The following is a 53,889-nucleotide window of genomic DNA, read 5'->3' on the forward strand; positions in this document are numbered from 1 at the left end:
GAGACTTAAAAGACAGATCGTGGGGCGCCTGGGTGGCGCAGTCGGTTGGGCGTCCGACTTCAGCCAGGTCACGATCTTGCGGTCCGTGAGTTCGAGCCCCGCGTCAGGCTCTGGGCTGATGGCTCGGAGCCTGGAGCCTGTTTCCGATTCTGTGTCTCCCTCTCTCTCTGCCCCTCCCCTGTTCATGCTCTGTCTCTCTCTATCCCAAAAATAAATAAACATTGAAAAAAAATTAAAAAAAAAAAAAAAGACAGATCGTTTCCTTTTTGAATGGGCAAGACTAAACTTCGATGTCTGCAGACTCCTCCTTGGGTGACAGAGGATTCAGAAACACAAAGCAGTGATTATTGCAAAAGTCACAACAGTGGTTACTTTGTGGAGCTGAGGCGTCCCTGCGCCTGGGCCCTGGTGCAGGGAGGGGCTTCTGGGGGTGCTGGCGACGTGCTACGTGTTGACCTGGGTGGGGGTTATCATGATGGTCACCTTCGAGCTGGGTTTCTAAACTCAGCACTTTGACATTCAGGCCGGATGATTCTTGGCTGTGTGTGTGTGTGGGGGGGGTGCCTTTAACAACATCCTTGGCCTCCGCCCACTAGATGGCAAAAACAGCTCTTCCCCACGCGGTCAAGACAATTAAAAAATGTCTCCCACATATTGTTGGGTGTCCCCGAAGAGAAAAACCAGCCCTGGTTGGGAATCTCCTCTTCAGTAACTCCGTAAACTATGTACTTGGTTTATGTGGTTTCTTGGATCTGGCTCTGTGTGTGTATTTTTTTTTTTTTTTTTTTTTTAGCAAAAGTATTTTTACTTAAGTTTATTGATTCATTTGAGAGACACAGAGATAGCACAAGAGGGTGAGGGGCAGGGAGAGAGAAGAGAGAGAGAGGGCCAAGCAGGCTCCACACTGCCAGCTGTAGAGCCCGACTCGGGGCTTGAACTCCCAAACCATGAGACCAGGACCTGAGCCGAAACCAAGAGTCGGCCGCTTCACCGACGGAGCCCCCCGGGTGCCCCCGTTTGTATTTTATTTTACAATAAAAGTACTTGTAAATTTCCAGTTTGGGTTTCACGAGGAAACTCCACAGTCATCTACAAAACGCACACACAAACCAACAAAAGGCTACTTTCTTTCTCTTTCTTCCTTCCTTCCTTCCTTCCTTCCTTCCTTCCTTTCAAAGAGCCCATGAGCAGGAAGAGGGGCAGAGGGAGAGAGAGAGAGAGAGAGAGAGAGAGAGAGAGAGAGAGAGAGAATCTCAAGTAGGCTCCACGCTCAGCACAGAACCCAACTCCAGGCTCGATCCCATGACCCAGGGATCATGACCTGAGCTGGAATCAAGAGTTGGATGCTTAACCGACTGAGCCACCCAGGCACCCCAGATTTTGAACCATATTCTAAAGCTACAATAGTTAAAGCAGAGTGGCACTGGGACAAAAAAAGACAAATGCATCTAGAAATAGAAGAAGCTGCCTTTGGAGGGGTATCGTTGTATCAGATAAAGTCTGAGCTGCTCCAGGCGCACGCTTCAGATGTACCTTTCTGCCTGTGCCTCCAGCTCTCCTTCCACCAATAAGCTGACCTCAACAAAGTTCCCCGTGTCTGGAGCTTTCTACTCCTTTGCATGTACAGTTTCTCCCATTGGAGCACAATTCGCTAAGTGTCATGGCTGCCGGCTGCCTCCCTGGACCCTGAAGTTCAGGGATTTGTGTCTCCCTTTTCCTTCTGTCCCATCCTGTCACCCCTTTGCCATATACCTTGCCTTGAAAGTCTATCTCTGCCTGTCAGCTTTGTAGCCCAGGATGGCAGGAATCGTGACCCCCTCAGGGACCTGCACAGTGCCTGGTATATATTAGGTGCTCAATAAATGCTAAATTAATCGGGAAATGGGTTAAAGAATTAAATGTAATTTAAAATCATTCAACAGGGGCATCCAGTTGGCTCAGTTGGTAGAGCATGCAACTCTTGATTTCAGGGTGAGTTTGAGCCCCACATTGGGCGTGGAGCCTCCTTTAAAATATTTTATTTTATTTTTTTTATTTATTGAGAGAGAGAGAGAGAGGGTACAAGTGAGCAAGGGACAGAGAGAATCCCATGAGGGGCAGAGAGGGAGAGAAAGGGAGAGACACAGAGAGAGAAAGCAGGGCTCCCCAAAGCAGAGCTCAAACTCAGGAAGCATGAGATCATGACCTGAGCCAAAGTCCGATGTTTAACCAACTGAGCCACCCAGGTGCCCCTACTTTAAAAAAAATTTTAAAAAAACACACAAAAAACCAAAACTTTAGAGGCACCTCGGTAGCCCAGTCAGTGAAGTGTCAGATTTCGGCTCAGGTCAGGATTCTGCGGTTTGCAGGGTCGAGCCCCTGTCAGCTGTGCTGACAGCTCAGAGCCTGAGGCCTGCTTCAATCCTGTCTCCCTCTCTCTCTGCCCCTTCCCTGCTCGCGCGCTCTCTCTTTCTTAAAAATAAATAAACGTTAAAAAAATTTAAAAAAAATCTTTCAATAAACATTTATTAAGCATCTACTGTATGCCAGGAACACTGGATGAAGCAGTGACCAAAATCAATCAGTCCCCTGTTTTATGATGCTGCCACTTTAGTGGGGGAGACAGATGACAAATAAGTAAACAAATAAATTCTTCTTGTTTCAGATAGTGAAAGTAGCTACCAAGTTTAATAAAAGAGAGCAATGGGAAAGACAGAGACTGGAGAGGGACCCCATTAGGGCTTTAGGGCGTGGGAACACACGGGTCGAGCCTCCAACATAGGAGAAGGTGCCTATGTGAACGTGTTTAGGGAAGAACAGTGCAGGGAGATGGAACAGCTTGTGCAAAGACCCTGTGGTAGGAAAGATCCAGGGTCTTGGTACCTCTCCAAGACACTGGGACATGAGCATCAGTCCTTCTAGCTTCTGCCCAAAGGATCTTCCAAACACACAAATCCCATTGGGTTAGTCTCCCGTTGTCTTCCCATGGCTCCCTAGTGCCCTGTGGATCAAATCCAAACTCCTTAGCCCTGCCCTGGGCGGGACTTGGTTGTCCCCTCCGCCCCGCCCCCTACCTACTCCTCCCCGCCTCCCGGGCCCAGGGACAGTCACTTAGGCCCCGCCCCCAGCCCCGCCCCCCACTCGGCCGGACCAGCACCGCCCACCCCGTCTCACCATTGGACAGCTCGGAGAGCCTCGGGCGCTGGTTGGCTAGAGCGGCCATCAGTTAGGGACCAGGCCTTGATAATCCGTCCCCGAGCTCCGAGGGGGCGGGTTCGGGTGCGGGCGCGGCGGGGGCTGCTGCTTCAGGTAAAGCACCACATTTTCGGGGCCACCGGCGGGGGTTCTGGGGGGCACTAGGGGACGTACCGGGAAGGGGTACTGAGCTTCCCGCCCCTCTGCGGGCTCAGCGCCCCGCGATGGGGCGGGCTGCGTGTCCTCTGGCTGGGACCCCACCCGACACCCGGAGCCCCAGGTGGGCAGCGAGCAGAGCTGGGGGCTCTGGCTCGTGAGATCGCCCTCCTCCCGCCCTTCAGGAGCCCAGTGGGGGGCTTGTTCGCCACCTAGCGCCCCAACAGACTCCGGGACTTTCCCAGCGTCGCTCCTGGAGAGCTTGGGGACACGGGTTCAGCCCCTCACGGTGGACCTGGGTGTGTGTGGGGGCGGGGGGTGATACGGAAACGGTGTTGGGGGGAGGAACGGACGGCCCCCCGGGCCGGCAGACAATGGGTAGCGGATGGAACCGCCCGGCGGGGTTTCCTGTAGGAAACAGCTCTGTCTCTACGAGGCCGTCGTGGGGTGTGTATATGTGTGTGTGTTGGGGGGGGGGGGGGCGCGATGTACCCGAGTACCTCCCCCTCCCACCATCATCAGCCTCCAACCCCTCCTCGGGGCTCTGAGCGTCCCGCCCCAACATTAGGGGGTGCCACCATTCGCGGCCTCAAGCCGGGGAGACGTCCTCTCCCCAGGACCGGGATCCACACTGCCCGCCGAGTCCCCATCGCTCAGGTTCCCTGATCACAACCCGGAGTCCCGAAATAGTCCTTGGGGCGGGAGTGGGGGCGTGTGGCGTCGGCTCTGACGGCCTAATGAGGGGGTCTCAGGCAGAGGATCCGATCTAGCTGACAACTCAGGGCCAGGAGCGGAGAAGAGGGCAGGGCCGCCGCGCCCTCACTCCGCTCAGGCTGCGGCTCCTGGGGGCGCCCAAGTGTGGGCCTGCTTCCCCAGTAGGGAAACGCGCAGGTATAGGCAGGGATGCAGGGTGGGAGGGATGACCCGCCTCGGGCTCTCTGCGCCTGCCCTGGAGGGCAGGGCTGTCTCTAGAAGGCCATCAAGTGGGCGGCCAATGCAGAAACACTGGCAAAATTGCCTGGGTTAAAATCCTGCCTCTCGTGTGCCCTTGGATGGGTCACTTCATATCCCTGTGTCTCAGCGTCTCCACCAGGACAATAGGGGAAAGGGTAGTGATAAGAAAACCTACCTCGGAGGGTTTAGCTAGGACTTTTTTTTTTTTTTTTTAAGTTAATACCCATGAATTGCATATAATAGAGCTGGCCCAGCATGAATGGCAAAAGTATTATTATTATTATTATTATTATTATTATTATTATTATTATTCACCGTTCCTGGAGCACTGCTTTCTCAGCCCAGCTTCTGGGCCTGGCGACTCCAGCTGATTTGCGTCTTAGGGATGGCCCACAGCTGTTTTTTGAGTTCTCAGGGCCTCCTAGTTGGGTGTGAGCAGGTCACTGGAGGAGGAGGCTGACCCCACTGAGTCACCCTGCCAGCGGTGCGAGGCAGGCCCGGACCCCTGAGCTCTGGCCTAGGTTTTTTTCCACCACACAACTCTTCCCTGACAGTTTCCTGAAAACAAGTTGTGAGAGGCACTGGCTGTCCTCTGTGATCACCGGCTGCCCCTGCTGGCCCGCCCCTCTCAACCAGTGTGAGGGGACAGGAAGCAGCTGCTTTGGGACCAGAAGGGCCCCCCCTCCACCTGCCTTAGGGTGGGGCGAGGGAGGTTTCAGGGACCCAGGCTGGACAGAGGTAGGGAGTGGCAGGGTCCCCTCGGCAGTGGAGCAGGGGATACTCCATGGCTGATGGGCGTCAGGAATGCAAGAGGCTGGAAGGGGTGATAGGAAAGGTTCCCAGGGGGTTGGCACATTGGGCACTGTGTCAGGGAGAGGACAGATGCCAGGCAGGCATCTGGTGGTGGAGGCTGGACCGGCAAGGGGTCCCCAGGAGATGGGCGGAGCACAGTCTAGGGGCATTTCCCATAGGCGGTTGATCTAGTTGCCCTGTGCCTTAGTTTCCCCATCTGCAAAATGTGAATGATGACACCTACCTTGCAGGACTGCATGAGGGTTACATTTAATCAGGCAAGGTATATGGCAGTCCAAGCTGCTTTCCCTCCCTCGAAGTTTTTTCATGTGGGCTCTTCATAAGCCCCTCGTTTCCAACCTTGTGCTTTCTGGTTGTCCTTGTTAATTATCACATTAGGTGTGCCCCAATCTCCCTCAGGTTCTTTAAAAAAATTTTTATGTTTATTTTATTTTTTTTTAATTTTTTTTAACGTGTATTTATTTTTGGGACAGAGAGAGAGAGAGCATGAACGGGGGAGGGGCAGAGAGAGAGGGAGACACAGAATCGGAAGCAGGCCCCAGGCTCTGAGCCGTCAGCCCAGAGCCTGACGCGGGGCTCGAACCCACGGACCGTGAGATCGTGACCTGAGCTGAAGTCGGACGCTTAACCGACTGAGCCACCCAGGCTCCCCTATGTTTATTTATTTTTGAGAGAGAGAGAGAGAGAAAGACAGTCTGAGTGCAAGCAGGTAAGGGGCAGAGAGAGAGGGGAGACACAGAATCCAAAGCAGGCTCCAGGCTCTGAGCCATCAGCACAGAGCCCAATGCGGGGCTCGAATTCACGAACACGAGAGGTCATGACCTGAGCCAAAGTCGGATGCTTAACCGGCTGAGCCACCCAGGCGCCCCTCCCTCATTTTTTAAAGCCTCCATCATGTTATCTGAAGAGTCCCCCCAGCCCCATGTCTAGCCACAGCTCTGACAACCTCGGTGCTTGTGGTTCCATTACAAGCTCCCCCAAGCCAAGGGCAGAATCCTGTGACACTCCTAGAGACATCCTAGGGAGATAGATATCCATTGATTTGCGTCCTTGGTGCAGCTAGACCTCAGCTCTCCATCATTCCTACAAGAGTCTCACAAGCAACTTGGTAAACACTCAGATGCGCAATTATATCTTGTTTGCATTCCTCTAAGGAAAAAAGAATTCAAACAGCCCTGTTGTGTGTTTTTTTTTTTCCATATGCAGAATCTGACCAGATGAATTTTTAATGAGCCCATGAAGGGCTTCCAACTCTCGCCTTCCCCTTCTGAAGGTTCACAGCACATCCTTTTGAGCATCATTTCCAATTTTGCCTGGGGGACTGACGAAACTCAGCAGGTCGGAATGACTGACCCTCCCCTGCCCCCATTCCCAGCTCCTCTTGTTTTCTCATCACTCTCCTCTCTTCTTTTGATGCCCTGCTTGCCTCTTCCTGTCCAGCCAGCTGAGGACTGCACCTGGGGATCCCTGCATTCATTCATCCCAAAGTTTCAAGGCTTCTTGAGGGAGCAGAGAGGACAGGACATATGTGTTGGGGAGGGGGGCAGGGGTGGGGGGGGAGGGAGGAGCTCTTGGGTCTATTTACTCTAACTTAGCATGGAGGCTGACTCCAGAAGTACAGCCGGAGGGATGGGGCTGGCCCCATCCTCACCCCTTCTGGGGACATTTTTCAGGGTGTGTCTGACAGCTACTCCAGAAAACATGGCCAAGTTTGCCCTGAATCAGAACCTGCCTGGTGAGTGTGCACGGTGGGATACATGTGTGTGGACAGACTGATAGTTGACGCCCCTATGTAGACACAGCCCTGTGGTTCTCTCCGTATGTAGCCAGAGAGCCCTTGCTAACCGTCCACTGGATAATGTCACGGCCCTGCTTCAAACCTGCCTGTGGCGTGCCCTATCGCATGTCTCATATAATCCCAATTCCTCATGGTGGCCCAGGAAGCCCCCCACGATTGGGCCCCAACCCACCTCTCCTACTCCTTTCCTTCTCCCTTTTTTAACTCTGTGCCTGACACCCTCACCTCAGCCTTGCTGTTACCCCACCCTGCTCGCTATATCCCAGGGCCTTTGCTTAGGCTGTTTTCTTTTAGGAACCTTCTGTCCCCAGCTGCTTCCTCATATTTCAGGGCTCAACTTTTAAGTCCCTTCCGCAGGAAACCTTTCCTGATAACTGGAGCCAAAGTCACACCTCCCACTATTCTCCATTTCACCTTGTTGTTGTTATTATCATTATTGCCCTAAGCAAGCACCATTGGAATGATGTTTATTTACTACAAGAAAGCAGGGATGTTTGTGCGTCTTGTTCACTGATGTGTCCTCAGCGCCTAGAATAATGCTTGTCACATAGTAGGTGCTCACTAAGGGTGGGATCGCATGACTATTTGGTGCAGATAGGCATTTGATCCTCGGGCACGCGCGTGCGCAGTGGCAGGTGTGCAGGGTCTGGTGCAGGCGGAGCCGTGGACTGTCGCGGGCGGGGGGGGGATGCATCTGTCCAGTCTGTCCCGGGTCGTCCGCCTCCCCCCAGCCTGACGCCCCCCACACCCCGTCGTGCCCGCAGACCTGGGCGGCCCTCGCCTGGGCCCCGGCCCCACCGCGGGCGCCCGCAGCCCGAGCTCGCCCTACTCAGTGGAGACACCCTATGGCTTCCACCTCGACCTGGACTTCCTCAAGTACGTGGAGGAGCTGGAGCGCGGCTCCGCCACCCGCCGCGCCCCGGGCCCGCTGCCTGCGCGCCGCCCCAGAGCACCCCGGGCTGGCCTCGCAGGCGCGCGCAGCCCAGGCGCCTGGACGTCCAGCGAGTCCCTGGCTAGTGACGATGGGGGAGCATCGGGCGCGCTCTCCCCGGGCGCACCCTCGGGGCTCCTGCTGCAGCCGCTGTCGCCGCGCGTGCCCGTGCGGAACCCGCGCGTCGAGCACACGCTTCTGGAGACGAGCCGGCGGCTGGAGCTCGCGCAGGCGCACGAGGGCGCGCCCAGCCCCGCCCGCGCCGTCCCGCGCAGCCCGCGTGGGTCGGGCCGCAGCAGCCCCGCCTCCAACCCCGCCCTCGCTTCTCCCGGTCCCGCGCAACTGCAGCTGGTGCGCGAGCAGATGGCCGCGGCTCTGCGGCGCCTGCGCGAGCTCGAGGAACAGGCGCGCGCGCTGCCGGAGCTGCAGGAGCAGGTGCGCGCGCTGCGCGCCGAGAAGGCTCGGCTGCTGGCTGGGCGCGGGCAGCCGGAGCCCGACGGGGAGGCCGAGGCGCGCCCCGACAAGCTAGCTCAGCTGCGGCGGCTCACCGAACGCTTGGCCACCTCCGAGCGCGGTGTTCGCGCCAAGGCTAGCCCCTGGGCCGATGGCCCCGACGGGCCGGCTTCCAGGCGCAGTGAGGGCACGCTCGAGGTCCCCGATGCGGTGGCCGGGACGCCCGACGGGGCGCCGCAGACGCAGGAGGCTGGCGCCCAGGCCGTGCCGGAGACCCAGGACGCTAGGGCCCAGGCAGTGCCGGAGACCCGGGAGGCCGGCGTGGAGGCGGCCCCCGAGACCCTCGAGGCAGACGCGTGGGTGACCGAGGCGCTGCTGGGGTTGCCCGCCGCCGCCGAGCGCGAGCTGGAGCTGCTGCGCGCCAGCCTGGAGCACCAGCGCGGGGTGAGCGAGCTCCTGCGCTCCCGGCTGCGCGAGCTGGAGGAGGCCCGCGAGGCTGCCGAGGAGGAAGAGGCGGCAGCGGCAGCCCGGCCCCAGCCGCGCGATGCAGCCACCCAGACCCCGTGGGATTGTGCCGCGAAGGCCACACAGACCGAGATCCCCGCGGAGGCTCCTCCCCTGACCCAGGAGAACCCGTCTGGACCTGCGGATGGGGACAGAGTCGCGGCCCCCGCGGGTGAGTCCCAGCCCCTAGCTAAGCCCTGGCTTGACGGCTTCTGGGCTGGGACTCAGTGCCCTCATCTGACCCCGCCAGGCACCCTCAAATCCATCATGAAGAGGAGAGATGCTACACCTGGCGCCCAACCCAGCCCCGGACCCAAGAGCCTGCAGTTTGTTGGGGTCCTCAACGGAGAGTGAGCACTTTTCCCCTCCCCATGGCGACATCTGCAGGGACGTAGGCCGGGGTTCGAATCCTGGCTCTGCCCCCTCACTCGCAGTGTGGTCCTGGAAGGCCTCCGTTTCCTCACACGTAAAATGGGGACAGCCACTCCCACCTCGCAGGACCCCAGAATGAGCCCACCGGGGAGGCTCAGCGGATGCCTCCCGCCCCGCCCCCCAGGTATGAGAGCTCTTCCAGCGAGGACGACGACAGCGACAGCGAGGACGGTGCTGCCGATCCTCCAAAGAGCAGTTCCTCCGGCTCCGGGGACGACAGCGGCAGGGAAGTCCCGGACCCCGAGCCCGAGCCGGAGGCAGAACCTCAGCCGGGTGCGCAGGGGAGGTGAGCGGCGTTAGGCACGTGGAGTGGGGGCAGCGGGGACGGCTGCTTCCTTTCCTGTGCCCCGCGCCTCCCCACCCCCCGACCCAGACCCCTCCAGCGCTTCTCTCTACTTGACAGGTGCGAGCTGAGCCCGCGTTTGAGGGAGGCGTGCGCAGCGCTGCACCGGCAGCTGAGCCGGCCGCGCGGAATCGCCCGCGACGGCGTGAGTGCCCACGAGAGCCCTTCATGGGTGGGAGTCGTGGGCCCCATCGGGGCCTCCCCTGACGCCCTCTTAGGGAGCGCGTGGGGTTTCCTGGAGTTGGGGGGCCTCAGGTTCCACCCCTTCGCGCCGAGACCCCCCCTGCTCCCCATCCCAGGCTCCTCAAAGGCATGTCCGTCCCGGGACAGCGCTGAAGTGTTCCGTTTCCCCTAAGGGCCCGCCCCAAGCCCTGGCCCCACTCCCATACCCGCCAAAGGCAGGCGCTCACCGCCTTCCTCCACTCTAGGTTCTCCCACAGGCTCTCTTCCCAGAGGGGAGGATCCCTGCCCCCTTGAGCCTGGGACCCACACTGGCTAGCAGTCCCTCTTCCAAAGGGGTGTGGCGCCACCGACACCCTCAGACAAGCAGCGACCCTTCCTGCCCGGCCGGATTCCCGGCCCCCCTCCACAAGACCTGGACCGTCTCTGACGCCTTTCCTCCTGTCCCGGCAGGGCGCGGCGCGCCTAGTGGCCCAGGAGTGGTTTCGGGTGTCGAGCCAGCGGCGCTCTCAGGCGGAGCCCGTGGCTGGGGTGCTGGGCGCCGTGGCGCGCCTGGGACCCGAGCTGCTGGCCCACGTGGTGAACCTGGCGGATGGCAACGGGAACACAGCCCTGCACTACAGCGTGTCCCATGGGAACCTGGCCATCTCGAACTTGCTGCTGGACACCGGTCAGCGCCTTCCTCCTGGGGCACAGGATCCCCATGTCCTGGGCGGATTGCCAAGGGCCTTTAGACCTCTGCATCCTCTGAGCTGTGCACGGGTGGCCTTTCACTCTGGGGGGTGCCAGGATACAGGCTCTGGAATTAGACCTAAATCTAGAGGAATCACTTAGTCTCACCAGCCTCGGCCTCCCCATCTGGGAAACCGGGAGGCCACAGGGCCCTCCCCGGGTAGTTGTGATGACACGGGTACCTTAGTGCCAGGCGCACAGGCAGCCAGTCAGTGGTCCCCATGCCTTCTGTTCCTGAATCTCCAGCCCTGGCCCTCTCCTGTGTCCAGCCACCTGCCTCCCCAGACTTGAGGGGAGGCCTTCAGGTCAGGGCTCTGAGCACCCACCCAGGCCCGGCCACTATGCCCTCCTCCACCCCCACATCTCGCATTGGCTCTGGTTCACACATTTTTATCACCTGCTCGTGCTTGCTCCTTACCTGCCCCAACTTTCCCCCTCTGGAGCTGAGATGTACACTTCTGGGTTGTTGCTGAGCCCACAAGACCTGTATTGAGAGCCTACTAGGTACCAGTACAGTGCTGGGGTGGGGGGCGGGCCACCCACATACAGCTGCTCTCCCCATGGGACTCAGAGCGGAGGGGACAGTGGGCAGCACACAAACTGCCCACCAAGAGCCCTCCTGGGGACCATCCTTCAGGCCCAGTGTCTGTTGGGTCCTGCCTTTGGAGGCTTCTCACTCTCAATGCAGGCTAAGGCAGGTCCCACTGTCCCCTCTCCCACCCCACCCAAACAAAGATCTGTCCCATCCCTGAAGATCTTGGTGACCTGGGGAAGGGCACAGTTGCTCTGAGCTACACAGGGAGCTGGAGCTCAGGAGGGGGGATGATACATGATTTGAGAGTATCAAGATACTCTCGATATTCCCTGGCATCTCCTGCCTAAAAGGGGGCTGGGGACGGGGGCTTCGGCAGCTGGCAAGGAAGGCACAGCTCAGTCACAAGAAGCCCAAGGCTTCATGGACCCTCTTTATTCCTTGCATCACACTCCCCCCCCCCCCCCCGCCCCCAGCTCCCAATGCCCCAGACCTTGCCCTATACCTTCTACTTTTCACACCAGACATTCTCTCTGCCCCTGTCTGCTTGCTCCCATGTCAACCTGGGTCTTCCCTCCCCTAGGACCCTGTCCTCAGTGTCCTCCCCGTGTAGGGGCTGTCTCACCTCCCTGGAATGCAGGGCCTGGACAGGGCTGTGTATCTTTGCTACTTCTCTCCACTTAGAACTTTCCCTGTTTCTCCCTCAACCCTACCTTGCAGCCTCTTATTGGTCAGTCTGCTACTCTCTCCACCCCTTCTGGCTTCTCCCTCCTAGGAGGTCACATTACTCGCATTTTCGTCCCAGGCCAGCTCTCCTTTGCAGGCTAATCCACACCAGTTTCAGCATCCTTATGGAATATTCCTCTCGCCTCCAGGCTTCTTGGTTCCTTGACCCCGCTTCTCCCTTCATCTTGACCTCTGCCCTACGTCAGCCTTATACTTGTAAGGTCACCCGGAGATCTTGATGTCACTGAAGACGACGCCCCCTCCACAATCTCACTCCCAGCACCCCTCTTCTCAGCTCTCACCCGCCAACATTTTGGTTGCCCCAGTGGCTGGCCCTAACAACCTTGGCCCTCACAGGACCATTGGCCATTGCTCCCTCATTTCACTGTCCTCGCCCAGTCTCCTTGTCCACCTTCTGTCATTTACTCCTTTATGTCCCCTTTCAAACTCTTGTGGCTCTCCTTCACCTCACCCTACCTCTCCATCATGGCACGCCGTAGACCCTTGGGTGTTGGTTGAATCAATGAGCAAGCTCCTGTGAATGTATGGGTGTGAGTGCGTGTGCTGTGGAGAGAGGGTGAGTGGAGATAGACTCAAGATGATCAAGTAAATACATGACATAATTAGATAAAAACCACAGTAAGACATAACTAGGGGAGGAAGGAACTAGGATCCTTTAGCTTAGGAAGGCCTCAGGTGGGAGGGGAATAGAGAGGGTAGAGGAAGTTGGGAGGGTGCCCTGGTGCCTCCAGAGGCCCCACTCTGGTTATTTCTATGAGCCCCTTCCCACCCACACACTCCACTGGGGTCACAGAAGCTTGTGGAAGCAGTGAACGCCTACACAGTACGCCCCATACCTAGGGAACCCTCTCTTACCCCTCACTGTGCACCTCTTCCCGAGCTGTCCTGGCCTCATAGAACCTTCTGAAAGGTGGGAGACAACCACATCAAACAGCCACTCTAGTAACCACGCCCCAGAGAGGTGCTGGGAAGGAGAGGCCGGGATGGGAATGGGGTGATCCCAGAGGAAATAGAGCCAGCGTTTGTGTTCAGCTCTGAAGGGTAGGCAGCAGTGTTCTTTCCCTGGGCTGCTGCAACAGAGCAGCTCAATGTGGCTGGCTTAAAAACACGGAAATTTCATTTTTTTGTAGTTCAGGAGGCCGAAAGTCCAAAATCAAGATTGGCAGGCCTGGTTCCATCTTAGGAGCTCAAAGCAAATCTGTCCCAGGCCTTTTTTCCCAGCTGCTGGTGCTTGCCTGCAATCTTTAGCAGACTGTGGCTGATGATCTCTTCTCTTCATCATCACATGGTCTTCTGCTTGTCTCTCTCTTCTAAGGACACCAGTCATACTGGATTAGGGTCTACCTTAAGGACTCATCTTAACTTGATCACATTCTCAAAGACCCTATTTCTAACTAAGGTCACATTCACAGGTACAGGGTAGGTAGGAGTTCCTATCTTTTGGTGGGGGGTGGGGGGACAGAAGCCAGTCTAACACAGGCTTGGAGAAAAGGATTCCACAAGGAACAGAAGTTAGGGAATAGCCTCAGAAGCCATAGTGGATGATGGCCTGTATTCCAGAAGCAATGGGGAGATATGGGAGGCTCTTAAATGGGTGACTGTGCCAAATTTCTCTTGATCTGCTGCATGCAAACAAGTGGATTCAGACACCAGGGTGGGCCAGTCGACATAGTTCTCTAAGGGGGCAATGATGGTGAGTTGGTGGGCGGTAGCCGTGAAAATAGGAACATCAAGTTTATTGAGCACCCACTAAGTGCCAGGTGTTCTAGGTACTGGGGGGATATAACAGAAAACCAAACCAAGTCCCAGAACCAGTCTGAAACCAGAGATTTGAGCAGAACCCTGAAGGGGAGGGAGGGAGCCTCAGGGGCCAAGGGAACAGTAAATTCAGGACCCAGTCATGATGGCAGGCCTGAGGGGAGGAGAGTAAACCAGGCTGGGCTGAGGGTGTCAGCTTGTTGGTTGATGGACTCCCTCCTCTCCCAGGGGTCTGCGAGGTTGACCGCCAGAATCGGGCAGGCTACTCAGCCCTCATGCTGGCCGCACTCACCTCTGTGGGGCGAGAAGAGGACACGGCTGTGGTTCAGAGGCTCTTTCACATGGGCAATGTTAACGCCAAGGCCAGCCAGGTATGTGGACCTGTCTTTCCTGGCTCCCGGTCTGGGGGTCACTTCCACTTGGGGTTTGTCTCTGACCTCCTTTTCTCCAGAACCCTCCCCAGCCCTGTCCCCTTCTTCCCCACCCCCCAGACAGGACAGACAGCCCTTATGCTGGCTATCAGCCATGGCCGCCAGGACATGGTAGCGGCCCTGCTGGCCTGTGGGGCAGACGTGAACGCACAGGATGCAGACGGGGCCACAGCACTGATGTGCGCCAGTGAGTACGGGCGCCTGGACACCGTCCGCTTGCTGTTGGCCCAGCCGGGCTGCGACCCGGCCCTTCTGGACAACGTGAGCCACCACGGGGCTGGTGGGGGGCTGGCAGACTACCCGTGCATTGGATCAGGGACCTGACTGCTCGGCTTGTTCCTCAGGAGGGCACCAGTGCCCTGGCCATTGCCCTGGAGGCCGAGCAGGAGGAGGTAGCTGCCCTGCTGCATGCCCACCTGAGCTCCGGGCAGCTGGACTCCCCGGTAAGTGCGGCCCCTGGCCCTGAGAAACAAAGCCTCGCAGCTACATGCTGGGTCCCAAGATGGTACCGAGTGTGCCTCAGAGAAGAGGCCTCCATTCCTGCTCCCTTGGGGAAGCAGCCAGGATTGGGGAATCCGGGTTTGGATTCATGCACGTGGCTGGGGTCTGATGTTCAACCTGCCAAATACCTGAGAGCCACACCTCCACTTTACAGGTCATCGGGTGATGGCCTGAGGCCTCCAGAGGGGAAGTGACCTAGGGCCAGGCTAGAGTGCTCAGAACTAGCTCAGACCTTCCTTTGTCAGCGGACTCCTGTCGCTGTCCCCAAGGAATAAGGGATCCTCTAGCATTAGGCAGGGAGAGGAAGGGGGTGCGGGCTCCCTGCAAGCCAGAGTTTGCCAGCAGCCCAGCGGCAGGGAGGGAGGGCCGAGCTGGAAGTAGAACGCTCAGTTTGCCTCCAAGTGGAAAAGCTTATTCTTTTTCAAAGGCAAGTGGCAAGCTCTTCTTAGTCCTTAATTAAACTCATGCAATCAGCTGCCCGCCCCTCTATTGGAGCTGTGGGGAAGGAGGTACGGAGATCAAGCCCCTCTTCCTGGTCAGATAGGGCAGAGGCAAATTCAAAACCAGACAACCTGGCTCCACTGTGAAGGGTGGGGTTCCTCCTTATGCATGATCACAGTGTGGAGGGGTAAGACCTCCATCAGGTTAAGCATCCCTGTGTATGAGGAAGCGTCCTGCCCACAGGAGACTGACCGGACCCCTTCCCCCATCTCTCACCAGTCACCCCTTGACGCCCCCGCGGCTGTGCCTGGTGAAGGAGAATGCAGTGACCACAGAGAAGACCCTCAGCCACAGTGAACGGCCTGGCACCCTGGACCTGGACTGGGTGCAGGGGGGATCTTTCCTTTCTTCACCCCAGCCCGTGGGGGCACAGCAGGGGCCAGGGTTTGCTATCCAGATGCTAGCCCTGGGCCAAAAGAAAGGCTTGGATGGTCAGTGTTCCGGAGGGGCTCACCTTGGACCAGCAGGATGAGACGGGCTGAATGAAAAGTGACAAGGCCCCCGAGTCCACCCACTCACAGAATAAAACATTACTAACTCAGCTTGTGTCTTGTTTTGGGGACACAAGCACATAGCTCCCACACCCCAAGTCTTCAGAGAACAAAGGCAGGGAGAGGCCCCCACTGGAGAGTTTTAGAAGTCCAGTGACAGCCCAAACGAGAACCCAAATTTACGTACAACATAAACGCTTTATTAACAATCGCAGATCCATCCCCGTGAGACAAGTGGTCGACCCAGACAGCCTGGACCCTGTAAACAGACCCAAACATTAGATACTGATGGGGTACCCAGCAACTGATAAAATCCCTGCCCCCCACCCCAGCCTTGCAAATCTCAGTAGATCATTGTACACCCCCCACCCTGAGACCCTCACCCGTGGATTTGGTGAAGCCTTCCTGCTACCAACAAGGGTCTAACAGGTTTGCTGCTTCCCATCCCAGTGCTGCACTCACCAGCCACAAGTTCAGCGCAACCTCCGAGCTTCTCGCTCTGACTCCAAGAGGGTGAGCACGTCGCCCTCACGCACAGGGCCTTTCACGTTGCGGATGATGGAGCGGCTCGTGTCGTCCATGAACTCCACGCGCACCTACGGGGCCCACCAGAGGGACGCGAAGTTAGGACAAGTCAGGGATGGGCACCGCGTGGTAGGCAGCAGACTTCAATACAGAGGGCGTGTTGGGGCCAACCCGGAGACACTGAGAGGACTAGGGAACTGCGTCTGGCAGGCAGAGCTGAGCCAGGACAGAAGCCGAAGACAGTCAAGACGTGGAGAACAAAGTTCTCGAGAGACTAAAACAGTAGGGACAGCTGTAGCTCAGGTCCTGCTCGGGGCGGGGAGCACACTCAGAAGGGCATGGAGCCACAAAGAGCTCGCTGAGACGGCCCAAGAAAGAGGAACGTCGGAACCCGGCGAATGAGGTTGACGGAGCTCAGACGTGGTGGGCAAGGCCCTAGTGAGGGCTCGGACGCTCCGGGAGCCCTTGGGATATAAGGGACTTCTGATCTCAGAGTCCAGCCGGCATGGCAATCATCAGGGCTCAGCCCGGGGCGCCCCCACCCGCGCTCGCTCACCTGCGTGCACTGTCCCTGCGAGCCGGTCCTGCCCAGCACCTTGGTGACCTGGCGGAAAGAAACTGGGATCAGACCTGCCTAGCCCTTCCCCCTATCCCATCTTTCTTCCCCCGGGCCCCCAAATCAGGACCCCCACCTCACCCTGGCCAGTTTGATGGGCTGCACACGGCTCGTGTCCATGATGGCGGCGCGGCGGCGGTCGGGCGGAGAGGGGTCACGTGCTCCGAGAAGAGCCTTTATACTACATAGTAGCCCCGCCCACTCCAGCCCTCGCGAGACCTGGAGGGTTTTCCCAGCAGCCCCCACGGTAGAGACGTCACCGGCGCCCTTCAGCGCAGACGGAAGATGGCGTCCGCTACCCGCTTCATCCAGCGGCTGCGGAACTGGGCGTCCGGGGTGCGCGGGGCGAGAAGGGCCGAGTGGGGCGGGGCGGGGGGCTGTGGGTTCAGTGCTCCTCGGACCCGCTCCCGCTAGTCCCCTTCCTCCTGCACCCTTGGGCCTGACGCTCTTAGTGCTGAGATTCACCTAGGCTAGAACCAGTGTCTCAGCGCAGAGCCCCCAACTCCTTCGGCCGACACACCCACCTCCACCCCAGCCCTCGACCCATTCAGGCCTGAGGTCTGCCTAATCCCAGACCTTAGCCCTGTATCTTGTGGCCCAGGCCTTAGCTCTCCTTATCTCCTCCAGGACTCATACCCCTGTACCAAACTGTTCATCTCCGACCTTCCCTTCTTCATCCCTGGGATGCCCCTGCTCCCTCGCCCTCTCCTCTCCTGAGGTGCCCTGCAGGCTGACCTCCTTCCTCTCCTCCCACAGCAAGACTTGCAGGCGAAGTTGCAGCTGCGCTACCAGGAGATCTCCAAGCGGTGAGCAAGCCCCGCTCGCTGCCCATACACCGGCTCTGTCCTGTTATTCTCACGTCAAGAACAAAATCCGTATTCCTTTAGACCCCTGGAGTGCTGGGCCGGAATCCTGCCTCCGGTCCCTGGCAGTCCGTGGAGGCAGAGGTTTGATTTTAACTTACCTGTACTCCGAGTGGGCTGCTCGTGGAACAGTCGGGTTGGGCGTGAATTCAGAGTGGATCGTGTAGCTGTGCAGTCTTTAGTGTGGCCCTGCCAGTTAGTGTTATCACCCCCAAACTACAAATGAAAAGATTTAAGGCTCAGAGAGGATAAGTCATTTGCTTAAAGTCACTTAGAAATTTGAAAATGACAGCTGAGATTTGAACCCAGAAGTGTCTTGATTCCAAACTCCTTTATGTCCAAAAATTACTTGATATATACAAGCCCCTGATGCGCTCTCAGAGATAACAGCACCAACAAGAAAAGTTACTATTCTTATTCCTTTTGTGGAGCTCAAGTTCTAGGAAGAGAAAAAGGTGGTAGGGAAACAAATGCAACAGGTAAAGAGCATTCTGGAATGCTCTGAATGAATGAATGAATGAATGACAAAATGAATTAGAATAAGCTGGAGGGTGGCAATCTCATGTCAGGTGGTCAGGAAAGGTCTTTTTTCTGGGATTGACGTGTGAGCTACCTGAAGGAGAAAGAGCCAAAGGGTAATTATTGAAAGAACATTCTGACAGAGGGAACAGTATGCTCCAAGCCTGTTGAGGCTGGACAAAGCCAGAAGGAGGAAGGAGGCCAGGGTGGCTGGAACACAGTGAGGAAAGCAAGAGAGAGCGGTATATAGGAAGTCAGGGGAGCTGGCAAAGGTAAGGCAGCCAGTGAGGATTAGCACAAAAGGAAAAAAAAAATAGCATTAGAATAACCAAGTTTATGTGAATGCCTGCATGTTGTAACTGATTCCAAATATCAGAAGTTTTGAGTTGCTGCTCTATCTAGGGTCGTTGGTGCCAGTTGAGGAAAAGGTTTTAAAAAATTTCCAACTTCTTGAGGATAATGGCGCCTCCTAGTGATGCATGTGGGTCTTTCCATTGGGCCCTGGCTCTTACCTTTTTGCTAAGTGGTGGAAAGTGATGGCCACATCCACCAGGGGCCGTCTGGACTCCATGGGTGAAGCAAATTCTAACTGCCACACAGGATATTGCTTTTTTTAATTTTTTTATTTTTAAGTAATCTCTACACCCGAAATGGGGCTGAAACTCACAACCCCGAGATCAAGAGTCACATGCCCTGTGCTCTACCAGCAGACAGACAGCCGCCCCAGGATATAGCTTTTAGTATTAAATTTGTAAACTTCCTTTTTATTCTTATTTCTCATTTAAAAAAATTTCAATTTTTACTCTTTTGAGACAGAGAGAGAGAGTATGTGCGCATGAGCAGTGGAGGGGCAGAGAGAGGGAGAAAAACCTAGGCAGGCGCCCTCTCATTTTTTTTACACAATGGTTGTCACTTGTTTTAAGAAAATCTTAAGTCCTGGGGCACCTGGGTGGCTCAGTTGGTTGAGTGTCTGACTTCAGCTCAGGTCATGATCTCGTGGTTTGTGGGTTCGAGCCCCGCGTTGGGCTCTGTGCTGACAGCTCAGAGCCTGGATCCTGCTTCGGATTCTGCGTCTCCGCCCCTCCCCCACTTGTGCTCTGTCTTTCTCTCTGTCTCTCACAAATAAGTAAATGTAAAAAAAAGAAAAAAAAGAAAAAAGAAAATTTTAAGTCCTGGGGCACCCATGTGGCTCAGTCCATTAAGTGACTCTTGATTTTGGCTCAGGTCATGATGTCACTCTTCATGAGATCAGGCCCCGAGTCAGGCTCTGCACTGACAGCATGGAGCCTGCTTGGGATTCTCTCTCTCCTTCCCTCTGCCCCTCCCCTGCTTGTTCGCTTTCTCCTTCCCTCTCTGTCTCTCTCTCTCTCTCAAGATAAATAAGTAAACCAAAAAAAAAAAAAAGGTTTTAAAAAAAGAAAAACTTAAGTCCTGGCAAAACACCAAACAAGGTATTTTAAAACTCCATGATTTTATGATTTCTCCTATCTTTTCTGCCTTTCTCCTCTGCTGCGTTTTCCAGGGAAGCTTCTTTTTTGTTTTGAGGTTAGCATTTCCTTTTCAGGCATGTGGCTTCTTTGTAAATTCACCCCGGGTTTTAGCCCAGCCCAAGACAGAGCTCTATTCACTCACCCACCGTCCCCCCCGTCCCCCCCACTCCAGCTTTGGCTGTAGCTGTGGCTACCAGGAGGTGGCAGGAAATTCAGAGACCTCAGAGGACAAGGTGCTCTTTGAGTAATAAGCCTTGATCCCAGCAGGGTTTTCCAGAGAGTTCCTGAGATGACTGGAAACCCAAGAGTTCTGTAGTCTGGCTTTTGGGACAAAGACCTTCAGAAGAAGCTATGTCTGGGGCTATTGCCCAAACATTTATACACTAGGACCTCAGACCCTGACCCCTTCGTTTCCTGAGCACCGGTAGGCAGAAGAGAGGCCAGATGCAAACTTTGGGCCATGGTGGGGTGGGAAGAGGTCTGGGTGTCCAGTCTGGGCCGCCCCCTTCCCTGGGAAGCTTCAGAAAATGTCCTCTGTATCGGTCACATTTGGGGCATACTTGCCTTCTAGCACCTTCCCATCCATAGCAGAGGTTGCTACCTGCCTTAGGGCCTTGGATCCTCCTTAGCCATACATCCACGACAGTGTGCCAGGGGGATCCCCTGGCCTGTGGCCCAGTGACTGAGGCCCATGCCAGCCTCACCGGGCCATAAGAGTGACTTTCTGCTAGCTTCAGTGCTGATGTTCTTTTCCCTCAGAACTCAGCCTCCTCCCCAGCTCCCTGTGGGCCCCAGCCACAAGCTCTCCAGCAACTACTACTGCACTCGCGATGGCCGCCGGGAAGCTGTGCCACCATCAGTCGTCATGTCCTCGCAGAAGGTACTGGCGTCGGGCAAGCCTGCAGAGAGGTGAGGACCTCACCGCCTTCCTGAAACCAGTCCTTCCTCTTGCTTGTGCTGTTCAAGATGCCCATGTATGGAGCGTGAACCATGTCAGGAACTGTGCTGCTGGGGCTTTTCACGGGAGAGCTCTTCGAACCGCCCCCCAGCCCAGGGAAGGGGGTGGGGCCTCAGCCAGGGGTGCGATTCCTGCAAAGTACATGAAGCTTCAGGGTCCCTTCAGGTGCTCTGGGAGAAGCCCAGATATTGTTTTTGTAAGTGCGTATTTTTTTTTTTTAATTGAGGCATAATTGGCATATAACATTATGTTGTTTTTGTAATTTTGTATTTTGTTACAACTGAGGCATAATTGAAATCTGCGCACAGGGGTACGACATGAAGATCTGATACTTGTGTACGTTTGAAATGAGCGCCACATCCGTCACCTCACGTAGTTACACGTTTTTTTCTTGTGATGAGAACTTTTAAGAGCCACTCTCTTAGCGGCTTTCAAATATGCAATCTAGTGTTATTAACTAAAGTCACCACGCGGTACATCACATCCCTGGGACTTACTTTATAATGGGAAGTTTGTACCTTTTGAACCCCCTTTATGCATTTCTTTTTTTATTAAAAAAAAAATTTTTTTTTTTAATGTTTATTTATTTTTGAGAGAGACAGAGACAGGATGCGAGTGGGTCAGGGGCAGAGAGAGAGGGAGACAGAATCTGAGGCAGGCTTCAGGCTCCGAGCTGTCAGCACAGAGCCCGATGCGGGGCTCAAACCCATGAACCGTGAGATCATGACCTGAGCTGAAGTCGGACGCTCAACCCACTGAGCCACCCAGGTGCCCCTGCTTTATGCATTTCATCCCCGCCCCCCCCCCCCCCACCTGCCTGCTGCCTCTGGTGACCACCAATCTGTTCTTTTTATCTGTATCTTTTTTCATTTTTTTGTTTTGTTTTTAGATTCTGCACATAAGTGACATCCTATAGTACTTGTCTTTCTCTGACATATTTCACTTAGCAGAGTACTCTCAGAGTCCATCCATATTGTTGCAAATGGAGACATTCATTTTTATGGCTGAATGGCATTCCACTCTGTGTATATGCGTGTGTGTGTATGTATACGTATATATGCACACACACCATATTTTCTTCATACCCTTCTTAAAGAATTATGTAAATTTCAGGCCCCTTAAAACTCAGTTTTGTCCCTGGCCTCAGGCGCCTTCTCTTAAATAAATGGGGCCATAATATCTACTGTAGGGAATTTATTTTAGTCCATTCGGGTGGCTATGACAATATCAAAGAGTGGGGTGGCTTATAAACAACAGAAACTTATGTTTCTCATAGTTCTGGAGGCTGGGAAGTCCGAGATCAAGGTGCTTGTAGATTCCATGTCTGGTGAGGGTATCTTCCTGGCTCATAGATGGCATTTTCTTGGTATGTCCTCACATGGTCGAAGGGGTAATGGGTGTCTGGGGTCTCTTACAAGGGTGCTAACTCCATTCATGAGAGCTCCTCCCTTATGACCTAGTCACCTCTCAAGTGCTCTGCCTCCAAAGGCCATCACACCGAAGGCGGGGATTTCAATATATGAATTTGGGAGAAACAAAACATTCAATTTGTAGGAGAGTTATTATGAGGATTAATTTCCATAGTTAACATTTGTGAGGTTTTAGGATGGAGTCAATGCCCTGCCTGCCTACTAATCACAAGTTGGGCGGTGACGGCCCTGTTGCAGAAGAGGAAATTGAGGCACAGAGAGGCCAGTTGACCTGCCTGAGTCACACAGCCAGTGGGTAGCAGAAGCAGGATTTCAAAGCAGTTTGCCCAGACCCTCAGTGCTGTCTGGTCTCTACAGCCAATTCACTGTGTTGTCTGAAGCCAGCCCTTCATGCCTTCTTGAGCCTCATTTTTTCATCTGTAAAATGGGGCTGGTGGGCTTGCAGTATGACAAGGTCTGGAAGGTGATGAGGCCAGGACGGGCCTGCTGTATAGTTAGAACTCAGTGAATGGCCTGGGTCGTGGTCCTTGTTATCTTCTGACTCCCCGGAGTCCCGCACCAGACTGTGGCAAACCACCCTATTCCCCCCATACCTCCTCACCTGCCCCTGGGATGCCTGCATCTCCTAGGGAGGCTGATTCTGCCTCTTCTACCTCCTTCAGGCTCCTGGGAGGCTGGGCGGCCCTGGAATCCCTGCTCCTGGGAGGCTCATCCACGAGAGCCTGCCTGCCTGCCTGCCTGCCTCCTCTCCCTTTTTGCTTACCGTGTGTGCAAGCCTCCCAGTCCTAGGCACCAGGGGCTTGGGTTGGGAGGCACTTGCCTTGGAGTTGTTGCCACAGTGTCTCCTTAGGGCTCACTCTGGGGCAGACGGGGTATTTTTAAAATAAATTTTTTTTTTTAATGTTTATTTATTTTTGAAGGAGAGAGAGAGAGACACAGTGTGGGGGGGGGGGGGTGCAGAGAGAGAGAGGGAGACAGACTCCGGAGGAGGCTCCAGGCTCCAAGCCATCAGCAGAGCCCGAGCGGGTCTCAAACTCACGGACGGTGAGATCATGACCTGAGCTGCAGTCGGACGCTCAACCGACTGAGCCACCCAGGTGCCCCTGGATGGGGTATTTTTTAATCGCACTTGACCCTCAGCCCCATCGGACTGCGGCCAGGGCCTGGTCTTAGCGCTGTGCTGGGGCATGTGCAGTGCCTGCCGTGGAGCAAGGGTGCAGTGCCTGAGGGAAGAAAGAGCAGTGGGCACGCGGCACCTGATCGCCTGACCCTTTACCAGTGTCCTGTTTGGGGGCAACCGGAATGGGGTGCTCGTCCACCCTGGGGCCGCAGGTGGGAAGGGGTGCTGGGGAAGGAGCCCAGCTATTCAGGGCTGGCTTTGAGCTCGGGAGCCAGGGCAGGCCGACGGGGGGTTCACACGGGGCTTGGTCAGGAAGGGGGCTGGCCAGTTCCCAGCAAGGGTTGGCTGACCTTTTGGGGGACCCCAGTGAAGGAGTTTGGGCCTCTGGAGCACCCTCACTCTGGCCTCAGACCCACAGTCTCGGCAGGCATGTTCCTGCTGGGCGCAGGTGTGAGCTACCCCAAATCCATGCGCGCTGCTCTGTGAAGACCCGACCCTAACCCAAATCCGTTTTCCTCTCCAGCTCACCTGCCGCTGCCACTGAGAAGAAGGCTGTGTCGCCGGCTCCTCCCATAAAGAGGTGGGAGCTGTCCAAGGACCAGCCTTACCTGTGACTGCACCCTGGGGCACCTGGCCCGGCCCTCAGGGCCACCTGAGGGCTTCCCCTCCTTGTATTCCCTCCGGGGAGACCGGGGCCTAATTTATGACAAATACACCCTGCTCTCCGGTGTCACTTGTGTTTTTACTTTCGAAGCTACACACGGCTTCCGTGGATTTCCCGGTGAAGCTGGTGCTGAATCTCTGAACTCTGTCAGCACTCCAGGAGCAGGGGCGGGATGGTGGTTCTTGAGCTTCGGGGTAACACGCCGTCGCCAGGCACAGGTCAGATGACACGGGGTCCAGGGGCAGGGCATCTAGAGTTGTCACCATCCCTTCCCTGAAAGCCTGGCCAACATAGCAGTGGGGTGGGTTCCAGGGCCTCTGGGTGTTTGGGGGGCACCGACTGAGGGACAGCGAGACCGAGCACAAACTCACCATTAAGTGCGTCAAGAGCTCCCACAGCAGTTGCTTCTGGGGCCACGGGCCAGTACCCTCCCACCGCACGCCCCCTTCTGACCTTGACCGCCTTGCAGCTCCTGGGGTGGCAGAGAACAGCCGGGCAACTCACAGGAAGGCTTGACTGGGGGCAGGCGAGGAGAGGCCTCCCCAAGCCAGAAACCCTTTCTGCACAGGCCCTGGGGAGGGAGGTGGAGTCAGCCTAGGGGAAGAAGGGGGGGTTGGTCCTAAGAGGAATGAGCAGTTGTGTGGAAGCCAGAAAAGAAGTAGCCCAAGTCCGGCTGCCCTGTGGAAGAACCCCACAACCCTTCTGTAGGGTAAGATCGGGTTGTTGAGAATGCCGTGTTCTCTGGAAGCATAGAGCAAGGCAGGGAAGGGGAACCATCCCAGGCAGGAGGTATGTAGGGAGCCCCAGCGTGGACGACGCAAATGATAAATGCTCGAGGGGAGAAAACTGTGGCTGAAGCCAGGGAAGGCTTTCTAGAGGAGGTGGGATTCTAATTGGAGCAAAGGGGGAGTCCGATTCAGGAAGAAGATCAGGAAGGAGAGGAAGGCTGGGCAGTGTGTCCCGAGGCCACTGGGTAGGCAGCCCTGAGGGCTTCCACAGAGGCAGGCTTTTAGGACACAGACTTGAAGTTTGGCAAGGGAGTGGGGGTGGGAAAGAAGCCTGACACCTCACCTTCCTGCCTGCTAGGTGCTGTCGTAAATGCTATCTGATCTCAGCTCCTTCCTGGAGCTATCCTGTGAGGTCATCGCTGTTGCCATACTCCCTGGACAGAAAAATAGGAATGGAAGGACCAGGAACTCGCTCAGGCTCACTGAACTCTGGCTTGAACCTGACAGGAGTCTGTGCTCAGCTGCTACAAATGGATGGCTTCTTCAGCTGTTATCCCTGCACCCCGGAGCCCCCTCGCCAGGAAGCCGAGCCTCTACTCTGGGGAATCTGGGAGCTTTTGAAACAACGACAACAAAAAACCCCAACATATGTTACACGCTCCAAAAGCAGCTAAAACCTTCAACATTTTCTCATACTGAATCATGCCAACAACCCGCAGAGCCCCTTGTAGGAAAATCTGGATGCTTTAGTGTTGCTTCATGGGAAATGGGGGGGGGGGGGGTAAATGCTTGCACCCCTGTCAACGCTGAGGTTCTGCTGGCAGTCCAACATGTTGCTTCTCCTGAAGGCAGAGCTGTAGATAAAATATTTATTTTCAAGACAACACAGCAGCTGATTGGATAGGAAGCCGGCAGACGGTTTGTATTTTCTGTGCCTTCTGGGTGAGCATGACCAGAGATAGCCCCAGGGCTGCCTTTGCGGATCTTGTTCCGGAAGAAAACCACCCCCACCTCTGGAGGAGGTGGGCTATGAAGACCGAATGAAGCGTGGTGGCCGTGAGTGAGCACACGCGTCTGGCCTAAGTGATCTTGGTGGCCATCTCTGTGGTTTCCAAAGTCAGCTCAGCGGGAGTGACCTCCCAGTAGGCACAGGTGACCTGGCTTTCAATTGTGAGCTCAGGTTCACACACTTAACCTATCCCTTCCTGAGTTCTCGCCCTATCTGGTCCCCCGCCTCACCGCGGAGTCCGTGCCTTTACAGGGACATCCAGGTGCGAGGACAGGACCCATGATAGAAGCCGGGCACTGGAAGCGTTTTATTCATTTATTCACGAAATATTTAAGAGCCTACTATTGTGGCAGACCCTTCTAGGCACTGAGGATACAGCGAGCAACCCAGCATTCCAGTCCTACCGCTGACTTAGTAGTCGCCAGACCCTAAACTAGAGTATAGAAAGGCTGGAGGGAGAGGCTGCCATATTAAGTATGATAATTGCACAGTCACATTTGCTGTAGGATGCATGCGAAACATTTAATGTTGAGTAGACCCGACAAGTTCCTTTACATCCCCATTAGCTTTTAACTTCGAATGGACCCAACACCTTTCGACATACCTTGTCACTGAGAAAAGTGTGTTAGAGCCTCAAATCGTGGGTGTTCCCATATTCGGACATTTACGGTGATCTTAGCCGCGGGCGCCGCGAGGACCTGGGGGCGTGGGCCCCGCCCCCGTCCGCTGCGCGCGTGCGCTGGGATAAAAGCGAGGCCGGCCCGCGCGCGCCCAGTGCCAGGGCAGGGGCGGTGCGGCGAGCGGCTGCATGGCGCGGGGCGGAGCCCGGAGGACAGCGGCCCTGGGCCTGGTGCTGCGGCTGCTGCTCGGCTTCGGACTGGGCCTGGAGGCCGCCCCGACCCCAGTCCCGATCCCGTTCTTGGCCCACAGCCCAGGTGAGAGCTCAGCGCAGCCCGCGCGCGTGCCCCTCGGCCGTCCGACCCCACCCCGCGCTCCGGCGGCTCCTCGCCATTGGCTGTTTCGCTGGTCTGTCCCGGACACTCCCCCGGCACGTGGCTCGGGACTCCAGTGTGCCGTGAACCTGGCCTTTGAGAGCCAGCCGTCCCCAGCTGGGGACCCTCGCCTGGGTGGCTCTGCCTGCCTTTAACTACTCTGTTTCTACCCTGCCCACACCCCACTCGTGCTCGGCTTTGTCGGACCCCTTTGTCACCTCCAAGCCGACCTTCAGCCCAGCGTGGGCAGGAAGGCTTGTTGCAGGCTCTGGTTGTCCGACCTCTAGCCGTGCTTAGCCGGTCACCTGGCGCCTCTGGGAGCGGCTGTGCCTCCTAAATCCTCGCCAGACCCTGAGGCCATGTGGCTGAGTTTCCTGGGCCACCAGGCCCCCGCTCTCCCCCATCTCTGCACCTTCCTCTTCTGGCCTTAGAGAAGGAAAGGTTTTCCTCCCTCCCTGTCACCCCCAGGCCCCTGGACACATGCGCCTGGGCCTAAGTGATCTTGGTGGCCCTCTCTGAGGTTCCCAGAGTCAGTTTGGCGGGGAGTGACCTTCCTGTAGGCACAGGTGACCCTGGCTTTCAGCCTTGAGCGCAGACTCACACACTTAACCCATTCCTACCTGAGCTCTCACCTTATCTGTTCCCCGCCTCACCGAGGAGTCCCTACCTTTATAGGCTAAATCTTCCTGGTTCCTTTAAGGAGGCAGGACTCCCCTTAACCAAGTTCCAAACCCCAGGACAAGTGGTTTCCTCTCCTCAGGACACTGAAGTGGGAACTCCTAGCAAACCCCTTTTACAGGGGAGGAAACTGAGTCACTGGTCGTTTCCCCTCCTGTCTGACCCCGCGAGGCCTGGTCTGCTGTGCTCTGCCTCCCATTTTCCAGGAAGGCCAAACACTCCAGGGAGGGAGGTGGGGGGTTGGCAGGGCCGAGAGCGGCCGGGCCTGGAAAGGAAGCCTCGCCCAGGGGCTGCCAGACCCCCAGGGGCAGGGAAGGAAGCTGGCTCCAGGTTGGCCACAGCTCTTCCGGGCTCCACCACGCTTGGGGACTGTATGGGCCACAGGTACCTTTGGGCCTGGAGGCCTGTGGAGCACTGGGTTTGGAGGCTGAGGCCCGTGAGTAAAGGTAGGGTTGGCAAGAAGGGCAGGATCGAATGGGGTGGGACCAGGCTGGGTCCAGGCCAGGTATTTGTCACCTGCCCTACTGCACCTGGGAGGGGAGCCTTCAAGGCCATTCCATTCCTCTGTCACTCAGACTCCCTCCTGCTGGCCCTGGCTCCAGGCCCTTCTATGCTGCTCCAGCAGGTCAGCATGCAGCCTGAGCCTCACTGCTTAGGGTCCTGGAAGGCCCAGATCTCGTCCGGACTCAGCCTGGACCCTTGTGTGACCTGTATCCACTTATTGTCAGCTGCTGCCCTGGACTTGCGGTCACAAGGTCCTGGCCCTGATCTCCACTGAGCGTCCTTACCATCTGTGTGGACACCAGTTTGAGCACAGTTGTTCTAAGAGGCAGGTAGAGCTTCAGGCATCCGAGAGTCTCATGAAACCCCTCCCAGGAAAGCAGCTGAGATCTAAAGGTTGGGGAGGAATCACCAGTTGCAAAGTGGGGGCAGGAAAGGGTGCACTGGACCAAGGAACAGCACAGGCAAAGGCCGGGAGGGGGAAACAAGCCAGGCCTCTTGGAGAACCTCGGGAAGGCCAGGACAGAGGGTGCTGGATGAGGAAGAAGAATGAGGGTGAGGTCCAGGAAGCAATTTGTGCTGGGCCAGGCACTGGGGCCACACGGGAAAAATAGTGATTCGGTGCGAGAGGGTCAGGGGACCAGGGCACGATTTTGAGCAGAGGGGAGGCAAGGGTGGGTGATGGAATGATGGGCTTCTGTGAGGTCTCCAGTGTCCCGAGGGGGTGGGGCCTGGCTAGGAGGTGGCACATTTCAGATGGGGAAAGTGGTCGGATCCGGGCGGAATTTAGGAGGTGAGTGGATAGGCCCTGGTGATGAAGCAGGTCCTCTGCCCAGGGCCTCAGTTTCCCCTGTGCTGAGTAGGTGGGATACAACCTGCCCTGCTGACCCTGACCATGGGCGGGTCACAGATGGCCCCTACCCGAGCCTGTTTAACCATGGATCTTGGAGACACGCCTGGTAGACTCTTGGATCAGGGAGACCTGGGCTCAAACCTCGAAGCTGCCACCAGCTCGGCAGCCTGGGACCTTATCTCTCCCGGGTGTCTTCTGCACCATGGGGGGGGAGGGCAGTAGGACCTTTCCTGTGAACTGCTCCGCTGCAAGCCTCACACGTAGTGGGTCCTCAGCAAACGGTGGCCACCAGGGGCATTCCAGCACCCTGGGACCTGGCCGGTCTCCTGGTGGTCAGTCTGTAACGTTGTGTCCCTGGCGGAGGCCAAGACTCCGGCCTCCCAGACCTCACTTGTGTGCGTCTTGCAGGCTCGTGCCCACCCACCAATTTCCAGTGCCGCACCAGTGGCTTCTGCGTGCCCCTCCCTCTGCGTTGCGACGGCGACAAGGACTGTCCGGATGGCAGCGACGAGGAGGAGTGTGGTGAGTCACAGCTACCCTGGGGGCGGGGCTTGAGGAGGCGGAGCCGCAGGGAGGGGAGGTGCTTGTGGGAGGGGCGGGGCTTTCAGGCTGGCACGATGGGGCGGGGCCCGAGGGTGGACAGGGCTTACAGGGTCGCTGGCTTGAGAAGAGGTGGGTTTCATGGGAGGTGGGCTTAGTGGGGCCTTGGGAGGAGGGGCTCGCAGGGAGGCCGGTCCTTGGAAGGGGAAGCGAACAGGGAGACATCTTCAGGGTGGGTGGGTTTTACAGGGTCGCCTGTTCCTGGAAGGCAGGGGTCACCGGAGGCCGGGTGGAGGAGAGTACCCCAGCTCTCTCGGGTGGGTGTTTGGGACCTGACTGACCCTGCACCTCAGGCATCAAGCCTTGCGCCCGGGACGGACAGTGCCTGCCGCCCACTGGCAGCCCCTGCCCCTGTGACAGCATCGATGACTGCCCAGATGGCCTCGACCACACCGTTCACAACTGCAGTCGCCAGCCCTGCCCGGCCGGGGAGCTTCGCTGCCTGTGGGGCGGTGCCTGCATCCCCCGCACCTGGCTCTGCGACGGCCATCCCGACTGCCCTGCCTCCAGCGACGAGCTTGGCTGTGGTGGGTGCCCTGCGACCCCAGCGTGCCTGCGGGGGTGGGGAGGGCCGGGCATTAGATAAGGACACCTTCCGGCGGGTGACCAGGCTTGGGATGTGGACACTCGGGTCTTCCCCGCGCCTGCACCCCCATGTGGGCAGCGGTGCTCACTGACCTTACTCATTCTGGGTTGGGAGATGATGCGCCCCACGGTCCCTCCAGGCATTTGGGACACGTGTAGTCCCTCCCTGCCCCTCATGCCCTCAGCGCCGACTCCCCAGCTACTGAATACCTGGACTTCTTGCAGGAACTGAGACGCCCCAGGAAGGGAATGCCACGGCCATGGGGACCCCTGTGGCCCCGGGCACTGTCACCGATCTTGGGAATGCCACCGCCACCTCGTTTGGGGACCAGGACTCAGTCCAGTCTGGAAACCGAAGTGCTTGTGGGGTTATTGCCGCAGCCGGTAGGAAGACCGGGCCCTCCCGCTCCTGGGGGCAAGGGAAGGCTTGGGGAAGGGACGGGCTGGGCCGCAGACCCCCCCTTCCCGGTGTGGGGGCTGTCACTGACTCCTGTCCGTCTGCCCCCCACAGTGGTGCTGAGCGCAGGTCTGGCTGCCATCTCCCTGTTCGTGTTGTCCCGGCTCTGGGCCCGGGGGCGCCTGAACCAGCTGGGGCTGCTAATGGTCGTGAAGGAGTCCCTGCTGCTGTCGGAGAGGAAGAGCTCGCTGCTCTGAGGACGAGCTGCTGCCACCACGTCTCCCGGGCCCTGGGCACGGCCACTGTGGCCACATCAGCCCTCGGACGTGGCTTCTTCTGGCCGTGCGGCACCGTGGACCTGAGCTCCCGCAGATGTGGCCCTGGAGGTCACGGGCACCTGGACCCTCGCCCAGATGCAGGAAGCCTGGCCCGGGAGCACGTCACAGCCGGAACCTAGGGGCTGGCCCCACGCTGCTCCGGGGGATGGCCCCAACTAGACACTCCTGCTGCCTCTGTCTGAGGGTGGTGATTAAAGTTACTTCACATCCTCCGCCTGCCTCTGGGCTTCTGTCTCCCTCTGCCCGGGCAGCTCCGTTACAGCCCCTACTCCACAGTGGAGTGTCCTGAGAGGGTGGGACTCGGGGACCCAGCCCTGGGTGCCCCCTCGGCCGCTCTGCCCCTGGCTTTCTGGGATCCAGAGCAGGTGGCAGTGGGGCTGGGGCAGCCGGGTGGTCTGCGTCACCCGCAGGCTGCCGCACAGAGGAGCGGGGCTTAGGCAGGGCCTCCGGGAGAGTCCTGGGGGACCGCCATCCATCATGGCTTCTTCCTCCTGGAGGTGTAAGCTGGGCACCTCAGGGTTGGTCTGGGCTCCACTCAGTTTTAAAGTGTAGGAATGTGAGTAGGGGAGGGGCAGAGAGAGAGGGGGAGAGAGAGAATCCCAAGCAGGCTCTGTACTGTCAGCACAGAGTCCGATGTGGGTGTTGAACCCACAAACTGTAAGATCATGACCTGAGCTGAAACCAAGAGTGGGGTGCTTAACCATCTGAGCCACCCAGGTGCCCCAAAAGCGTAGGTTTTATTATCGTGCAGGTATGGTGCGGCCGACGGAACAGGAGACTGCCCTTGAAAAGATGAACGGTTCCCAAAAGGAGGCGGAACACCAGGGCCACATGGGAAAGGAGGCCTCAGCGTCCCGAGGGAGCTGGAGGAGAATGTGGGCAAGAACCTTTATTGTGGCTCCCTTGGGCAGGGGTGGGTGAGGCGAGGTAAGCAGGCCTGGGATTGGCTGGTTTGAGTAATGTGAGCGGGCTCTGGGGTAGGTGCTGTCTGTCACACAGGTCCCAGGCTATTGGCAGTGATGCCATGGGCTAGGAATGCCTGCGGCAGCCGCCTGGGGGGCCCGTGCTGTGCCCCGTGAGCCCCCACGGGCATTTGCCGTCCGCAGCCAGTGCTGTCGCTGGGCCGGCCCTCGTGGCTCGCCTTATGATCGCAGGGCACACTTCAGCAAAGACTCTCCGGGAACTTTGAGGAAAGGGGGGTGATGACTCAAGTCCTGGAGGGAACGCAGGCCCACACAGCGAGATCACGGGTAAAGAGAGAGTGTGGACTGGGGGCTCTGCCTTTCTTACGGTCCCAGGTGGGGGTGCCCAGGGTTTTGTGGGGTCACCGTTACCCGTGAATTGAATGCGTAGGAACAAGAGTGAGGGCAGGAGGGGAGAAGTGGGGTCGCTGGAAGGGCCGGTTACCTAGGTCACCCAGGGCTTTCTGAAAGAGGGAGCTTCGTTGAGTGGGGGCAGCCGAATTCCTTATCTGGCTGTGCTGTTCGTCGCCGCGTCTTACAGCTGGCGATTCGTTTATTCCAGAGGGACGTCGGCACTCCAGGCTTCATACCAGGAACTGACAGTGCGCTGTCCTCAGCTGCCTGGCCCTGGCGTGATCAGGGCGGGGGGGGGGGGGGATACTGGCTCGGGGGATGGGCTCTGGACTGATTGCTTTGCGTGTGAGATGTGTGCCCTCCACTGGTGAGCTGTCTGCTGTCTCTGGGAACTGGCTAACCCCATGAGGGACCGTCCCTCCTGGTCAGCAAGGCTCCAGATGCCAAAGAACCAGGAGTACAGAAAACGTAGACCAGACATACCCCGATCACTGGGTGTTGGCGACAAGGTTCTCCGATCCTGATTTTCCTTGTTTCCAAGTGGTGTGGCCAGAGCCCCTGTGGCCTCCTTGCGTGGAGGGGACCTTCCTGATATCCCTGGTGGCGGACTGGGTGTCTGCCACCAGCTGGGCCCATGCCACCCGCTGCTGGGAGAGCACCCGGGATCCCACACAGGGTCTTGGGGCTCCCACATCTGGCAGGCAGAGTGATGGCCCCTGGCCGTGAGATGCTGGGTGTCGGGGTAGAGGGCCGGTGCACCAGGAGGGCTTCCTGGTGGTGGTGAAGCTGGGCTTTGGGACTCCACCCATCTCCCAGTGGGGGAAGGTGGTTGAGGTAGGTGTTGGGGTCTGGGCGTTGAGCAGGGGACGGGGGACCTGAGTTCTCGGTCAGTGCTGGGGGGCAGCAGGAGTGCAGGCTTGGGAGGTGGGCTGCAGGTACAATAGTGGCCCCAGCCAGTGGTGGGGGTGCAGGGTGCCCCATCTCCTGGGACCCAGGGCCTTGCCTCTGTACCTGCTGGAGCCAAGGTGAGCTGATGCAGAACCAAGTGCTTCTCCCAGGTGGCAGGAAGGAGTTCCACCGGAGGGTGGGATTTTCTTGTTTCTCGGTTTTTCTCCCTTTTGCTCAGGCAGGGTCAGCCTCAGTGGGTCAGGGGGCGTGTAAGGGGGTTATGAGGCCGCTTGTCACATGCCACTGGTGTCACTTAGTTATCAGTGGAGCAAACCATCCTGTGCTTGGGGACTCTGCCACCCCAGTGTGTTCTCGCTCATGGCTGGCAGCTCTTTTGGGCCATCAGGAATGGTGGCTGTTGTCCTCTGCGGGCTGGGCTGGTTGGACATCACCATCTAGAGTTTCTCTGTCCCGTCTGGTGCCTTGGGATGGCCTGGCCAGGTGGGCCACTCCCTCTCCGTGTGGCTTTTCCATGTGGCCACCTGAACAGAACGGCCTTCTGTCTTTCGTGGCAACTCAGGGCTCGTCAAAGTGCAGAGCTGAAGCCACCAGACCTCCCGGCTCAGGCCGGGAACCAGGCCAGCATTCTCTTGCTTCCGCGGAGTCCCAGGTCAGCCCAGACGTACGTGGGGACCACACACGGGTGTGAACACGGGGGTGGGGCCCGGATGATGGTGCCATCCTTGCAGGCCAGCCCGTGCAGAGGGCACAAGCTGGGGAGGGGGCGAGCGGGGGTGGGGGACTCCCTGTCCACCTGAGCCAGCTGATTCTCTGTGGGCCCGTGGCTCTGCTTTCAGGTACAGCTTTGTCATCTGCCCCCGGGGGCAGTCACAGGTCCAGATGTCTGTCGCTGTGGGCACGCTGGGGTCTCAGCTGCCTTTGTTCCCTGGAGCAGGGCTCACACTGCTGTCCTGTGCGGCAAGCTCTGTGAGTCACTTCCGGGAACCTGCGGGAAGGGCCCAGGTTTTAAAGTGGGGGCGGGGGCGGGGGAGGGGGTTGGGGAGCCCAGGAGGAGGGGGAGGAGGCGGGGTGGGAGCTGCAGGCAAGGATGGAAGGGTGTGTGTGTATATCTCTATACAATTCTTTCTATTAGTCTTTTTTTTTTTTTTATTGAGGGAAAATTCACATAAAATTAACCACTAGCCATTTTAAAGCATACAGTTTACTCCAAGACATTTTTTTTTTAAGTTGATTTATTAATTTGAGAGAGAGCGGAGGAGAGCATGAGCGGGGGAGGGACAAAGAGAGAGGGAGAGAGAGAGAGTCCCAAGCAGGCTCTGTGCCATCCGCACAGAGCCCCACGTGGGGCTTGAACTCACGAACAGTGAGATCATGACCTGAGCCGAAACCAAGAGTTGGGTGCTCAACCGACTGAACCATCACGACACCCCTCTTTCTTTCTTTTTTTTTTTAAAGTTTATTTTGAGAGAGAGAGAGAGAGAGAGTGTGCGTGTGTGTGTGTGTGTGTGTGTGTGTGTGTGTGTGTGTGTGTGAGTGAGCAGGGGAGGGGCCAAATCAAGGGAGAGAGAGAATCCCAAGCAGGATCTGCACTGTCAGCACAAAGCCTGATGTGGGGCTCGAACTCATGAACTCATGAAATGTGAGATCGTGACCTGAGCCGAAATCAAGAGTCAGATGCTTAACTGACTGAGCCACCCAGGTGCCCCTAGTTCCAAAACATTTTCATCTCCCCTCCCCCCGGAAAAGGAAACCCTGTCTCCATTAGGACTCATTCCCCATCTCCCTCCCTCAGCCCCTGGCACCTACGGATACAGTTTGTGTTTCTGTGGATTTGCCTGTTCTGGACATCTCCTGGGGATGGAATCCTACCGTAGGTGACCTTTGATGTCTGGCTTCTTTCACTGAACGCCATGTTTCTCCCCAAAGTTTCCCCCAAGGTTCTTCCCCCAAAGTTTCCTTGTGTCTTTTTTTATACCCCCTCTCCATGACCTAGGCAACCATTGATTGCCTTCTGACACTATAGATTCATTGCCTTTCTAGAATCACATAGTAGGTACCCTGTTTTGTCTGGCGGTTTTTACCTGACACGTTTATTTTAAGATCTGTGCATACTGTTGTTGCGTGTGCTAAAAGTTAACTTGTTTTAGGGGGCGCCTGGGGGGCTCAGTCGGTTGAGCGTCTGACTTGGGCTCAGGTCATGATATGGGAGTCGGTGGTTTCCAGCCCCACATCGGGCTCTGTGCTGACAGCTCAGAGCCTGGAGCCTGCTTCAGATTCTGGGTCTCCCTCTCTCTCTGCCCCTCCCCTGCTCCTGCTCTGTCTTTCTCTGTCTCTCAAAAAATAAAATGTTAAAAAAAAAAAAAAAAGGTTAACTTGTTTTATTGGTAAGCCCTATTCCGCTGTATGGCCCACACTCTACCTGTTGATGGACCTTGAGGTCATTTCCAGCTTTATATTTATTATTTATTAATTAAATCTTTGTTTTTGAGGGAGGGAGAGAGAGAGCGAGAGCGAGAGAGAGAGAGAGAGAGAGAGAGAGAGAGCATGAGTGGGGGAGGGGCAGAGACAGAGGGAGACACAGAATCCGAAGCAGGCTCCAGGCTCCGAGCTGTCAGCCCAGAGCCCGATGTGGGGCTCGAACCCACAAACTGCGAGATTATGACCTGAGCCGGAGTCAGACGATTAACCGACTGAGCCACCCAGGCGTCCCAAGAGTTAATCATTTTAAAGTGAACCGTCCCATGGCATTTAGCACACTCCTAATACCTGTAACCAGTACCATGTGAATCTTTTCACGGGCTTGTAGCACTTCAGAAGATACCTACCTGGGACTTTAACTGGGATTGCATTGCCTTTGTAGGTTAGTGTGTGGAGAACAGACATTCACTGAGCACCGACTGGGTGGCAGGCATTGTAGGTGCTGGAGACCAACCTTGAACAGAACAAGGCCCCCTCCCCCATGGAGGCAAGTGAGTGGAGGTGGGGTGAGGGGCGAGGCGACCAACCACTAAACTCTACTAAACCAGTATCTCGATGTCAAGTTGGGGCTAGGTTCTGGGGACCAAGCGCCGAAGTAGGAGTGATGGGTGTGCTGGACGGGGGGAGAGAAGGGTCACTATCTTTACATTTGATAAACAAGAGGCTGGAACGGGGAGGCATTTGAGTAGAGAGCTGAAGGAAGATGAACTGTGCAGGTATGTAGGTGAAGAACACTCTGAGAAGAGTAAACAGCGAGTGCAAAGGCCCTGAGGCAGAAGTTGTTCCAGACACAGGAAGTCTGGAGCCAGCGCGGAGGGGGTAGTGGCAGTGGTGAGTTGACGTCAGAAGATGTCTGTGAGCGGGGGGTGGGGGGAGGCACTGAGTGTGTGTAGCGAGGTGGGACCTTTGGGAGATTTGAACAGAGCAGGGCCATTCTCTAACGGGTTTTAAAGTGTCTTCTTGCATGGAGAAAATCCCTCTGTAAGGACATGATTTATCTAACTGAAAGCTTCTGGCTTAGGACTCTGTCTTTCCGGTTTGTTTTGTCTTTACCAGATTGGTCTGGTCACAGCAGGGGTGTAGGTACACTTTGTTCCGAAGCAACACTTGGGTTGATTTGTATCACAGAGCCGGTTGGTTCTTCCTCAGGAAAAGCACGGCCTGGGATAAAAGGGATCTTGCCGATCCTTTCTTCTGTTCTCGTCACCGTGTGGAATTTCCAGTTCGATGGAGTTCTTTGGGTTACGTGATCAGAGTTCTTCGTTTGTTCAAAACACATTTGTTGTAGATGAATGTTCCCGGCCAGACAATCGCAACCAGCCTCAAGGTCCCTCAGCGGGTGAATGGGTAAACCCGATGTGGTGTGTCCACACAATGGGGTGTTATTCAGCCGTGAAGGGGAAGTCCTGATGTGCCACCACGCCGGTGAGCCTTGAAAATGCCACGCTAAGGGGTACCTGGGTGGCTCAGTCGGTTGAGCGTCCGACTTCGGCTCAGGTCATGATCTTGCGGTTCGCGAGTTCGAGCCCCACGTCTGGCTCTGTGCTGACGTCTCAGAGCCTGGAACCTGCTTTGGATTCTGGGTCTCCCTCGCTCTCTCTGCCCCTCTCCCGCTCATGCTGTCTCTCCCTGTCTCTCAAAAATAAATAAACATTTAAAAAAGTTAAAAAAAAAAAAAGAAAATGTCACGCTGAGCGAAAGCACAAAGTCAGATATTGTGGGATTCCATTCGTAGACGATGTCCAGAATAGGTAAAGCTGTAGGGCCAGGAAAATAGTGGTTGTCGGGGGCCGGAGGAGATAGCGGGACAGGGGGTGAGCAGCTGAAGGACGTGGGGTTTCTCTTTGAGGGCTGGAATGCCCTGCGGTACCTTGCAGCGGTGGCCTCATACGTCAGCGAATGCACTAAAAATGACGGATGTGTACATTTTCAGTGGGTGAATTCGGTGGTATGTGGTGTGATAGGAGCTGAGTTGTGTCCCCTCCAGAGCCCCATGATGAAGCCCTAACGCTCTAGCCTTTATTATTTACCTTTAATTTGTGTTTTATGTTTTTATTTTTTTATTTTTAAAAAAATTTTTAACGTTTATTTGTTTTTGAGACAGAGAGAGACAGAGCATGAACGGGGGAGGGGTAGAGAGAGAGGGAGACACAGAATCAGAAGCAGGCTCCAGGCTCTGAGCAGTCAGCCCAGAGCCCGACGCAGGGCTCGAACTCACGGACTGCGAGATCGTGACCTGAGTTGAAGTCGGACGCTTAACCAACTGAGCCACCCAGGCGCCCCTGTCTGGTATCCTAGTAAGCAAAGGAAATTTGGACACACAGGGTGGATGCGGACGCAGGTGGACGACCACGTGACGACACAGGGAGAAGGTGGCCGTCTGCCAGCCGAGGAGAGAGGCCTCAGAGGGGACCAGCCCTGCCGGTGCCTTGACCTTGGACTTCCAGCCTCCGGAACCGTGAGGAAAAAAATGTGTTTAAGCCCCCGAGGTGTGGGGGAGCTTGTTACCGTCTCCCTAGCAGGCCAAAACGCGCGTTGTATCTCCAAAGCTGTTGTAAAGAGACGTTTGTTGAACGGGGCTGTGCATTAGGCACTGCCTAGGTGCTCAGGATACAGCAGTGGACAATAGACACTTACAAAAAAAGTAAGCAGTGTGTTTCTGGCTGTAGAGGGGAGGACAGGGCACAGGGTGGGGGCTGGAGACCCCCCAGGCTGGTCCGTGGAGGGTGCGGAGGGCTGGGCTGGGCTGGCCTGGGCAGGCAGCGTGGGTGAGAAGTGGCCGCCTCCTGGATCCCTGTAGAAGGAAAAGCCGGTGGAACTGACACGCCACGGAGGTGGGGAGAGTTCGCAGCCGGGGTCTGGAGGACTGGATGCGAGGACCGGGCAGTGAGAAGGGGCAGCCAAGAGCTGGGAGGGAAACCGGCAGCGCTCAGGAGAACAGAGCGAATCAAAGGCGGGGACGCCATCCCTGGGTCACGGGCTGTGACGTGGTCTGTAAAGTCGGATCTAGAGGGGACGCTGGCATTTAATAACGTGGAGGTCATTGGTGACGATGGCCAAAAACAGCTCCAGCAACTGAAAAGCAAACGGCAGGGAGAAGCGGGGTGTGGGTGACTCTGCTTTGGGGGCGGGGACGGAAATAGGGCAGTGGCTGCAGGGAGGGGGGCACTCTGAGATGGTTTGCCTTGTAGGTGGAAGATGCCACGAAGGTGGCTATAGTTTATTTTTTATTTTTTTTATTTAACTTACTTTTTTTTTTTTTAGTTTGTAGTCACGTATAGTTTATTTTTTATTTTTTAATTTTTATTTATTTTTTTAAATTTATATCCAAATTAGGTAGCATATAGGGCCATGATGATTTCAGGAGTAGATTCCTTAGTGCCCCTGACCCGTTTGGCCCATCCCCCCTCCCACAACCCCTCCAGTAACCCTCAGTTTGTTCTCCATATTTGTGAGTCTCTTCTGTTTTGTCCCCCTCCCTGTTTTTGTATTATTTTGATTTCCCTTCCCTTGTGTTCATCTGTTTTGTCTCATAAAGTCCTCATAGGAGTGAAGTCATAGGATTTTTGTCTTTCTCTGACTAATTTTGCATAATCCCCTCCAGTTCCATCCACATAGGTGCAAATGGCAAGCTTTCATTCTTTTTGATTGCCGAGTAATATTCCGTTGTATGTATATAAACCACATCTTCTTTATCCATTCATCCATCGATGGACATCTGGGCTCTTTCCATACTTTGGCTGTTGTCGATGGTGCTGCTATAAACATGGGGTTGTGTGTGTCCCTTCGAAACAGCCCACCTGTATCCCGTGGATAAATACTTAGTAGTGCAATTGCTGGGTCGTAGGGTAGTTCTATTTTTAGTTTTTTGAGGAACCTCCAGACTGTCTTCTAGAGAGGCTGTACCAGTTTGCATTCCCAAAAGATGGCTATACTTTAAAAGCAAAACCAGGGGTGCCTGGGTGGCTTAGTCAGTTAAGCGTCTGACTCTTGGTTTCAGCTCAGCTTTTCTGCCCCTCCCCCACTAGCTCTCTCTCAAAATAAATGAATAAACTTAAAAAAAAAACAACAACCAAAAAAACACTTTTTCCTCACCCCCAAAATAAAACCCTGTACTCATGGAGCAGCTGATGCCCAGGCCCTGCTCTCCCCCACTCCCCCTCCCCATCCCAGGAAACTGTTAACCTGCCTTCTGTCTCTGTGGGTTTACCTCGTCTGGAATATTTCATATCAATGGGATCATACAATACATGACTTCTCGGGTCTTGCTTCTTTCGCTGACCACACTATTTTCAGGGTTCGTCCGTGTTGTAGCACAGGTTAGGACTTCAGGTCTTTTTTTTTTTTTAACGTTTATTTATTTTGAGGGGGAGAGAGAGACACACACAGAGTGCACGTGGGGGAGGGGCAGAGAGAGAGGGAGACACAGAATCCGAAGCAGGCTCCAGGCTCTGAGCTGTCAGCACAGAGCCCGCCACGGGGCTCGAACCCACAAACCGTGAGATCACGACCCGAGCTGAAACCGAGAGTTAGTCACTTAACCAACTGAGCTACCCAGGCACCCCTAGGACTTCATTCTTTTTTATGACTGGGTAATATTCCATTATATGGATGGACCACCATTTGTCTACACCTTGGCCCATAGGATGGACCCTTGGGTGGTTTCCATCTTCTAACTATTGTGAATAATGCTGCCATGAACATTCACAAAGAAGTATTTGTTCAAATACCTGTTTCATTTCTTTAGGGCATATTCCTGGCAGTGAGACTACCGGGTCATATGGTGATTCTAGGTTTAACTTAAAAAAAGAAAAATTAATTAATTTATTTTGAGGGCAGGGGACAGAGACGGGAGAGAGAGAGAGAATCCCAAGCAGGCTCTGCGCAGTCAGCCCAGAGCCTGAAGTGGGGCTCGATCTCACGAACTATGAGATCATGACCTGAGTCAAAATCAAGAGTCAGTCACTTAACCAAGTGAACCACCCAGGTGCCCCATATGAAGATTCTATGTTTAACTTTTGAGCAAGCCCAAAATCGATTCTCACAACAGCTGCCCACCAGCCATGCACAAGTTTCCAATTTCTCTACATCCTCCCTAACATGGTGCTGTTTTGTTTGTTTTTAAGTTCATTTATTTACTTTGAAAGAAAAAGAAAGGGTGGGGGAGGGACAGAGAGAGAATCCCAAGCAGGCTCCACTGACAGCACAGAGCCCGTGGAGCTTGAACTCACGAGCCGTGAGATCATGACCTGAGCTGAAACCAAGAGTCAGACACTTAACAACTGAGCCACCCAGGTACCCCAAGAAAAAGTGTTTTTAAAGATGATTTGTTAGATCAATTTTAGGTTCACAGCACAATTAAGAGGAAAATACAGAGATTTCCCATATACCTCCTACCCCCCCTCACCCCTGCACATTCACAGCCCCCATTAGCAATATCCCCCATCAGAGGGCTACATTTGTTACACCTGCTGAAACCACACTGACACATCACCATCACTTCAAGTCCGTAAGTTACTTTTTTTTTTTTAAATTTTTTTCAACGTTTATTTATTTTTGGGACAGAGAGAGACAGAGCATGAACGGGGGAGGGGCAGAGAGAGAGGGAGACACAGAATCGGAAACAGGCTCCAGGCTCTAAGCCATCAGCCCAGAGCCTGACGTGGGGCTCGAACTCACGGACCGCAAGATCGTGACCTGGCTGAAGTCGGACGCCTAACCGACTGCGCCACCCAGGCGCCCCTAGTCCGTAAGTTACTTTAAGGTTCGCCCTTGGTGGTGTCCATTCTGTGGGTCCCAAAAAGGATGCAATGCCCTGTATCTACGATTCTAATATCGTATATGGTATTTTCATCGCCGGAAAAATCCTCGGTGCTCTGCCTACTCGTCCCTCCCCCCTACGTCTGGCAACCACTGATCATTCTACTGCCTCCATAGTTTTGCTTTTCCAGAATGTCCGAAAGGATCATGCGATCTGTAGACTTTGCAGACTGGCTTCTTTCACTTGGCGATACGCATTGAAGGTTCCTCCGTGTCGTTTTCATGGCCCGATGGCTCATTTCTTTTTAGCGCTTGTCTGGATGTTCTGCAGTTTACTTTTCCATTTCACCTACTGAAGGACACTTTGTTTGCTTCCAAGCCTTTGGAAATATGGATAGGCTGCTAGAAACATCGGAGCTCAGGGTTTTGTGTGGACATCAGTTTTCAACACCTGTGGGTGAATCCCAAGAAGCACGATTGCTGGGTTGTACGGTAAGATAGTTTTGCAGGGTATGTTTAGTTTTTTCAGAAATTGCTAAACTGTCTTCCGGAGTGGCTGGACCATTTGCATCCCCACCAGCAGTAGATGAGAGTTCCTGTAGCTCCGGTCCTCGCCAGCCTTCTGTGTTGTCAGTGTGTGGATTTGGGTCATTCTAATAGCTGTGTGGTGGTATTTTCTTGTTGTTGTTGTTCTTAAGTTTATTCAGTTTTGAGAGAGCAGACAGAGAGAGTGAGCCAGGGAGGGGCAGAGAGAGGAGAGAGAGAATCCCAAGCAGTAGGGGATCTCAAAGTATGCAATGTATCTCTCAAACCCACGAACTGTGAGATCATGACCTGAGCCGAAGTCGGAGGCTCAACTGACTGAGCCACCCAGGTGCGCCACCCCCCCCCCCCGCCCCCATCTTGTTTCAGTTTGCAATTCCTGATGACGGATGATGTGGAACATCTTTTCATACGCTTATTTGCCACGTGGGTATGTTTCAGAATTAGACGGTGGTTGCACAGCCTTGTGAATGTACTAAATGCCACCGAAGTTTACTTTTAAGTGTAGCATATGCCGGTGAAGTTTAAGTTTATGTTATGTGGATTTCATCTCAATGATCAAACCAGACCCAAAAAAAAAAAAAAAAAAAAAGGTGAAAGATGAATCGGCATATTTGTGTGCTGGTGGGAATAATCTGGTACAGAGGGAGGATTGCTGTGGCTCCCTGCACGGGGGAGTGGGGGTGTGAGCTGGTGGCCGCCTGGCTTTGCCAGGGATTCGGGGCACACTGTTTACTCACGGCAGCAGAGGGAAGGCTGGCCTGGCGTGTGGGGCCCGGTGCAGGTTGGCAGGTTGGTGGGGGTGATGACTACGGGCTGGTTTCTGTTTTCTCGGTGATGGGCTCTGTTCTGCCGCAAGGGTGGGGGAAGGATGGCCACACAGGGAGGAAATGGGCGTGGCTTCCTCGCGTGTATTCCCAGCGTCCGGAAGAGCGCCGCCAGCTGCCGGTAGGTGGCGCTCTCTGCCTTTACCATCCAGCCACGGGTTTCCTTCTCACCACGTGCTCATCTTGGTTCCTTCTGCGGCTCTTCCCGGGTGTTTGTGCATGTCCTGCGCCGCTACCCTTCCTCGCTCTCTGTCCCATCAAGGGACCTTCACCCTTGTGTTTTTCTCCTTGTGAAATACACATAACGTGAAGTTTGCCGTTTTAATCATTTTTAGGTGCGCAGTTCAGTGGCAATACGCACAGTCGCTGTGTGCCGCCCTCCCCACCGTCCACCTCCAGAGCTCTCTTGCAAACTGAAAGGGTCCCCATGAAACACTGACTCCCCCTGCCCCCACCAGCCCCTGGCTCCCCCTATGTATCTACTTTCTCTCTGAATTTGACATCTCTAGGGACTTCACGGAAGTGGAATCATATAGAATGTGTTTTTTTTTTTTTTGTGCCTGGCTCGTTTAACTCACATTGTGTGTTCAAGATGTCTCCATGTTGTAGCAGGTGTCAGAATTCCTGTCTTTTTTTTTTGGAAAGGTGAATTTATTTTCTTCAATGTATTAGAAATATAACAAGTCTTTTAAATTATGCTAGTGTTTATCTTACAAATTTTAAAATAATTATCCACTTTTGTGAGACAGAGCATGAGCAGGGGAGGAGCAGAGAGAGATGGAATCTGAGGCAGGCTCCAGGCTCTGGGCCATCAGCACAGAGCCGGATGTAGGGCTCAAACCCACACGCAGTGAGATCATGACCTGAGCCCAAGTCAGCCGCTTGACCGACTGAGCCACCCAGGTGCCCCTGTGCTACTGTTTTTCTTAAGCTGGTTTCTGCTTTCTTTGATGCTCTAACAGATTTGCAAGGATGTTATGTGGGCTGCCCCAGCCCTGGGTCCACACCAGCCCTATTGTTCCCAGGTCTGAATTCCGAGAACACACACATGGTGTCCTGGCAAAAACAAGTGTCTGTGTCAGCAACCAGCCCGTCAGCTGACAGATAAGTTGTCAGTTGCCTGATTTTCTGAGTTTAACTCATCTGTGCTTTCCTGGCCAAATTGTCCTTGGTCGTGATATAATTTCTCCCCCACACTGTGAGATTTGGCTAGCAGTATTTTATTTAGGATTTCTGCTTAGTCTAGGATGGTATTGAAGGTTGGTGTCAATTTTCCTATCTTGGTCCACAGTCTCACCTGTTTTTATTTTTATGGAGGTGAAATTTACATAACAAAACCAACCCCTTGAAAGCAAACAGTTCCATGACATCTGGTACACGCACGATATGGTACAGCCACCACGTCTGTCTTTTTCCAGAACATTTCCATCGCTGCAAAACGAAACCCCATACTCACTGAGCAGTTATGTCTCTCCCCTCCCCTTCCTTTTCTCTGGGTAACCATCCATCTGCCTTGTGTCTCCATGGATTTGCTCAGTGCGGAGACTTCCTACAAACAGAGTCATGCGACGTGTCGCCATCTGTGTCTGGCTTGTTTTACTGAGCGTAATGTTGCCGCGGCACATCCGTGTTGTGCTCTCTCTGGTTTGTAGGTTACACCATCCTCCAAAAGGAAAGGAAACCAGCTGTTCCCCTCCTCCTGTGCCCTTTGCCTGTTCCTGGTATCAACTTGCCTAAGATGGGGATTATCTGCTACCTGAAATGCTGATAAAACTGCCCTGTAGAACCTTCTAGGTCCTGCCCTTCTAAGAGAGGCACCCCCCCCATCATTTCCATCTCAGTAACATTTCTGGATCTACTCAAGTTATCTGATTCTTCTTGGTATGATTTTTGCTTTTTTTTTTTTTTTTTTTTTTTGGTTTCTCCCTAAATGTATTCATTTCATCTTGATTTTCAAATGTATTGGCATATAGTTCTTTAGTTTTGCTTTTTTTTTTTTTAAACCACTCACCCCCTACCCCCACAACCACCAATCTGTTCTTCGTATCCTAATTCGGGTTTTTTTTTTTTTTTTTTTTTTTTTTTTAGATTCCATGTGTGAATGAGGTCATGCAGTATTTGTCTTTCTCTGACTTCACTTAGCATAATGTCCTCAAGGTTCATCCACGTGGTTGCAAATGGCAGAATTTCCTTCTTTTTTGAGGCAAATAGTATTACATTGTATGTACACATTTTCTTTCTTTAAATTTTTAATGTTTGTTTATTTTTGAGAGAGACGGACAGAGGGACAGAATGCGAGGGGGGAAGGACACAGAGGGAGAGGGAGACCCAGAATCCGAAGCAGGCTCCAGGCTCTGAGCTGTCAGCACAGAACCCGACGCGGGGCTCGAACTCACGAACCATGAGATCATGACCGGAGCTGAAGTCGGACGCTTAACGGACTGAGCCACCCAGGCGCTCCTGTACACGTTTTCCTTATGTATTTTCTCATCCATTGAGGGACACTTAGGTTCTTTCTGTGTCTATTGTGACTAATGCCACAGTGAACATGGGGGCGGGGTACAGGTATCTTTTCAAGACCAATTTTATTTCCTTTGGATGTATATACCCAGAAGTGGAGAATTTCTATTTTTCATTCTGTGAGGACCTGTTATCTGACACACTCCTGGCTGCGGCCATCTGTATTCCCAGCGGCAGGTGCACAAGGTTCCCTTTTCTCCGCAGCCCGTGAGAGGTTATTTCTCATCGTTTTGACCCATATTTGCTCTCAGCCTCCTCACATATATATTTTTTAAACTCTCCCCACTTGCCCCCTGCTCTTTCTCTCCAAATGTTTACCTCTTTAGTCTTTCCAAAGAGCCAGGGTTTGGTTTCATTCTTGCATTATTTTCCTTTGTTCCTTTTGTTCCTCTGTTTCGTTGATTCCGGCTTTAATCTGTGTTGTTTCCTTGTTTTCTTGGGTCGGGTTTTCTCTATTGTGCGCTTACTGGTCCGCTGCCAGCTCACCTCACTGACTGAGCTCAGCCTCCCGTCATGGGAGTGCCTGGCTGGGCGCCTCTTGTCCGGTTCAGAGGTCTGGCCAGGCTAATGGACTCTTGGTCCTGGGTTGTGAGTCTAGGGTCTGCATGGGTGAGGCCAGGCTTTCCAGGGCTGGGTTTTGAAGGTATAGGCAAAGCGTGGTACATCCATCGGTGTGTGTGTGGGGGGGTGAAGCCAGTTGAAGAGATGGGGGCAATCCCAGAGGGCTTCCTGGAGGAGGAGCCTTGTGTGGGCTGAGAAGTGGGTGAAAGCAGGCCTTGAGTGCTGAGCCTTTAGCATCTTGGAGAGGGTTTGTGGGCCCTCCATACAGGCCCCTCTAAAGAATGGACAGAACTGGTGAACGGATCAACCAAATGTGACCTAGCCGACCGATGGAATATTACTCACCCATAAATAGCAATGAAGGATAACGGACGGCATGACCAACCTCAAGAACACGGGGCTGCGTGAAATGAGGCCGGAGGCCCCGAAGTCGCATGTTGTGTGGTCCTGTCTGGAACGGGGAAACCCACGGACTCTGCACGCAGCTGGGTGGTTCCCAGGGGCTCGAGGACGGAGGGGTGGGGAGTGAGCGCGAATGGGGGTCGGGTTTCCTCTGGGGGGATGGAAATGTCTCGGAACTGGAGAGAGGGGGCGGCTGCACAACCTTGTAAATGCACTCAATGCCACCGAATCGTTCACTTCACAACGATTAATTCTATGTGAATGTTCCCTCCGTAAGGCATGTTTATTAAGAAAAACTTTCCCATCATTTCTAGATGTGGAATATGAAAGGAGAATCTAGCAACGCTCTAGCCTGCCCACTGCAATCTGCATACGTGCTATGCACAGTTTTTTCTCTTGTTTGTTTTTGTTTTTAAGGAATCTCTGTGCCCTACGTGGGGCTTGAACTCACAGCCCAGAGATCCAGAGTCCCATGATCCACGGGCTGAACCAGCCAGGCCCTCGCTTCCCCGCTGCCCCTGTGAAGTTCTTGATACCTTTTTATTGTTTTATGGTGAAACGGCATCTATAAAAAGGTCCATAAAACGGACATTATGGATACTTACAAAGCGAACACCTGGTTACACCCACTTTTCAGTTAAAACGCTCATTCTCTCATTTGTTCCTCCTGTTCTTTTTTTGCCATTGGAATTTGGGCAGATATGAAAAACAGAAATATTAATAGAGAAAAGAATAATAATCATTGATCTCTCTTCTGCCCCAACTTAATTACTGTTAATGTTTTGATACGCTTTTTTCCACTATGTTCTACGTATCTTCTTTAACAATCTGCACGTAATCGGGGCGCCTGGCTGGCTCACTCGGGAGAGCATGCAACTCTTGATTTCTGGGTTATAAGTTTGAGCCCCACGTTGGGTGGAGAGATTACTTAAAAATAAAATCTTAGGGACGCCTCGGGGGCTCTGTCAGTTAAGCGTCCGACTTCCGCTCAAGTCATGATCTCCCCGCTCATGGGTTTGAGCCCCGTATCAGGCTCTGTGCGGACAGCTCAGAGCCTGGAGCCTGCATCAGATTCTCTGTCTCCCTTTCTCTCTCTGCTCCTCCCCTACTCATGCTCTCTCTCAAAAATGAGTAAACGTTAAAAAAAAAAAAATTAAGGGCACCTGGGTGGCTCAGTTGGCTAAGAGTCCGACTTCAGCTCAGGTCACGGTCTCCTGGTTCGTGAGTTCAAGCCCCGCGTCAGGCTTTGCGCTGACGGCTCAGAGCCTGGAGCCTGCTTCAGATTCTGTGTCTCCTTCTCTCTCTGCCTCTTCCCCGCTTGTGCTCTCTCTTTCTCAAGAATAAACGTTAAAAAAAATTAAATTTTAAAGCATCTTAAAAATACATAAATAACATAAATGCATCCTTAAAAGGTAGGAGTTGTCATGAAACTGCCTTCTGTCTCCATCCTTCATCACCCTCTACTATGTATGTAGCCGTTTAGTTTATGTTTAAAAAATATATATATATATATATATATATATATATATAAATCCATAATTTGTATTTTTATGTAGATGGTGTGATTCTGTATTTTTGCAAATTGCTTTCCTTTGCTCAACAGTATGTTTTGGGGTGCCTGGGGTGGCTCAGTTGGTTGAATGTCCAGCTCTGGCTCAGGTCGTGATCACGCTGTTCATGAGTTCAAGTCCCGCATTGGGGCACAGCGACTAGCAGGAAAAAGGAAAACCACCCAAAAGGCCAATGACAGGGAAATGTGCTCGCAAAATGCACGTGATTCTGTACTGCACATCACTGCGAATTACAGTCGTATTATCGGCCTGAGTAGGCTCCAAAAACATGCTGTTGTGTGTTGTTTTTGTTTATTTTGTTTTAATGTTAGTTTTGTTTTTATTTATTAATTTTTTTAATGTTTATTTTTTTTTGAGAGAGAGAGACAGAGCATGAGTGGGGGAGGGGCAGAGGGAGAGGGAGACACAGAACCCGAAGCAGGCTCCGGGCTCCGAGCTGTCAGCACCGAGGTCGACGTGGGGCTCAAACCCGGGAACAGTGAGATCACAACCTGAGCCAAAGTCAGGCACTTAACCACCTGAGCCACTCAGGCGCCCCTGCGTGTGGGCATTCTAATAGGAGTGTTGTGGTGGCCCATTGTGGCTTTATTTTGCATTTATTCCCTGATGACAGATGATATGTGATGACAGATGTGTTTTCATGTACTTGTTTGCCATCTGAATCTCTTCGGTGAGCTGTCTGTTCAGATCGAGTTTTCTAATTGGGTTGTTCATTTCTTATTGTTGAGTTTTAAGAATTCTTTGTATATTTTCAGTAACAGTTCTTTATCAGATAGGTGGGTTGTTTTTTTTTTTTTTTTTTTTTGGATTCCTTTTCTCCCAGTCCGTGCCTGTCTTCTCACTCTGTTGATACTTTCTCTCTCCGAGCAGGAATTTTTTTTCATTTTAATGGTGTCTAGCTTACCAATTCCTTTTCTTATAGACCATGCTGTTGGTGGCGTATCTAAGAAGTTACCACGAAACCCAAGTTCATCTAGGTTTTCTCCTCTGTCATGTTCTAGGAGTTTTATGGTTTGGTGTTTTTACATTTAGGCCTGTGATTCATTTTGAGTTCATTTCTCAAGGGTGTCAAGTCTGTGACTAGATTCATTTTTTTCTTTTGATTTTTTTTATATGAGTCTTTAAAAAAAATTTTTTTTTTTAATGGGGCGCCTGGGTGGCGCAGTCGGTTAAGCGTCCGACTTCAGCCAGGTCACGATCTCGCGGTCCGTGAGTTCACGATCTCGCGAGATCTCGAGTGATCTCGCGTGAGTTCGAGCCCCCCGACGGCTCTGTGCCGTGGGCTCAGAGCCTGGAGCCTGTTTCCGATTCTGTGTCTCCCTCTCTCTCTGCCCCTCCCCCGTTCATGCTCTGTCTCTCTCTGTCCCAAAAATAAATAAACGTTGAAAAAAAATTTTTTTAAATGTTTATTTTTGAGATAGAGCATGAGTGGGGAAGGGGCAGAGAGAGAGGGAAACACAGAATCCAAAGCAGGCTCTAGGCTCTGAGCTGTCCGCACAGAGCCCCACCCACATGGGGCTCGAACCCACGAACCATGAGATCATGACCTGAGCTGAAATCGGATGCTTAACCTACTGAGCCATCTAAGCGGTCTTTTTAATGTTTATTTATGTTAGAGCAAGCATGCGTGTGTGTGTGCGTGTGCAAACGGGGGGTGGGGGGGTGGACAGAGGATGCAAAGTGAACGGCAGAGAGCTTGATGTGGGGCTCAAACTCCCGAAACATGAGATCATGACCTGAGCCAAAGTCAGATGCTTAACCGACTGAGCCCCCCAGGTGCCCCTAGATTCATATTTTCCCCTGTGGATGCCCAGTCGTTCCAGCACCATCATCGTGGAAAAGACTGTCTTTTCTCTGCTACATCGTCTTTGCTCCTTTGTCACTGACCAGTTGATTCCACTCGGTGCGTGTATTTCCAGGCTCTGTTCTGTTCCGTTGATCTGTCTGTTTTTCACCCATACCACACTGTCTTTATCACCGTGGCTTTGTAGTAAGTCTTGACGTTGGGTAGTGTCAGCCCTGCCACCTTTGTTCTTTTCCATCGATATTGTGCTGTGTATTCTGGGGGATTTACCTGTCCCTAGAAACCTTAGAATCAGTTTGTCAGTATTGAGGAAACTTGCTGGCATTTTGGCTGGAATTGCATCTGTAGATCAAGTTGGGAAGGACTAACGTGTTGACAATATGGAAACATGGGCGTCTCTCCATTTGTTTATTACTTCTTTTATTCCTTTCATCAGTGTTTTGTAGTTTTCCTCATATAGAATTGTACGTGTTTTGTTAGATTTATACCAGAGTATTTAATTTTGTGGGTGATAATAAATGGTATTGTGCTTTCATTTTCAAATTTCACTTTTTAATTGCTGGTACATGGAAACTGATTGGCTTTTGTATATTAATCTTGTATCTTGCTACATTACTATAGTGGCTTATTAGTTCCAGGAGGATTTTTTTGTTGATTATTTTGGATTTTCTACATAGATGGTCATCTCTATGAATAAAGACAGGTTTTTTTAAACTTTATTTTGAGAGAGAGAGAGTGGGGAAGGGACAGAGAGAGAGGGAGAGAGAGAATCCCAAAACGTAGGGCTTAAGACCATGAATCACAAGATCATGACTGAGCCTAAATCAAGAGTCAGATGCTTAACCACTGAGCCACCCAGGCACCTCGATATAGTTTTTTAAAGTTTATTAATTTTGAGACAGAGAGAGAAAGAGAGCAGGGGAGGGGCAGAGAGAGAGGGAGAGAGAGAATCTCAAGCAGGCTCCATGCTGCCAGCCTGAACCATGAACCATCAGATCATGACCTGAGCTGAAATCAAGAGTCAGATGCTCAACCGACTGAGCAACCCAAGTACCCCGGACAGTATTATTTCTTCCTTCTGAACCTGTATCCCTTTTATTTCCTTTTCTTGTCTTACTGCATTAGCTAGAACTTCCAGTATGACATTGAGAGGCAATGGTATATTGTTGCTGTGTTCCTGTTCTTAGAAACCTTCAAGCTTCTCACCATAACGTATGCTAGCTGTGGGGTTTTTGTAGATATTCTTTATCAAATTGAGGAGGTTCCCTCTAGTCCTAATTTACGGAATTTTCCATTAAAAAAATTTTTTTAGTGTTTATTTTTGAGAGAGAGAGACAGAGTGTGAGTGGGGGAGGGGCACAGAGAGAGAGAGAGAGAGAGAGAGAGAGAGAGAGAATCGGAAGCAGGCTCCAGGCTCCGAGCTGTCAGTACAGAGCCCAAGGCAGGGCTCGAACTCACAAACCGTGAGATCATGACCTGAGCCGAAGTCAGACGCTTAACCGACTGAGCCACCCAGGCATCCCTCCATTTTTTAAAATTGTGGTAAAAGACATGTAACATAGGGTCACCTGAGTGGCTCAGTCGGTTAAGCATCCAACTCTTGGTTTTGACTCAGGTCACGATCTCATGGTTCGTGGGTTCAAGCCCTGCATCGGGCTCTGTGCTGCCAGCACGGAGCCTGCCTGGGACTCTCTCTCTCTCTGCCCCTCCCCGGCTTGCACTTTCTAAATGGCCAAACAAAAAACAAACTAAAACAACACACATAACGTAGAAATCATTGTTGTGACTATTTTTAAGGGTACAGTTCAGTAGGGTTAAGTATATTCACACTGTAACCAATCTCCAGAATTCATCTTACAAAACTCTATACCCATTAAATAGTTCTTCATTTTGACCTCCTCCTGCCCCTGGCAATTACTGTGTCTGCTTGCTGTCTCTGTAAATTTGACCACTTAAAAAAAATTTTTTTTAAATTTTTTTAATGTTTATTTATGTTTGAGACAGAGACAGAGCATTAACGGGGGGAGGGTCAGAGAGAGAGACACAGAATCCGAAGCAGGCTCCAGTCTCTGAGCTGTCGGCCCAGAGCCCGACGTGGGGCTGGAACTCCCAGACCGTGAGATCATGACCTGAGCCAAAGTCGGAAGCTCAACCGACTGAGCCACTCAGGCGCCCCTGACCACTTAAAAATTTTTTAAAAATATTTTTATTTATTTTTGAGAGAGAGAGAGAGATAGAACACAAATGGGGGAGGGGCAGAGAAAGAAGAAACATGGAATCTGAAGCGGGCTCCAGGCTCTGAGCTGTCAGCACAGAGCCCGACATGGGGCTCAAACTCGTGAGCCACGAGATGGTGACCTGAGCCACCTGAAGTCAGATGCTTAACCAACTGAGCCACCCAAGGTGCCCCTTTTTAAAATTAAAAAAAAATTATTTATTGACCACTTTAGATACCTCATAAGTGGACGCCTACAATATTTGTCTTTCTGTGTCTGGCTTATTTCATTTAGCATAATGTCCTCAAAGTCTATCGGTGTCATAGCATGTATCAGAATTTCATTCCTGTTTAAAGATTATTTTCCCATGTTTAAAAAATTTCACTTCCGTGATTTGCTTGTTCATATTCCTATTGGCCTCTTTTCTTTTGGGTGGCTCTTATCACTGATACCTGGGAGTTCTTTAGTAAGGTTCACTGTTAAAAAAAAAAACCCTCTACCCACTAAACAGTTATTCCCCATTTCCCCCTCTTCCTCCCCAGCCCCTGGCAACCGTAACTCTGCATTCTATTTTTATAGGTTTAGCTATTGTGGCTATTTCACTTAAAAGGAATCCTGAAATGTGTGACCTTTTCTGTCTGGCTTCCTTTGCGTCGTGTAATGTTTTTGAGGTCCATCCATGTCATAGCCTGAGTCGGTATTTCCTCTTCCGGGTGGAATAATATTTCTTGGTATGGATATACAACAATTTGTTTACCCATCTACCCACTGATGGACATTTAGGTTGTTTCCGTCTTTTGGCTGTTGTGAATGGTGCTCCTGTGAACTTTCCTGCATGAGTATTTGTTTATCTGTTTCCGGTTCTTTGAGGGTATATATCCAGGAGTGAAATTGCCGGGTCGTATGGTAATTCTGCTTACATTTTTGAGGAATTGCTGAACCGGGTCCCACATTAATTAACCATTTTGCATCACTACCAGCAAATCCAGGGTCGTTCCAGTGTTGCGACATCTTTACCAACATTGTTTTTTGTTTTGTTTTTTGCTCTATCCATCCTTATGGCTGTGAAGTAATATCTTGTGGGTTTGATTTACGTTTCCCTAGGACAAGGCTGAAACATTTTCACGTGCTTGTTGCTGTTCGTATATCTTTTTTTTTTTCCTTCTTTTCTTTGGTATCTTCTTTGGAAAAATGTCAGAGTCCATTGCCTACCTTTTTTTTTTTAATCAATTTTTTCAATGTTTATTTTTGAGAGAGAGAGACAGAGCATGAGCAGGGGAGTGCGAAGGGGAGAGAGAGAGGGAGATACAGAATCCGAAGCAGGCTCCAGGCTCCGAGCTGTCAGCACAGAGCCTGACACGGGGCTCGAACCCACAAACCGCAAGATCGTGACCTGAGCCGAAGTCGGACGCTTAACCGACTGAGCCACCCAGGCGCCCCTTAAGTTACATTTATTAATAGGAGTATCTGCACCACACCTCATAACTCTGAAGGCTAGAACAGTTGATGGTATGTCTATGTACCTGAATCCCATCTTCCAGCCTCCCAAGATCAAAGGTAACATCACTATTCTGACTTTGTTTGTATGCTCTGTTTACTAAAGAAACAGTTATACCAGATTGATGTTCATGCCTAAATAGTACACCGTTTTGTTTGCGTTGCTTCTGAACTTTGTAGAATGATTAACGATTTTACAAGATGCTGATGGTGTTCCAGAACAATTGTGCTAATTTATGCTCCCGCTGTAATAGATCAGATTCTTGATCCCCATCGTCTCTCATGCTTTCTTTGTCCTGTTTATTTTTTTTTTTTTAGCCAATGGAATGGGTCTTAGATTGTATCTGCTAGTCTAGTCTTGCTTTAAGTCCTTGATTATTATTAATGAGACTGAGTCTTGGCCTTGAGTGTTTTCTTTGCTATAAACGTCCATGTCTTCTGGTCCTATTTTTTGTTTTCAGATTGGTTGTCCTTTCTTACCGATTTGTAAGTGTACTAGGAACATCTGGGGGTGTCTCTAGGGATAAAGAGGAAAGGCATTTGTACTTCTAATTCCTGCCAGATTCGCCTCCACAGGGGGCGCACTGGGACCGGGCCATTTTCCCTGCAAATCCCAACGGAGGATGCTGACACTGTGCCGGGAGAGCTGGTGAGAAAGGAATTCATTGTAGTTTTTTCCTTTGCCCCTGGTGTAGGCTGAGATTGAGCTTGAACTTGAACGTCTCTTCCCTTGCGTCAAGGCCATTTGCACCCTTCCTGTGGGCCACCTGCTGGTCCTCTTCCTCCCTCCTCCTCCGGATCAGCTCTCTTCCCAGATGTTTGAAAAGCAGGAGGTGAAATTGACACGGCTTGTCTTTACCATTTCTTCTTGCACAGTCCCATCCCGTAGCCCCTGCTTCCCTCCTTGTTCTTGCCTTCCTCTCCTCTCCAGATCTTCCCGTCTTCCCATCCCCCCTGACTCGCTCACCCCGCTGCTTCTCCCTCCTCCTGGACGGCTGCTCTCCTCTCTGCTCCTGGCCCTTCCGGTCCCTCTGGGGGCAGGGGGAGGGGAGAGGGGACAGTCTCCTAATGGAGACACAGCAGCGCCTCCGTCCTCCCCTGTGCTGAGCAGCTTGCCCAGATCTGTACCCCTTCCCCCACCCGTCGGAGGGCCTGGTTTGCCCAACCTGCGGCCTCCAACCCTGTTAG

General features: G+C 53.5%; 4 protein-coding genes and 1 long non-coding RNA gene across 6 annotated transcripts; 3 read left to right on the forward strand and 2 right to left on the reverse strand.

Moving 5' to 3' along the window:
• The first annotated feature begins 3,235 nt into the window (after positions 1-3,235).
• On the forward strand, positions 3,236-15,481 carry KANK3 (KN motif and ankyrin repeat domains 3). Its single transcript, XM_047850393.1, has 12 exons — positions 3,236-3,288; positions 6,304-6,435; positions 6,771-6,832; positions 7,660-8,955; positions 9,034-9,133; positions 9,340-9,501; positions 9,619-9,703; positions 10,192-10,408; positions 13,736-13,878; positions 13,999-14,199; positions 14,283-14,381; positions 15,160-15,481. Exons 3-12 carry the CDS (start codon positions 6,799-6,801, stop codon positions 15,235-15,237), a joined length of 2,415 nt encoding a protein of 804 aa, XP_047706349.1. The 5' UTR covers positions 3,236-3,288; positions 6,304-6,435; positions 6,771-6,798; the 3' UTR covers positions 15,238-15,481.
• Positions 15,482-15,609: 128 nt separating this feature from the next.
• RPS28 (ribosomal protein S28) lies at positions 15,610-16,758 on the reverse strand. The gene is made up of 4 exons (XM_047850512.1): positions 16,654-16,758; positions 16,513-16,560; positions 15,894-16,027; positions 15,610-15,690 (listed from the first exon to the last, which is right to left on the reverse strand). The coding sequence occupies exons 1-3, from the start codon at positions 16,690-16,692 to the stop codon at positions 15,905-15,907; spliced, it is 210 nt and encodes a 69-aa protein (XP_047706468.1). The 5' UTR covers positions 16,693-16,758; the 3' UTR covers positions 15,610-15,690; positions 15,894-15,904.
• A 43-nt stretch (positions 16,759-16,801) lies between these two features.
• NDUFA7 (NADH:ubiquinone oxidoreductase subunit A7) lies at positions 16,802-23,682 on the forward strand. Its single transcript, XM_047850511.1, has 4 exons — positions 16,802-16,908; positions 17,329-17,378; positions 20,204-20,353; positions 23,476-23,682. Exons 1-4 carry the CDS (start codon positions 16,858-16,860, stop codon positions 23,564-23,566), a joined length of 342 nt encoding a protein of 113 aa, XP_047706467.1. The 5' UTR covers positions 16,802-16,857; the 3' UTR covers positions 23,567-23,682.
• On the reverse strand, positions 23,679-26,141 carry LOC125160972 (uncharacterized). 2 transcript variants are annotated; one of them, XR_007150421.1, is made up of 4 exons: positions 25,958-26,141; positions 24,688-24,778; positions 23,988-24,088; positions 23,679-23,897 (listed from the first exon to the last, which is right to left on the reverse strand). It is a non-coding gene; the product is annotated as an uncharacterized LOC125160972 (long non-coding RNA). The 2 variants fall into 2 exon arrangements; XR_007150422.1 differs by having other exon boundaries at positions 23,988-24,187.
• CD320 (CD320 molecule) lies at positions 26,095-30,509 on the forward strand. The gene is made up of 5 exons (XM_047850510.1): positions 26,095-26,288; positions 28,786-28,899; positions 29,271-29,504; positions 29,788-29,946; positions 30,074-30,509. The coding sequence occupies exons 1-5, from the start codon at positions 26,162-26,164 to the stop codon at positions 30,214-30,216; spliced, it is 777 nt and encodes a 258-aa protein (XP_047706466.1). The 5' UTR covers positions 26,095-26,161; the 3' UTR covers positions 30,217-30,509.
• Positions 30,510-53,889: the final 23,380 nt, after the last annotated feature.

The sequence above is a fragment of the Prionailurus viverrinus genome, chromosome A2 (genome assembly GCF_022837055.1).
Source record: "Prionailurus viverrinus isolate Anna chromosome A2, UM_Priviv_1.0, whole genome shotgun sequence".
NCBI lineage: Eukaryota > Metazoa > Chordata > Mammalia > Carnivora > Felidae > Prionailurus > Prionailurus viverrinus.

Excerpts from the sequence above, each read along its gene's own strand:
- KANK3 (XM_047850393.1), top strand. The coding sequence starts at position 6,799 with ATGGCCAAGTTTGCCCTGAATCAGAACCTGCCTG. Across the intron at positions 9,134-9,339 it reads GTTGGGGTCCTCAACGGAGA|GTATGAGAGCTCTTCCAGCG; the intron begins GTGAGCACTTTT and ends CCCGCCCCCCAG. Across the intron at positions 9,502-9,618 it reads CAGCCGGGTGCGCAGGGGAG|GTGCGAGCTGAGCCCGCGTT; the intron begins GTGAGCGGCGTT and ends TCTACTTGACAG.
- RPS28 (XM_047850512.1), bottom strand. The coding sequence starts at position 16,692 with ATGGACACGAGCCGTGTGCAGCCCATCAAACTGGCCAGG. Across the intron at positions 16,561-16,653 it reads AGCCCATCAAACTGGCCAGG|GTCACCAAGGTGCTGGGCAG; the intron begins GTGAGGTGGGGG and ends TCTTTCCGCCAG. Across the intron at positions 16,028-16,512 it reads CGCAGGGACAGTGCACGCAG|GTGCGCGTGGAGTTCATGGA; the intron begins GTGAGCGAGCGC and ends TGGGCCCCGTAG.
- NDUFA7 (XM_047850511.1), top strand. The coding sequence starts at position 16,858 with ATGGCGTCCGCTACCCGCTTCATCCAGCGGCTGCGGAACTGGGCGTCC. Across the intron at positions 17,379-20,203 it reads TACCAGGAGATCTCCAAGCG|AACTCAGCCTCCTCCCCAGC; the intron begins GTGAGCAAGCCC and ends CTTTTCCCTCAG. Across the intron at positions 20,354-23,475 it reads TCGGGCAAGCCTGCAGAGAG|CTCACCTGCCGCTGCCACTG; the intron begins GTGAGGACCTCA and ends TTTCCTCTCCAG.
- CD320 (XM_047850510.1), top strand. The coding sequence starts at position 26,162 with ATGGCGCGGGGCGGAGCCCGGAGGACAGCGGCCCTGGGCCTGGTGCTG. Across the intron at positions 26,289-28,785 it reads GTTCTTGGCCCACAGCCCAG|GCTCGTGCCCACCCACCAAT; the intron begins GTGAGAGCTCAG and ends TGCGTCTTGCAG. Across the intron at positions 28,900-29,270 it reads CAGCGACGAGGAGGAGTGTG|GCATCAAGCCTTGCGCCCGG; the intron begins GTGAGTCACAGC and ends CCTGCACCTCAG.